Below are 72,089 nucleotides of genomic sequence, written 5' to 3' on the forward strand. Positions count from 1 at the left end.
TATGAATTATCTTTAATAAAATATGAAAATTAAAATCACTTTTATCTTTTACCATCTAAATTCATATTACCATGTATTATTATTGAGTATTACGCAGCTCAATATATATGGGGCTAGGTTCTAAGAAGACAATTGTGAAATGCTGACAGTCCCAAGTAGCTTGTTTTCCATTGGGTGGCACAGGCAAGTAAATGATCCAGTAAAACACAGGTTATAAGGGTTTTGAGTGGGAATAGAGGGGTTCTATGATGGGTACTAGGAGAGTCAACTAATTTGGACTTGGCTCATTTGAGATTTTTTTTCAAACGAAGTAATATCAAATGTGAAATCTTGAAAGTGATGAGAAGTTAGCCAAATTATGAGGAAAGGATAAAGAATATAGCAGGCAAATAATAGGGGAAGCCACATAACTTTATGACTGACTAGATATGGGAAGCAACAAAGAGAAGGAAGTCAAGTAATTGAAGGGGAAAGTAGCACTGCTCACTGAGAAAGAGGAGGACAAAGAATGAACACATTTGGAATAGATATATTTACTTTAGATTTGGACAAACTGAGATTTGGTAACTACGGAATGATTAGTAGGGACTCACACACATGTCCATGCACATGGAGTATTTTACTGATTCTTAAGAAACATTTTTTCACATTTGAATATTTCAAAAATTGGGATGCCTAGCCCAAGCAATAGTGTATTACAATTACAATTCAGTGAGCTTTCTTTATTGTTTGTATGTAAAATACTGGTGCTTTGCATGATTAATAAGGCCTCATATTCAATAAAATATGGTACTTCATGGATTTCAATATCACCCTGCAATATTTCACTCAAGGCTAAAACAGTCACAGCCAACTTCTAGCCATTAGACATTATTTGCTTCACTTTTAGCAAACTTCTAATTATCTTCACCCTGAAATCAATTCCAAATCCAGGTTGCATAGCACATTCTAAGTCATGATTAGAATCCTGAAACAGGTGTGCTCTGATCTGGCAGTTTAAAGGAGAATGATTTGTAACCACATTATCATTTTACAATCCTTTATCTTTAAACTCTCACCATGCATCTGTGAAACAAAGGGAGTTCTTTTCTTTACTGGAAAAAATTTACTTGAGAAATTGGTCAATTACCTTGCCATGAACACACCATATCTTACAGGCAGAGCCAGGATAAGAATCAATGACTTCCCAGCTGCCTCCTGCTTCATTTGGAAGTTTTCTGAGATATTAGATGGCCATGTAAATCAGGCTTTCTGGGATTCAGAGAAAAATTACCTCTAGATTTTTTCTCCATCACATCTTCTTAATTTGCTTTTTAAAAAGAAGCACACAGTAATTGAAAAACTTTTAAAATTTCCTTCTCACCTTATAATTTGGTAAGACCTCATGCTAACAAGGAACTTAAGGCAGTTAACATAAAATATATTTCAGACTTAGTCTCTCATAAGATTCCAAGGAATGTGCCTCACTGAAGATTCAAGTTTTGGCTGGAAGTTATACTTGAATTTTTGTGAGTCTTCTTTTTGGTAATTAGAAGGAGTAATGCTATTTTGTCAATTAACAGGTTACTGAATAACTAAAATAAGTTACTTGTTCTAACTGATTGTTTAAGTATTAATCGTGTGTGTGTATGTGTTTATCTGGTGTAAGTTTGTTACTGCAGGGATACAAATAATGAAAAGACACAGTTTCTTTCTACACAGGTGGACACTTGTAGAAAAGAGAGAAGTAGAAAAACAAGCAATATGCTTTGGGGATATAAAGGAGTAAAATATTGGCTCTGAAGGTGAGAGAACTTTCCAAAACAAGGTGTAGTTGAGATGTTCTTATGGATGGGTGATTAAGAGCAGACTCCGCAGGCTGAGTAATCAGCAGCCCTTGTGGTGCAGATACCTGGAAGCAACTGGTGTGTGCAAATAATGACATCAGCTTTCCATGACAGGGACATATGATTTGGGGAAGACTGAATGAGAACTACGACATCAAACATAGTTCAGGCAGTTAGAGTTCGGCAATTAGACTGTTCTAAACTGTTTGTTTATTGTGTTGAGAGGAATATGGAACTTCTGAAGAGTTTTAAGGCATGCAGAGTCATGGCTAACAGAGCAAAGCTTTAACGCTGAGTAGATATTCAGAGACTATGCAGAACTATATCACTCCACAAATGAGGGCACTAACATCTAGACTAAAATCTGGTCAGTGTTAACCTTGGCCATGTTTGTGGTGGTTTGCAACTGTACATACATCAGGAAAACGTGTTTATATAGTTAATCCATTCCTTTGGGTGCAGACCCACTGGAAGTAGGATATTTTCTATGAGACTTCTTCAGTTAAGATATGACCTACTTCATTCAGGTTGGGTCTTAGTCTTTCTCTTATGGGAGTCCTTTAAAAATAGGATGGAAAGAAAGGAGGAGAGAGAGAGAGAGAGAGAGAGAGAGAGAGAGAGAGAGAGAGAGAGAGAGAGAGAGAGAGAGAGAGAGAGAGAGAGAGAGAGAGACTCATGGAAACCCAGAAGGAAGAGACCAGCAGATATTGCCATATGGCAGAGGAGTTAAGGATCACCAGCAGCCAGTCTTTGAGAATGAAAGCATTACCTTTCTCATGCCTTGATTTGGGCATTTTTCTAAGCTTAAAAAGTGTAAGCTAATAAATTCTCATTATTGAAAACCAACCCATTTTATGGGTTTCAGCAGCCTGGCAAATTAAAACATATTTTGGTAACAGAAAGGTGTGGTGGTGCTATTTCAAATATCAAAAACATGGAAATGGCTTTGCAATTGGGTCATAGGTGGAAGCTGTAAGAATTTTATGGTGCATGATAGAAAAGGTCTAGATAGCTTTGAAGATACTATTGGTAGAAATATGGATGCCAAAGGTACTTCTGATGAAGCTTTAGAAATGATGGACATGTCCCTGCAAACTGGAAGAAAGGCGACCCCTATGTTAAAGTGGCAGAGAACGTGGCAAAATTGAGTTCTGGTTGTCAGATAGAAGGCAGAGTTTGAAAGTGATGAGCTTAGATATTTAGCTAAGGAAATTCCAAATTACATGTGAAAAGTACAATCTGATTTACAATCTGATTTCTCCTTGCAGCCTATAGTAAAATGTGAGTGGGAAAGGATAAGCTAGACTGAAAACAAAGAAACCAGAAACTGATGGTTTGGAAAATTCTGAGCTTCTGGAAAGCAAGTGCCCAGAGAACAATGTTTCATGTGAAGGTTTGGCTGAACATAGAACCAGTCAGCCATTTCAGCGCAAGTCAAGATTGGAAATGCAGTTATCCAGAAAGGAATTGTGGAAAGTTCTTTTGCTGATAGTTTGGACCCATATGTACTGCATGAGAAACTGAGAAGCATTTTGTGAAATCCGTATAAATTGAACCACTGCTAGCCTGGAATAAAAGTTAGAGGAAAGAGTGGATTAAAAGAAAAATCACTTCAAAGGCAGAATTACAGAAGCTGAAATCTGGACTGAAGACATCTCAGGTCAAGAGAATGAGCCACCCATACATGTGGAAAGGGTGAGTTTGTCCCAGCACATGGAGTGGGCAGTCCTGTTTTTCAGGAAGATTGTTACTACTTCAGGCTTCCCAGGTGCTGGGATTTAGAGAGTCTGGCCACCACCATCTGGAAATAGAAGACTTGTTCTCTTATTTTCACAGGTCTACAGGCTGAAGAGAATTGTGCCATAGGACAGACAATACCTAGAACAAATTTTGGTGAGACTTTGTACTTAGTATTGTTATTGAAATGACTCAAGGCTTTTAGGATATTGTGACGGAACCAGTGTATTTTATACATGGAAAGAACATGTCTTTTGGGGATCCAGAGTATAGAATGTGGTGGTTTGAACTACATGTACTACAGTAAAGTATGTTCTTAAAGTTAATTCCTTTCTGTGGGTGTGAATCCATTGTAAATAGAACCTTTTGATGAGGATACTTCAGTTAAGGTGTGACACACCTCATTCAGCATGGTTCTCTCATTTTTTTTTATCTGACAGTGCAAATGTTTTTTTTTTCTTTTTTTGTTTTAAAATTTTTATTGTTAAAAGTTAACATACAAACATGCAAACATTCTTGACATACAAACATTCCATAATGGAGGACAACCAATGAGAGGGAGGGGTAAGGGTTATGGTATGTATGAGTTTTTTTTCTTGTTTCTTGTTTCTTTCTTTTGCTAGAGTGATGCAAATGTTCAAAAAAAAATGATCATGGTGATGAATACGCAACTATGTGATGATATTATGAGACATTGATCAGAATGGTTCTTAATTATCTTGCAGGAGTTCCTTATACCTGGGATGAATATGTGTGTGTGTGTGTGTGTGTGTGTGTTTGTGTGTATAGAGAGTAGAGAGGGAGAGAGAGAGACAGAGACAGAGTGTAGATATTTACAAACATGATTTCTCTCTATATATAGAGAGAATATAAATATATATACATTTCTCTCTCTATTTTAGCTGCCTAGTAAACTAAACTAAAACAACCCTATTGTCCTATCTTCTGAGAAATATCCAAATTTGTCTTAATGATATTATTATTACTGAAGAAAATATATGACGATGACAAATGAACAAGAAATATTTCAAGGACTTAATGTCTAAATACATAATTGTCTTTAATGTGACAAATATATCCCTCTAATGTCAGAAACTAACTCTGCCAGTCGCACCCTTATATAAAGATTTATTCACACCATTTTTGGTCCACCTCACCATAGCAGATGTCTTCTCCTATAGAAGCCTTCTTTATCCATAATCATAGCAGGCTACTGCTCCATATGGTCACATCCCTTAGGAGCCTCATAATGAAACCTATGTTGGTTTGTCTCCATGGACAGTTGCTGTCTTTATTCCATTTGGACCTCCATACTACATGCCAGGCTGTCTTCTGCAGGAACATCAAACCATTCTCCCATGTGAATATTCTTCTCACTATATTTGGGAATAGACAACTTGGACCAAACTCCTCCCCGCCACCTGGGTACCTTCCTCACTCTATGTTCTGATACCTCACACTAGGGCGCTCCTCTTCATGGGCCCTTCCCTCATCCTGCTCAGGGTCCAACTCCATGGTCTGTATAACTGTGAATCTCCCTTTCCTTTTCTTCATGTGGATGTTTGTTTTTCAGGGAGAGAAGGAAAGGGAATGGGAGAGAAAGTCAAAGTAGAGGAAGAAAAGGAAGAACAGGAAAATGAGAATTGGTCATTTTTTTCACTTTATATCTGTCATTGTGAAAGACATGTTGTAAAACCTCTTAATTTGGTTCTCTCCCTTTGAAGAGTATTGATTTTTGTTGTAGCAGACAGTTAATACTAACCGATCACTCTGCACTTGTGTAGATTTGTGTTCACATGGTTTAATAGGACAGGCTCTTTAAATTTTCCTTCAATCATATATTCCTAGGTTTAATTTCTTAGTCTTTACATATGATTTTACCCCTAAGGCAAGACCTTTCTGAAGATTGAATTGGAAAGCATAGATGTTTACCAAGCTCTTCAAGGATGGGGGGAATCAAATTTCAATTTCTTTCTCCTTTGTGGTAGACATAAGTAGAAAATGTCTGCTCAGGCTTCTCAAACTTCCAGCAATCGTTTTAAACTCCACTTGCAGTCTCCCTTAATGCATGTTCAATTCTAGGATGAATTATGTGTTTCTGGGAAATTTACATACAGATGTTTGTTTTGTCTCCTTTGGCTCCTTCTTTTCTGCGATTTGCCTCCTCCACTGGTAGTCCAAAACACCAACTTTTAATATCACAATCAAATGAGACAAAATTTCTTTCTCCTTAAATTTCAGTCACCCTGGATAGTGTAGTGTGGAGAGTACTTTTAAAGGGAAAAGCTACTAATGTGGATTCATTGAGTTCTGTTCTATTCTTTCAAGGGTCAGACTTTTCAGTTGCCAATTACTTTTTATTGTTTCCCAGTATCTTTGAATAGTTGGTTTTAAAGTAATGAGTTCTAAGTTAATAGTCATTACTGGGAGGAAACCAAGCTACTTTACAATTTTTGGAATTGAGACTCCCAAAATTCATTTTCAATATTTCTTAGGCTAGCTGAAGCACTTAAAAATGTTATTTTCTTCACTTCTATAAAGTGTTAAAATAAAGATATAATATCACAGATTTGATAGATTATCTCAGAAAACTACTATCACCAAATATGCATATATATCAGAAAAATCTTTGAAAGCTTAATAATTGTGATTTAAATATAATTTCTGTCAACCTCTTTAAGTCAAATAATTAGATGAAAATTTTATTGATACCCAAACTTTTAGGTAAAACAAGATATTGGAAAAACAATTTTTAATAAGGCTCAAATTAGATTTTTCACCTCCCAGATACTATGTGAAATACATCATGCTTATGTATTTGGTAAAAATTAAATTCATTTTTGTTAAACATTTAATTCAATTTCAATATATTGAAGCTTAAATAATACTGAATGCAATTTAGGTATAGTGATGTTGAGGAATTTCCTGAGATCACACAGCTGGCAAAACCAACATTTGACTAACTACTATTGACTAGCTCTATCATACATAAATATAAATATGCACATATACTATGCATGCATATACATCTATTCACATGTACATATGCATATATATCCACACATACATATACATATATATGTATTTATGTGTAATGTATGTGTGTGTATATATATATATATATATATATATATATGTATTTACAACTTGCTTTTTTCCCAGCATAGATTTTCCTAAAATTTTAATGTCAGAATATTGTTTCTTAGTCAGGTTGTGCTCTGTTTTTATTATATGTCTCTTTTTAATGGACATTTAAATTGTTTCCAATTTTTCATTATTATGTAATAAATATTTTCATATAATATATACTTATGCACTTATGCTAGTTCTTATAGTGTGTATTAGATCCAGAATTGTTAGATCATATAATTTGCAAAATTTTCATTTTTATTAATTGTGCCAAATAAATTTCAAATTATGCTAAAATTCTTTCCTCACACATTTCAAAGACTGAATAAATTACATGATTTCATTGGATATGTTTTAATTTTATAAAATGATAATATGGTATCATATTTTTGTTTTAAGGTGAATTTCCCTGATACATAGTAAGCTTGTCATTCTATTCATTCCTTTTGTAAATTGCCTGTTCATATGCTTTACTTATATCTTCTTAAACAGTCTAGGCCTCCTTTTGTACTAAGGGTAATCAACTTATTTCTATTATATTTTTTAAAATAGTTTTTCAGTCCACTGCTTGTTTTAAGATTAATTTATGGATGATTTGCTGAGCAGACAGTTTTCACTGGACACAATCAAATCAGTCAATCTTCCTTTTTGGCTTCTGAGTTTCTGATACCCAAGAAAGGTCTTCCCCACAATAAAATTAGGCATATAAAAAGATCCTGTCTGTCTCCACATGAGTAATATGAATATTAAGTAGATCACTATCATTTAAATTTCTTTTGTGTGTATTTAGGTTGAGATAGTCATATTTTATCTCCAAATCATTCACAATTTGACTCAGTAAAATTTGTTGTGTAATGTATTCCTTCCCCACATTTTTTTTCCTACTAAACCAGTGGTCTCTTATAAATCAGCATCTCTCATCTTTAATTACTACTTTTTAATATTCTTCATTGACACAAAGGGATCCCTTTAGTCGCATTCTCTTCAAAAGTATCTTAGTCATGATGAATTTTAATATAATATTTGTCAACTTCTTTCTTTAATCTCTAAGTGCTCAACATGTCTTTGAAAATATTTTCTTTCTAAATTATCTGCTAACATTTTTATGTATGTTCACGTATATATTTACAGATGTATTTATACTGAAATAAATATAAGGCAGCTTCACAGATCTTAAGATATAAAAACATATTTATAAATAAAATGCATTTGTGAAAGAAAAAAGAAAAATACTGAAGAGAATAAGTGAGGCTAAAAGTGAAACATAGTAATCTTCCTAGTTACTAAATCCAGGCCACAGATTTGCCTCTAAATTTTCTAACAGCCAATGAGAAAAGTGGAATCTAACCTATACTTTAATTCACATTCTTAAACTCTATTCACCTTATAGGCAATCATTTTTGCTGTTTAGAATGAGATACTTTGTATACAGTACTGTATTATACTACATATAGACTTTTTATAAAAAAAGAGATGCTTTTTGATGATAATTGCAATCCAGAATAAAGGCTGAAAAATGAACAAAGTGGTTTCTATATTATAAACTAATTCAGAGTAAGAACAATATTTCATATATAGCATTCATCCTTAAATTAGTACTAAGTGTCCAGTGGGGCTACAACATATTGCTGAAAATACTTTTTAATATAGATCTGATTCATTTCACTGTATTATTTTAACTTTTGTTATAAATGAAATAATAAATATATTATTAGTGTTGAGTCCTCATTTTTCTTCCCATCCAGAGGAAAAATAAAAATGTTTAAAAATATAGCCTTATCAATAAATTCTTTACCCAGGGATTAATGGCTAATTCACGGTTAGCCTAGAAGTGATTGCTTCTGAAGTTAATTTCTATTTAAATATCAGTTTGGGACTTGTTTTTTAAGCCATAATGAAATAACAAGGACTTCCCACCATAAATAAACAAAAAATTGGACAAAAAAATATGAAGCAACTGTTTGAAGACATTGGTAAATAGGCAGCACAGAGTTATAACCCCTTGAGAGAAGGGAAACCAATGAGGGACACTCACAACCACACTGGCTTCTCCCCTTGAGACAATTGCGGGGCAATGAACGCAAGGAATAGTAACCCAAATGGATCCCAGGAGCCTCATACAGTTGAGAAGGAGAAGATCAGAATTTGGAAAATCTGAGAGAGCTGGAAATTGCAGGGAAGAAATCCACAGATAGGGGATACACCCAGAAGAAAGCTACATAGGGCGCTCCTTGAGCCTTTGCTGGGTTGTATTCCATGCATACATAGAATGAAAGGACAAAAAGCAGGGCAAAGGCAAAGCAAGGGTTTGCAAAGTGGCTATTTTTCAGTACACAGTAGTGAGAAGTTTGAGCTGCAGCTAAAGTTGAGAGCCCTGAGGAATCCCGAGGGCTTACATTTTTAATCTAATAGCTCCCCACAAGAAAGCTCTAGGTCTAGATAGTTTCATTGATTCATTTTATGAAACATTTAATGCAGCAAAAATTCCAATCCTACACAAACTCTTTCAAAAACAGAAATAGAGGGACTACCTCACAACTCATTTTATGATCCCAGCATTACTTGATAACAGAAATAAAAAATTAAAAAAGACATGATACAGTAAAAGAACACCAAAAAATGTCCACAATATACCTTATGTACACGAAGAGTGTAATCCTTTAAAAATTGTAGCAATTTCAGTGCAGCAATACATATCAAAAATGGCACTACACCATGACCAGGTGGGTTTTATTCCCAGACTTCGAGGTTGATTTACCATACAAAAGCAAGTAATGCAGTCACTCTTCTCATAATATAGAAAAAAAAGTATGATAATCTTAACATATGCAGAAAAGCATTTGACAAAATGCAATATCTATTCATGATAAAATTAATCTCAAAAATTTCAGAAAAAAACATTTGACAAAATCTGACATCCATACCTGATTACATAAAAAAAATAGAATCAATTAAAAAAAAAAACTTTTAGCAAACCAGGAATAGAACAGAACTATTAAACCTAATAAAGCACATCTATTGAAGACCCTCAGCTAACACAATAAGTACTAACTTCTGCTTCCAATTATGAGGGAATAACGAGGACTGACTTAATCCTTCTGTCTTAAAACAACAAGAAACCTAGAAAAATTGTATGAAATAATAATGTTCTGGTATTAGTTACCAGGTAGTGCAAAGCAATGATTCCTGAAAATGGGGAAATAAATAATTATTTCCCTTGAATCCTGTGATTTCCCTTGTTTTCTCCCTTGAGAGAAGTTCCAAGCTGCAGTGTAGGAAGGGGGAATCCAAACACAGCTCAGAAGTCTCACTGAGTAGTGAATATCCAGGATGACGGATGGAGCTATACCACAGTAGAGGGAACTGCAAAAACAGAGAATTCAAGAGATCTTAAAAGGGATACTTGAGTCTTTGGCAGAGACCTCATCTGAAAGTGAGAGGAAAGTATCCAAGAGGAAATGAAAGAACCACTTACTAAGGGTGGACAGGACCATCCGTGGAGTTCACAAAGTTTTGTTCCTCCAAGTCACAGTAAAATGTTCTCCTAACATGGGCCTCATGTAGAATCCTCAACAAGGGATTGTCATGTTTGTTGGGCCAAATTATTCTTAGACAAAAGTCTGCTCTGAAAACATGCTATTAAAGCTTGAAAGCAAGTCATGGAGGATCAAAATAATTAAAAGTAACTTAATTGTATCACAGAACAAAATCTGATAAAATACAAAATTCACCACTCAACAGCAAAATTAAAAATATTCAACACCCAATTATGGAATACAATAATGAAAAATAAATATGACCTCTAATCAGGAGAAAAAATAAGAAGAATAGCCCTAGAAATGATGCTTATTATAGAATCAGTTGATGAAGAAATTAAAATAGCTATTATAAAAAGACACAGTGCTTCCAAGAAGGTAGAGATTAACATAAACATAATAGAAAAATGGAATTATAAAAATACACAAATCAAATTGGGATGAAGACAAATTATTAAATAAAAATACTTTATTTGATATTAGTGGAATACTATATGTTTCAGAAAAAAAATGCATGTGAAGACATAGGAATATAACCTGTACAAAATGAAGCACACAGAGAAAGAAAAAGACATAAAATAAATTGAGCATCAGTGACCTTTTAATAAGGTACAAGAAGGAAGAGAGTAATATTTGAAGAAATAATGGCTAGCATTTAAATTTTTTATTAAAACTATAAACCCCAAAGCTCAAGAGTTTCAATGAATGCTAAGCAGAAGAATTATGAAGAAAATCACAACAAGGCACAAATTCCAGCAGGATTTTTTTTTTGTAGAAATTGACAAAATGATTCAAAAATTTATATGAATGTGTGATGAACCTAAAATAGCCAAAACAATTTTAAACCATTCCAGAGTGAAAGACTTACACTATATGATTTCAAGACTTAAAGGTACAGCAAGCAAGACACTGCAATTTTAACTTAAAAATAGACAATTAGATCATTGGAATAGCAGAGTGAGAATCCAGAAATAAATCTGCACATATACAGATGATTGATTTTCACTGAAATTTCCAAGGGAATAGAATGGAGAAAGAACAGTCTTCAACAAATGAGACTCATACAAATGAATATCTGAAAGGATAAGAAAGAAAGATGGACTGTTATTTCATACCATAAACAATAAATATCTCTAATTAGATCATAATCCTAAAGATAAAAAGATAAAACACTTAAAGGGGAGCATAGGAAAAAATCTTCATGTCCTCAGAGTAGGCAAAGATTTCTTAGATATAAAAATGGAATAAATCAATAAATAGCCCTTTAAAGTAAATGACAAGTTTTACTTTTCAAGAGACTACTTCAGAAAATGAGAAGACGAGCCACTGATGCTTAGAAAATATTTATGATAACTCTATATGACTAATTACTATACGCAAAACATATAAATATCACTTTAGACAGCAAAAAGAAAAAAATCACTGAATAAAAGTGAGAAAAAAGAAAACTTTAACAGATAATTTGCCAAGTGAAGCTTTAAAAGAAATATAAAAATATATATATATTCAACCTTATTTAGTGATCAGATAAATGCAATTCAAGACCATATGGAGATACCTCTACAAATCCCTTAAAATAGCTAAAATAAAATGACAGACAAAAAGTGAATATGAGCAATTTTGTGGAGCAACTGGAACTTTTGTACATTGCTGGTGGAATTGTAAATTTATACAAACATTTTGGAAAACATTTGGCAACTTCTTGTAAATTTAAATACAATTACCATGAGACAAAGCCACTTTACTCCTAGAAATTTAATTAAATGAAAAAATTGTGCATACAAATATATGAACATGCACAGTCATAGCAGCTCTATTCATAAGAACCCAAAATTGGAATGAAATAAATACAGCCATTGAATGGATAAACAATAATGTTATATTCAGATATGGAATAACACTCAGCAACAAAACCATTGGTAAGATGCAACTACATGGATAAAACTCAGCAGTATTAGCCTGACCAAGCGAAGCAAAACACAGGAGAGTCCATACTACATAACTCCAGTTATCTGAATATCTAAGAAAGACAAATAGAATCACTGTGATCAATGGCAGAAGAGTGGTTTCTATAGGTAGGAATGGAAAGAACTATGAAGAAATACAAGGGTACACTTTGAGATGATGTTAATTTTCCATATATTTATTTTAGTAGCGCTTATTCAAATGAACTTATCAAAACTCACGGATACATTTTATTACAATTTGGACAGGCAATATTTATAGGATTCATAAAATTGTAGTGATTAACAGAAGTACTACCCTTACTGATCAGAAAGATGCCGTGAGGTGACTAAGGAGTGAATTTAGCCAACTTGAAAAAGACATCACTATTCCCAAATGAAAAAATAGTCAAATCTTAAGTGCTTAATAAAAAAAAAAATAATAAAGCCATTTGAAAAATTTGCAAAGAAATTTCTTAAAATATGAGATGTTAATATCAATAGTTCTCAGATGTGCAGAGCAAAACCTATCAGTAATACTTAATACTCAAAATATGAACATTTTAAGACCAAAAGACTATTTAGGTATTAAACATTTCTTCTTAAAAAAAGATATTTTTGTTAGAAGATGTTGTGGGAACATTGATGGAATACATCTAATATTTAAATAGCATGAAAATTTGGCTGATGCTGGGTTTCATTTCTTTCACATCAGTTAGAGTAGCGTGAAAATTTGGCTGATGCTGGGTTGCATTTTTTTCACATCAGTTAGAGTAACTTTAGACAAAAGAGCATATCAAATTCTACTTTATGTTAGCAAGAAGTTAACTTCACTGTCTTTGTCTCAATAACCTATCTCAAAAATCACAACTCTGACATTTTTTATATGTTTTAAAAACTTAATCTCAAAGATAAGAACACTGCTATGAAGATCTCATCCCTAAAATTCTCTCATTTCAAGAGAAAAATATGTAACATAGTGAACTAATTGGCTAAGTGAAGGAAAAAAACAGAAAAATAGTTAACTTTTTTTTAGACAAAACAAAGAATTAACCAGGAATAGAGAAATTAAAAATACACTGTGGAAACTGATGGCCTTCATTATCTAGACATTGATGGACTATTTAAATTTAAGTATCTGCATCAATTTATGATCAGTCCTAATATCAATTTGATGTCTCTATAATTATGTTGGTTTATTTCTTTGCTGTCTCCCACATAAAATATTTCCATTTATAATTCTTTTAATATAATTCTGACCATTTAGCTGATTTTCCTGCCTGCCCCTGGCTTTTGTCTATCTTGCTTTTATATGCCTTACCTTTATTTCAAGTCCAGGCATTTACTGGGACTCCAGTGAACTTTCTCCATTCTAAATTCTTCATGAAGTTAAGCCCTATCTCTTAACATATCTAATTTCTCTTTCTTTGATTCATGAGTGAAAATAATTTTGCATTAAACCTAACTTTTACTTACTCTATGATACAAGCCACACAGTTTTCTTTCATCTTTTCAAAGTTGTTTGGACTATCCAGATACAAGTAAATAGCTGGCTATAAGCAGCTATCAATAAATTGCTATTTAAGGGGAGAACAAAATGGAAGAGTAGGAAGTTTGCAAAGCAGTGCCTCAATTAGGAAAATGAATGCACTAGGGGAAAAAAAAATCTGCAATTTACTGGGTGGTAACTCTAGAACCAGAGTGGAAAAACTATAGGAGTGCCAGAGGAAGCAAGAGGCTCCTGGAGTTCTGCTTTTGTAGGTGAAAGTGCAAATCAGTGACCAGCCTCAACAACTCACCTCATGACAGTGCCTGCTGGAACTGCTGTGGCAATGTGGCCAGATTCCAGCAGTAGCTGGCTAGGGCCAGAGCTGGCAGAGGAAACCTCCTACTCCAAAGTTGGAGTCGAGGGTTTAAGTCATTCTGGAGGATCTGTGAGGGATGAGTACAGAAGCTGGTCACAGTTTCTGCCCAACAGACAAGAGTACTTCCAGCCTCCCACCAACATCACCTAGAAGTAAATAGCTAGTTTTATTTTTCTCTCCTTATAATTTTTTTTCAGTGTGTGGGCATTTCCTGGTTTGATTTCTTCATCTTGTGTGCGTGTGTGTGTGTGTGTGTGTGTGTGCATGTTTTGTCTACTTGTTAGTATTTTTTCTTTTCTTTTTCATCTTGATTTTTCCATTCCATTTTTTTTTTCTTTTTGTTCTTTGTCTGGTAGACTGAAGAGTGAGAGAGCTAGATATCCAGAATAATCACAAGTAATAGTCAGAATATCTAGTTCTCAAAACAAACAAACAAGCAAAACAAAACAGAAACCACATAAGGAGAATGTAAGTATGGCCCAGACACATGAAAAAGAAAACAGAATTCAATAAAAATGTTCCACAGGAAGCATAAACTCTCAAATTACTAATCAAAAATCTTAACAAAAAAAATCCTAAAACAATTTTCATAAATATGATCAATAAACTAAAGGTAAACAAGAACAAAGAACTAAAAATCAGAAAACCAATACATAAACATCAAATTTCAATAATGACATAGAAATTATAAAAGGGAATAAAATTTATATTCTGTTACTCAGGAATATAACAACTGAAGCGAAAAATACAATATAGGGTTTCAAAAACAGATTGGAGGAGGCAGAAGGAAGGATCAGCAAACTAGAAGACAAAACCACAGAAATTGCCAAGGTTGATGAGCAGAACAGAAAAAGAATGAAAAAACTGAACAAAGACTGAAAAACCTGTGGAACAACACCAGACATATCAATATACTCATCATAGGAGTCTCAGAAGTAAAAGAGAGAGACAAAGGGCCAGAAAAAATATTTGAAGAAATAATGGCAGAAAACTTCCCAATCCTGATATCTTTTATCAGATATTATTATGCAAATCCAAAATGCTCAACAAATATTAAGCAGGATGAAGTGAAACAAATCTACACCAAGACTCATCAGGATGAAAATATCCAGTGCCAAGGACAAAGACAGAATATTAAAACTAGCAAGAATAGCTGATGTGTTGCAAAGTGATCCTTAATAAGATTGACATCTGATATCTCAGCAGAAATCATTCTTAGAAGGCAGTGAAAAGATATTTAAATGCTGAAAGAAAAATATGTGTTTGTGAGAACAAAAGACCTGAAAAAAATGAAAGAGAGATTAAGATAAGACATTTCCATTCAAAGAAAACTTGAGGGAGTCCATTACCACTTGACCTGGCTTACATGCAATGCTAAAGGGAGCCCTATATCTTGAAGGAAAAGTAACTAGAAAATATCTCAATGCTGGGTGAAGAAATAAAGATATACAGGGTAAGTAATAATATGAGTAATAAAAATAATATATTATATATATATATATGCAAGTATTATTTCATTTTTTATTTGTAGTATTTTACTTTTTATAAAGCTGAAATTTTAAATGTATGTAAATAGGATATATATTTTGTTGCTAGACACACAATTCTACAAAGGAGGGTTGGGGGAATATAAATACTGTGCCTATGTAGGACAGTGAAGTCAAGTTGGAATAAATACAAACTAGACTGTAATGGACTTTAGGATGGTAAATGTAAACTCCATGGTAGCCATAAAGAAAATACCTTAAAAATCTACATACAAAAATAAGACAAATGACTCAAAATGACTCATTATAGATGGCTAACTAAATATAAAAGAAGGCAATAATAGAGAAAAGGGGGATAAAAATGACATGACTACCAAAAACAGTTATTAAAATGACAGAATAAAATCTTGCCTTACCAGTAATTTCCCTAAATATGAGTGGATTATACTCCTCAATCAAAATGCAGAGATTGACAGAAAGGATGAAGGAACATGACCAACTATATGCTGTTTATAAGAGACCCATCTTGGATATATAGATATAAATGGTTGAAAGTGACAGGATGAAATAAATATTTCATGCAAATAGTAATCAAAAGAGAGGAGAGGTATCTATTCATATAAAATATATTTTGAGTCAAAAACTATTATAACTATATTATATATATTATATAAAACTATTATAAAAGACAAAGAAGGGATATAAATTGAATAAAAGTGTCAATCCTTCCCACAGTTTATAAACATATATTCACCTAACAATAGAACACTAAAATATGTGAAGAAAACAAAGATAGAATTGAAGGGAGAAAAATAAAATTCTATATTGATAGTTGTATATTTCAATGCTGCATTTTCAACACTTGATATAACATCTAAACAGAAAATTGGTAAGGAAATAGAGACCCCCTTCTTAATAAAAATAAAAACCACTTAGAAAACTAGGAGTAGAAGAAAACTTCTTCTACATGATAATGACCATATATGAGAAAGTCACAGCTAACATCATACTTAATTGTGAAAGACTGAGAGGTATAAAAATTGAAAAGGAAGATGTCAGACTTTCCCCATTAGCAGATGAGATGAGCCCAGAAATAGAAAATCATGAAAATTCCACAACAGAGTTTCTAGAGTTGGTAAGTGTATTCAGCAAAGTGGAGAAGCATAAGATCGACATTCAAAAATTCAGTTGTGTTTATATACATGAATAATAAAAAATCAGAAAAAATCAAAGAAAAAATTCCATTCACAATCGCAACTAAAAGATTCAAATATCTAGGAATAAATGTAACCAAGTATGTAAAGGATTTGTACACAGAAAACTGTAAAACATTTTAAAATAAATCAATAAAGAATGTGATAAATGGAAGGAGAGTCTGTATTCATGGGTTCAAAGACTGAATAATGTTAGGATATTAATTTACACAAAGTAATTTACAGATTCAATGAAATCATAATAGAAACTCCTATAGCTTTCTTTGCAAAATGGAAAAACTCAACCATCAAATTTATATGGAAGGGTAAGGTACTCTAAATAGCCAATACTATCTTGAAAAGAAGAAGAATGAAGTTGGAGGGCCAAGGCTTTCCAATCTTACAAAGTCACAGTGAGCAAAACAGCATGGTTCTGGCATAAGGAAAGATATATAGACCAATGAATCAAACTAAGAGTTCAGAAATCAATCCTTACATTTATATCCAAATCATTTTTGACAAGGGGGCAAATATCACTCACTGCTTAAGAACAGTCTGTTCAACAAATGGGGCTGGGAAACTCAATCTCCATTTGCAAAAAAAAAAACAAGGATACCTAACTCAAACTTTACATAAAAATCAACTCAAAATGGATCAAAGACCCATATATATGAGGTAGAATTAAAACACTTAGAAGAAAACAGGGATTCATCTTCAGAACCTTTTTTTTTTTTTTTGCAATGGTGTTTTAGACTTTACAGTAAAAACACCAGCAACAAAATAAAAAATAGATAAATGGGAACTCATAAGCATTAAAGTCTTTTGTGCTGTTTCATGAAAGTGAAATGGCAACCTGCACAATGAGATAAAAATTTCAAAACCACAAATTCAACAGAAGTCTAATATGCAGAATATATAAGGAAATCTTACAACTCAAAAATGAAAAGACAAACAACCCAATTGAGAAATGGACAAAAAACTTAAATAGACATACATGTAGTCAATATGCATAAGGAAAGATGCTCAACATCATAAGCCATTAGGGAAATGAAAATTCAAACCACAATGATGTGCCATTTACATCCACTAGAATGGCTACTATTAAAAAATAATGGGAGTGGGCCATCGTGGCTCAGCAGGCAGAGTTTTTGCCTGCCATGCCGGAGACCCGGGTTCAATTCTTGGCTCCTGCCCATGCAAAAAAAGTAACAATAGTAATAATTACAACAATAATAATAATAGATGCCTACAAGTGTTGGAGAGGATATGGAGAAATAGGAATACAATTAATGATTGTGTTCTGGAGGAGCATGCAAAATGGTGCAGCAGCTGTGGAAGACAGTTTGGTTGTTTCTCTGAAAAGTAGATATAGAATTGTCATACAGTCTGAAAATTCCACTTTAAGTATACACCAAATAATTGAAAGCAGGGACTTGAAAAGATATTTGCACACTTATGTTCACAGCAACATTGTTTACAATTGCCGAAAGATGGAAACAGCTGAAAGTGTCCATAATCTGATGAATGGATAAAGAAAATGTGTCATGTATGCACAATGAAATATTATTCAGCTGTAAAAATAAATGAAGCTCTTATGCATGTAATAGCATGGATGAATCTGAAAGATGAGTGAAATAAGCCAGACACAAAAGGACAAATAGCATATGATTTCATTGATATGAAATCATTAGAACAAGCAAATTCATAAAGTCAGAACTAGAATATAGGTTACCAGGGGCCAGGAGGGGGGTAGAAAATGGGGAGTTAATGCTTAAATTATACAAAGTTTATATTTGAGCTGTTGGAAATGTTTGGTAATGGATAGTGGTGATGATAACACTACATTAGGAATGCAATTAACAGTACTGAAATAGATACTACAATTTGGCTAAAATGGGAAATTTTAGGTTATGTATATGTTTCTAGAATACAAATATAAAAATATATACCAATAGAGTACACAGTGCAATTAGTGAACCCTAGAGTAAATCATGGATTACACTTATTAGCACAATTATAAAAATGTACATTTTCATCAATTGCAGGAAATATACCACAGTAATTCAAGGTGTCCATGATTAGGGTAGTATACGGTAACTCTGCATTTTATACATGATTTTTGGTAAAACTACAATTTCTCTAATGAAAATTTTTTTACAATTGAAAAAAAATAAGGAAATAGTGGAGCTGAACAACAAAATAAACTGGCAGGGACAAGATCTAACCAACATACACAGAGTGCTTTATCCAACAACCTAGAATGCACATGCTTTTCAGATGTACATAGATCATTCTGTGGCATAGAACAAATGAAAAAGTCTCAATAAATTTTAAAATACTGAGATCATACAAAGTGATCTTTCTGTCCATAGTGGGTTAAAGCTTGAAATCAATGACAGAGAGAAACCTAGAAAATTTCCAAATATGTGGAAATTGAATAGCACACTCTAAAACAATCAATGAATTAAAGAAGATATTTTAAGAAAATACTTCTAGACAAATCAAAATAAGGTCATTCCATACCACAATTTAAGTGATGCAGTTAAGACAGTACTGTGAGGGAAATGTATAGCTATGAATGCCTATAATATAAAAGAAGTAATATCTCAAATTAATAAGTAACTTTACATATTGAGGAACTAGAAAAAAAGAGTACAGTAAACCCAAATTTTAGCAGAAAAAAATAATTAAGACTAGCACAGGCACAAGTTAAGAAGATAATTTAAGAAATTAGAGAATAAAGAAAGCAAAAAGGTGGTTTTATGAAAAAAATCAATAAAACTGGCAAAACTTTAGCTGGACTGACAAAGAAAAAAAGAAAAAAAATGCAAACACCTAATATCAGAAAGGAAAATGGTGCTGTCACTACTAATCTTACAGAAATAAAAAAGATTACTAAAGAACATTAAGAACAGTGTCCACTAATAAACAGAATACTGTAAAATAAATTTCTAGAAATTCAACTTTACACAAATGACTTCAGCTGAGAAAATTTTGACAAATCTATGACATATAGAGAGATTGAATTAATAATCAAAAATCTTCCACCAAAGAAACATCCAAGGACCAGGTGGTTTCACAGATATAATTCTACCAGACATTTAAAGAAGAATTAATAATAATCCTCTGTAAACACTTCTAAGGAATTCAACAAGAGGGAACCTACCTAATTCTTTCTATGAGGCCAGCATTACTCTTAATCCAAGCCAGTTAAAACATCATAAGAAAAAATCACAGTACAATTTTTCTTATGAATGTAAGAAAACCCTTAACAAATTAGTACCAATCCAGTGACATATAAAATAATTATTCACCATGACCAAGTGGAATTAACTCCAGGAATGAGGTTATTCCAATACGAAAACCAATTAATGTAATACTGCCTAAACAGAATGAAAGAAAAAGTAACATATAATTTTCCCAATAGATACAGAAAAAACATTTTAAAAAAATTCAGCATCCTTTATTGATCAAAAATATTCAGAAAAGTAGAAATAGGACTATTTCAACATGATGAAGTTCATTTATAAAAAACCCACAGCTAACATCATAATCAATGGTGAACGGCTGAAAACTTTCCTCCCATGATCAGGGACAAGAAAATGATGCGTTTCACCAATGCTACTCAAAATTGCAGTAGATGTTTTCACCAGAGCAATTAGACAAGAAAAAGAAATTAAAGTATGTATCTGAATTGGAAAAGAAAAAGTAAAACAATCTCTATTTGCAAAAAATATGATTATATATATAGAAAACTCAAAGCAATTCAGAATGAAGGTATCAGAGCTAATAAACTAATTCTGCAAAGTGGTAAATTACGAGATCAATACACAAAACACAGTTGTGTTCTGGGTGGGCCACCGTGGCACAGCAGGCAGAGTTCTCGCCTGCCATGCCAGAGACCTGGGTTCAATTCCCAGTGCCTGCCCGTGCAAAAAAAAAAAAAAAAAAACGCCAAGAACAACAAGAACACAGTTGTTTTCCTATATACTAGTAGTGAATAAACTACAGAGGAATTTAAGAAAACAATTCAATTTACAGCAGCAAATGGAATTTGCTATTTTATATAAAATAGGGTATTAAAGACTTTTATACTGAAAACTGCAAAACAACACTGAAAAAAAATTTAAAGAAAAACCATATTACTGGTAAGCCATCCTATGTTCTTGGGTTGGAAGGGTTAACACTTACTATGTCTAAATTACCCAAAGCAATAAACAAATTCAAAGCAAAACCTATTAAAATCTTGGCAGACTATTTTTCAGAAACAGAAAAACTGATCCTCACACTTACAGAGAACTTCAAGAGGCCCTGAATAGTTAAAATGGTCCTGAAAAAGAACAGGGTTGAAGGACTCTCACTGTCAAATTTCAGATTGCATTGCTAAGTGATAGCAATCCAAATAGTGTGGTATTGGCACAAAGACAAATAGATCAGTGGAAGAGAGTTGAAAGTCCAGAACTAGACCCACAATCTATGGGAATTGATTTTTTTTAAAGCATGCTAAGTATACATACAGTTGGAAACGAATAATCTAACAGTCTAATCAAGTTTAAATGATTTGGGGGTAAATTGTAAAAGGTATCAACATGCAGAGGAATGAAGTTAGAACCTTACATCGCACCATATATAAACATCAACTCAAAATATATCTCGGACCTAGGGGTTCATGGTAGATGCTTGCCTGCCATGTGGGAGACCCGGGATTCTAGACCCTGGGAGATTCTGGACCATGCATCCCCCCCCCCCCCCAAAAAAATGTATCTAGGATGTAACTATAAGAGCTAAAACTATAAAACCCACAGAAGATCTAATAGGGTCAAATCTTTGTGACTTGGGATTCAGCAATGAATTCTTAGATATGCTATAAAAGCACAAGCAACAAAAGAAATGATAGATAAATTTGATCTCATCAAAATTAAAAACTTTTCTGTCTTGAAGGAATTTATCAAGAAAGAGAAAAGACAATCTACAGAATGGGAGAAAATAGTTCCAAATCATATCAGATATGGATTTAATATCCAGAATATATAAAAAAATCCTACAACATAACAAAAAGATAAACAACTCAATTGAAACATGGCAAAGGACTTTAATGAAAAATTCTTAAAAGGAGAAATACAAATGGTCAATAAACACATGAAAAGATGCCCGACATCATTAGCCATTAGGAAAATGCAAATTAAAATCAGAAAATACCACTTCACACCACAATAATGGCTGTTATTAAAAAATGCAATAATGATTATGTGTTGGAGAAAAGGCAGAACAATTCAAACTCTAGTGCTTTGTTGATACGAATGTAAAATGATGCAGCCACTGTGGAAAGTGATATGGCAGTCCCTCAGAAAGTTAAATATAGAATTCCCATTTGACCTGGCAATCCCACTTCTAGGTATAAACCCAAAGACACTGAAAACAGGGTTTTAACAGATACTTGTACAACAGTGTTTATGGCAGCATTATTCTCAAAACCAAAAAGCTGGAAACAACCCAAATATCCATCAACAAATGGAAGTGGTACAAACATACAATAGAGTATTATTCAGCCATCGAAAAAAAATGAAGCTATGAGAAAAGATGCAACATTGAAAAACCTCAAAAACATTATGCTCCATGAAAGAAACATCTGGACAAAAATTGAATAACATCACGTATAAGAGATAACTAGACATAGAAAATTCACAGGGATAAAAAGTGGACTAGAAGTTATGGTGGGGAGGGCTGGGGAGGGAGGAAGGGGGGATGTTTGTAAATAAAGAAGGAGTGTGAAAGAATGGTAAGATATAAAATGTATTGATTTAAAGGGAGAATAATATTAAGGGGGAATGATCAACATGCTGGTGAGGCAAGTCTGTGCAATCACGTATGTAAGATCTCATGTCCAGAAAGCCACATGGTAGACATCCTTGCAGTGAGTAGTTATTGGTGACGCAACATAACCAAGACCAACACGCATGCGCTTACAGATCGGTAGGCGAGGTAAAAGTGATTCCATTCTCAGGAAACAATCATGGACCTAAGAAAATCAGTAATCATTGTCAGAAGGCCAGTTCTCAGAAAGATGTGTCCCAGATGACAGGCTAAGTTTCAGAAAAAAAAATTGCTACCATGAAAGAAACTCCAAAATATAAAATATTATCTATACGGAAGAACCATGAATTATTACTTAACAAAGGTGAGTCTTTTCTTTTTTTTCCCCCATTTACCTGGAAAGATAATCTTTCTTTCAGGGAGGAAACTCTGGAATCTTTCTTTGGGAAAGACACCTTTAAATTGAAATTTGGGGGGAAATTATGAACTTGTCATGAAAATAAATTTTAATTTTTGTGTAAAGAATTCCTTTGTACTTGATTTTTTTACTTAAATCAAGTAATTTTTTTTACTTAAACCAAGATTCATTTATCATGAAATTACTGACAAATTTTCATGATTCAAAAGTGCGCCTGTGTACATTTTAATGAATATATAATGCATTTTTATGCATTATAATAATTTCTAAATTAGTATTCTATTATTAGCAATGTAGGGTTTTATCATTTTCCACACTTTATTTACCAAATATTTATGCCATGTCTGCTAGCATTATTCTAGGCGTGAAGAATAGTAAAGTAGATAACAGAGAGAAACCCTTGCCTTCAAGGGTTAGTGCTTTGTGAAAATCTTTGAATATGTAAGTGACTTGGGCTTTTGTATTCAATTCCTTAAACTGGAATTTCCCTAATAACTTTCTTACTTGGACAAGATACTTTCCATCTCTAAGCTTCAGCTTCCTCATCTATAAAACAGGAGTAATTACATAAACTTTACAAGTTTATTGCAGGGATTACCTGGGCTAAATCCCGTAATGCTCCTAATATGAAATAAACAGTAAAAATTGGTTTTAAAAGAATTGCTGGATTCAGAGGAGCTTCCAGTGCCAGTCTCAGCTGTACTTAGGCCACTCCACAGAGTTTTGGCTTTTGTGTTCATGCAGGTCATCACCTTACACTCTATCCTAATTTTCAAAGGGTCTTCCCTGGTCTGCCTCTAGGATTTATTTTAACCAAATTCAGGTGACTTGGGATCTCAAGGAATTTTTATTTAACAAAAAAGAGAAAAAGAAAGAAAAGGAGGTTCTACAACTGTTATCTCACCCGATATTAACATAACTAAAGATCTTTCTCAACCTTTTAATGAAAATTTAAGATGATAGATTTCAAACTGATTTTCTGAAACAACCCATGAAAGGATAAATTTAGAGACTTTTCTATATGTAAAGGGAAATTATATATATTTAATTGTTTATATATAATTACACACTATTTATATATATTTTACATATGTGTATATATTTACACATACACACACATACATTTTTAATAGAAAAATTTATTCTCATATTTTAAGTGTTTAATTTTATTCTCATATTTTGGTTTTATATAATCACCTCTACAAACTTTATTGGATGTGTTCGAATCTATCAGTTTCCATGATTTATGGGAAAATACTATAATTCAAACTATAATGAAGAATTTACATGAATTTCTCTCCTCTGTGTATGTGTGTCATCCCTTTCAGCAACAGTGTGTCTTCTAATTAGTTACCATCAAATACCCATCTTAACACTACCTTTAGATGTCATTTGATGTTAAATCATAGTATTTAACTTTATGCCTCATTTTTTTTTCGAAGTGGTGTTTAAGTACAGATTAGTTTCCATCTGTATAATAAGAATGCTAATAAGGCATTTTAGAACTAAAACAACTATTTCATTTTCTTTACATTTGTTATTACAGGCTCCCTTATATTTAGCAGTTTTAAAGCTTTATTTTTAGAGGCAAGTCAGTCTAGATGGCAGGGGACCATTATTTGGTACTGAAACAATGAACTGTGTCTCATTCTTCTCTGAGACCGTTCTAATTTTTCTTTGCCAGCAAATAGCCAATTGTGAAGGATCTATTTCTCTCAGTCTTGAGTTCCAAAGTTCCATCAATCATAGTGGTCCTGAGGGGGGAAAACATCATGTGTACACTAACATTTTCAAGCCCAAAGCTGTGTTGTAACTCTCTTTGGCAGTGCCATCTGCTCTGAGCCAAGATTAAAGCCAAGGGACTCCAATAAACCCCGTGTCAAAACTTCCCACTATGCAATGATCCTAAAGGATCATTGTGAAATGTGATCCACGTACTTCAAATATAAGGCAACAATGCTTGGAATATCACCACAGAATTCAAAAAGAGCCTATTAGAGAACTCACAAAGAAGCAGCTAGACCAAGAGGCAGCATACACTGAGAAAACTGCAAAAACTAAAGGGGCATGAAGGAGGGGGAACAAGCTGATCAAAATATTATTATTTAACAAATGTTAAGCCTTCTGTAATAATATTGAGAAAAAAGACTTCCTAAAGTTCTGATGTAGATGATCTGTCTTCAATGAAAAATTTAGAATATATTTTAAGTAATTTTTAGTGATACTTACTGTTTGATATATTTTTAAGAGCATGAGCATGCATTAATTCAGATTAACAAGCCAGTCAAAGATAAAACTAAAATTTGAAAGTTCCTAAAGCTATGAGAGAGTGGCAATGTGGGCAAAGCATTTTAAATGAAATGATAAAAATCGTATTTTGGGGCAGCTTAGAATTTTAAAATGCATTTATATTAATGATTTAAGCAGAGTAATGAAATCATAGTTACATTCCTAAAAAGAGCTTAATATGCAATAAACTATACAAATGGATATTTAGTTGTGACATACAATTTTCTTCCTAAAGTTTAACATCTAAAATGTATGTGCATTATCATAGTAATACAACAGCCAGTTGTATACTTTCAATTTTCTCATAATGATTTATTTTTATCTTCATTTATAGGACATTATCTTGTATAGAAAGCAAGTTATACAGACAATATTGGCAAAAAGTTACCATTTTGCTCCAGAACTTGAAACAACATTTATGATCATCTCTCACTGTTGTCTGAGTGAGAATCCCACGGAGTGAAATTGTCAAGCTCATTTTCACTGTGTCCTTCATGCAGATGTATTCAGATGGCAGATAGGGCTGAAGATATCCAAAAACTTGACTAGGTTAGACATTAAAAATTATTCACTCGCATGACTGACAGTTGATGTGGGGTCTGGGAGTTCAGTAGAGTACCTATCCTTGACCTTCTTAAATGGTTGGGCTTTTAAAGTATGGCAAAATTGGGTCCTGAAAGCAAGTGACCCAAGCCAGTTTTCAAGAGATTCATGTGGAAGTTTCAAGGTTTCTCATGATCAAAACTGGAAAGTCTTGGAATATCTATCATTTCTGCTACTTTCTAATATTCAGTCAATTGTTTAAAGTCATCCAGATTCAAGGGTAGGGAGATAAGACAACCTCTTGGGGTAGGGACAGCATAATCTGGGAGTGAAGGAATTGATGGTGGCCATCATAGAGACTATGCACCAAAAAATGAATATTAATCATATTTATAAATCCAGTAGGTTTTCTGATAACTTCTGGTTATCATAATTTATTTTATTACTACAAGTTTTTATTATCTATTAAGTGGTTCTTTTGTACTAGTAATTGTACTAAGTGCTTTATAAGCATTATTCCATTTAATCCTCCAAACAACCATATGAAATAAATACTCATTTTTTTTCTCCATTTTGCAGTTGATTAAAATAAGATGCAGGAAGATTAGATATATTTCTGAGGTCAAAAAGCTGATAAATTAAGTTTGAGGAGCTGGAATTTTCCTTTCCTTCAACACTAATGCTGCATCTTTGGCTGTATTGCTGACTTCTCTTGCTAGTCCCATTCTAAAATTAGTGCTTTCAAATTATGTTGTGGTTATTTTTTTATTTGATAATTTAATCTACTAAAATAACTTAAATGATTACCTCTATGAATTGACCCTTAATGTCTGCACGTCAAGTCTTGATATTTTGCTTTAGCTGTTGTCCAGCATTTCTCTGAATTTGTTGAACTTTACCACTTAGATATTCTTTCATGAGAAATTAAAAGTTTTATTTTTATTTTATCATTAATATAATTTTATCATTATTTTTTACATTATTATAAGTAAATAATTTATCATTTATTTCATTTTATCATCTACCCTTCAAAAATCTTCCTGCTTAAGAATTTCTCATCATCTGTCAATCACTTCAAAATCTTCCATTCCCTCAAAGAGTCTTCTATGATTATTTTCTTTCACTCTATTTAAGTATCCTGTCCTGGTATTCCTTCTTTTATAATATCTCTGTGATTTATCTCCTCATTTCTAATCTCACTAGTATCACTTTATTTTGTTCATGCAATGCAGTGGGACCCTAGTATTTCTTCTTTATTCCAGTTTCGGCATTCAGCATGTATGCTGTTTGTTATCTGACTTATTTCCCCGAGATACTATTTTGATTATTTCACTAATTAAAACATTGGCACTATATTTTCTATGAAACAAAGATTGCCATTCTTAATGAAATATATAAGATTCTCTTGACTATATCTTTGTTTTCAACCTCAAACTGCTTGCCAAAATGGTCCCTTTTTTACACTCTTATAATAGTCATATATTACAGACTTTAACACTTGAATATTTGTTCCTGACATTATTCCCATAGATGTGCATTTTTCTAAAGCCAATGATCAACATCTCAACAAATTTCACTAAAGTTAACCATCTCTTCTTTCTCTAAATAATTTCTTTTTAAGTCTTAATTTTTTTCCTCCTTACTCACTGGTTATTTCATCTTCATCTAAAAGAGAAAGAGAGAAATTATCAGAATTGACTCATGCAACTGTCAAGTCCAAACTTCAAAGGGCAGGCTACAAGTTCATAACTTGAAAAAGGTTTCAATGAATTCCCCAGGAGAAGTTGACTGTCTGGAGTAGAGATAGCAATTATTCTTTCTGATTACTGAAATCATCAGTTCTCCCTTTGTAGCAGTTAGATTCAGGTTTCAGCTTGCCAGGTGATTGTGCCCAGTGGACTTAAATCATCAGCACGTGAAATTCATCTATGGCTGTTTACATCTGTAGGTGGTTATGGGGAATGCCTTCCCCAATGAATGACTTTTAATTAGCTGGAGCCTTAAAAGAGAGATGTCAGAAGGGAGCTAAGCAGTTCAGACCCAGCATTTGGAGATGCAGAAAAGACATACCTCAAGGAGAGCCACTGGAACCCAGAAGCCAGGAGAGAAGGACAACAGATGTTGTGGTATGCTTTCCCACATGATAGCAAAACTCAGATGAAAGCTAGCTACCTTTCCTCTGAGAAACTGTAAATTTGTAACTAAATAAATGTCCTTATTAAAAGTTGATCCATCTATGGTGTGTTGCATTCCAGCAGCTTCAGCAAACTAAAACACCCTTCAAAGGTGATTGGTTGAAAGGACTTCTTTAAGTGCTGAAGGAAATCTCCTTTGTTGATTATGGATGTAATCAGCTATAGATGCAATCAACTGACTACTGACTTAATTACATGAAATATCCTCACAGTAACAATCACGCCAGTGGTTGCTTAATCAAACAATTAGACACATAACCTAGGCAAATTGTCACATGAAATTAAACATCATATTGTCTAAAGCAGAAAGTCATACACCATTCAAAAAATAGTCTTCAGCATGCTGATGAGTCCCAGTAGGAACAGAAGTTCTAAATATGGAAAATGAATGAGATTGAAGCCAGATCTTGGCAAATCATAAGATTGGAAACACCCAGCAAAATATATATCATAATGATGAAAGTGATATGTCTGGGATTAGCCTTGAATAGATCTGGAGGGTATAAATACACCTCAAGAGCAGTTGGGCCAATACATCTTCAGCTCACATCTAAAAATACATGGAGGGGATTATTTTATCTAGCTGGTAGAGGAAGAAAAAGGCCAAGCCTGGATTACGATGTTTTAATTTCCTGGGCTGCTTAAGCAAACAACATGTAGTGGTTTCACTTAAACAATGGGATTTTATTTACTTAGTTTTGAGATCAAGAGAAAGCCCCAATCAAAGCATCATCAAAGTGATGCTCTCTTCCCACAGACTGATATTCTGGGGCTGGCCGCCAGTCCTCCTTGGTCCTGAGCTTGTCACATGGCATGACAGATGGTGACCTCTTCTGACCTCTCTGTTCTCATCTGGGTTCTATTGGCTTCAAATTCTGGCTGCTCCCTCTGTAACTTTCTGTCCCTATCTGAATTTCATTCTGTGTAAAAGGATTCCAGCAATACGATTAAGACCCACCCTGACTGGGTGAGCCACATCTTAACTGAAGCAACCTCATCTAAAGGTCCTATTATAACGGCTCCACACCCATAAGAACAGTTTAGATTTAAGAACATATTTTTTTCTGGGATACATATACTTCAAACTACCACTCATGGATTGGTTATGTTGATATGTGGGTGCAAGATGAAAATGGATTGATATTAAACCACAGCCTCAATAAGTGTTGGCCTAGAAAAACAGAAATAGGGTAAGTCCTCTCCATGGGGAGAAGTACAGGCAATACACTAGGTCATCTGGTTTGAGTGGAAGGTAGAATTTGGCACAAGGTAAAATTTATATATAGATTCATAAGCTCCTATAAAAGGCTCAGCTATGTGGCTAGGGCCTTAGAAGGGATAAAAATAAAATTATGGACTAGAGAAGAGGCATAGATGGACCTAAGATAGTAAGTGCAAAATCTGGAGATCATTGTATCTCATGTTACCACCCACCAGAGAGCATTAACCATGAACAATGTACTAACAATTCAAGTAGACAGACTGTTTCAAACAGTTGCCATCAGCCAGCCTTTGTCCTCAGTCACCCCAAAGTTGAAACAATGGGCACATAAGTGGAATGACAATGATGGCAAGACAGGAAGCTATAAATGGGCCCAAGAGCCTTGATAAATATTCTCTAAGGCAGATCTAGCTATTTACAGTGCTGCATAGACTACCTCCCAGGAACTAATATTACTTACCCAATATGTCATTATCCCTCAAAGAAACTAAACAGCTTTTGGTGACAAGTTTATTACATTGGTTCCTTTACACATTGGAGGTACAGTGATTCGTTTGCCTGGATTCAGCACGTGTTTCAAGTAGGAGTTTGTGTTTCTTCCTGACAGGATCAAAGCCAGTACAACTATCAGAATGCATCCAGCATGTTTGTATCAAACCAAGGCAACTCTTTTCTTAAAAAAGAGGGTCAATAGTGAACATATTTCATGGTTTTCTACTGGCCTTATCACATACCTTACCTCCTAATAGCTGCTGGATTGATAGAGTAATAAAATGTTCTTTTGAAGGTATATCAGAAGTACCTACTTAGAAAGGGGCATCAAATTCCACTGAATATACCCTAATCAAAAACAATTGTATAGTGTTGTATCCCAAAATGTTGAAAACATGGGTCCAAGAACCAATGGGCAAAAAAGTAGATAATCACTCCCAGTGATCTACATAGAAAATTTGTGATTTTTCTCCCCTGAACTTTGGGCTATATAAGTTTAAATGTCCTTCTTCCAAAGGGATATGCTTCTACCAAGGACACAACAAGCATCTCATTAAACTTTAAACAATGATCATGAGCCCAGTTTCTTTGGAATCTTTACGCAAGAGACCAGCAGGAAAAATAACTTGCAACTTGACGGGTGTAATTGATTCTGATCATTTGTGGGAAATAGTGTTGCTAGATTAGAACGGAGTTAGGGAAAATATATATGGCACCTACATTATCCAGTTGGGTGTGTCTTGGTGTTTCTTTGATTATTTTGGTAAGTGGACAGATGTAGCTGTCATAGCCTGAAAAGGGCCTGGTGACCAAGGGTGACCATGACCCTTCATGATTTTCAATTGGGCATACCAGCAAACAAGTCACTTATATCAACAGAAATGCTAATTGAGGGTAACTAGGACTTAGAAGTAGTAATGGAGGAAGGAGATGGTGATTGTTGGTGCAGCTCTGATCTTAGCTGTGATAAACTCATCCCTTACTCTTACCATTTCTCCTGGGAAATGAGACCAACTACAATCCTGAAAGATATATTCCCATAACTGGTGGAATAACTGAATAGTCCCATAACTGTCGTGCATGCTGATCCCTCCTTCAGTACAGAGGCATTGATTCAACCAGCTGCTGGTAGTGTTGGTTACTGACAGTCACAGTTGGTTCCCTCCCAAAGGGATCTGCCTCACCTACAATTATGTCCCTTCCCTAAAAGCCTGCTTCTGAAGGCTTTCATGTGGGGGTAAAACCTTAATTTGGAACAACTCTAAAATGCCATCTCTGTTATATAGCAACTTTGTGCTGCAAGTCCTCTTATACAACTGAAAAATCACAGATCCTCTCTCTCTGCTCATTCCTACTTCCTTTACTCCCCTAAAAGTGTTGCTTCAAAGAGCACCCCCCAGTAAAATTTTGGAAGCAAATATTCCTGTCATAGTCTGCTTTCTCTTCCTAGGGAATTTACTATACATATATACAATTTAGAAAATATCTTTGTTGGAATATTCTATAAAATAACTTCACATGAAATAAAATTCATATTCTATTCTTTCATTTCTTGATGGTCTTTTTAACATTTGAACTATTCATATGATTTAAATTTTTGATTTGCTGTTTATTTTGAGTAGGTAATTCTCTCTCTACTTCGTGTTCATCTCCTCTTGCCCAGCATTTGCCACCATCAAAGCTAATGCCATCTGTGCCCTCCCTCTCTCACAGATTGAGTTATGTCCCCAGGGGAAAAAAAACAAAGTAAACATTTTCTTAATCTTAATTCCATTTCTGTACGTGTGAAATCATTAAATATAGGACTTTTGAAGATAATATTTTTGTTTAAGGTGTGACCAGCTGAACCAGCACAAGTCTTAATTCTATTACTGGAGGCCTTAAAAGAGAAGGCCACAGCTGAAATCAGCCTAACCTGGAAGAGAAAGGAGAGGGCATTGCCATGTGATGGGAAAGCCAAGGAATGCAGGACTTCCAGCCAGCCAGAATGTTATGACCCTGGAAGGAAGGAAGCTTTCTAGCTTCTGAAACTATGAGCCAATAAATTCCCATTGTTTAAGCCAACACATTGTGTTATTTGTGCTAACAGCCTAGCAAAACTAAGACACAGTCTGGCAATCTGTCTGTAGCTTATTCTCTGCAATGATGCCAGTGATATTGCATACCCAGCCTCAAGGCCAGCAAGACACCTAATTTTGTTCCTAGTCTTAAGGCTATATATATATCTTCCTGACAGGGTAGACACAGTGGGCTAGCAGACATACAATCAGGCATCTGACCAGTAGCAGCACTACTTCTTTTTTTGAAAATAAGGTTCCACTCATGAAAAGGTGAAGCACAAATCCTAACATCTGACTTCCAGAAGTGAGCCAGGCTTTATGCCTTTTGTCTTGCCTGACCATATTTAGTCCCTTTGTCACAGTAGTCAAACTCCTGGCCATCAGAAAGTCTGAATTCTGTGGAGTGACTTCAGTTTCACTCTGCTTTTTGTTTCTATTTTCCTTATTTCTGCTTTTAAAATCAGTTTTGCTCTTTTTTTTTATTGTTGTTTATTTTTTTATTTGACATATCATTGTCGTGAGTGTGGAGCAGAATCTCCAGCAACATCCTGACATGAAATCTTCAGATGTATGTGAATTCTCTTGCTGTCAGAATCAGTTTGTTTTTATTTGAATGTATACTATCCTCTTCTGATATTACAAATATGTACTCATCTTTAGCTTCATGTAATTTGAACTTGCATCATGGTCATCATCTTTTATCCCTCACAATTTTTAGCATAATGCCTTCCATACACCATATTCAATGAAATATTTGTTAACAATGATGCGTTTAGAGAAAATTTAATACAGAGAAAGAAGTCAACCCTCTAAAGGTGAAGTCCTTTTTAAAGTCCACTCTTTCATGAATGCTTTATCTCTTAGAGATCTCAATGTAATTTCATATGATTTTAAAGTAATAATGGCAGTATATCACCCAATTCTGCAGAAAAAGAGTTTGTGAGATTTGCTACATGGCCCTTAACACAGGAAAAAGCAGTGCAATATAAAAATGCAATGTTTGGAAGAGAGAGATCAGGAAATACCTAAGAATGGCATGTTACTTAGCAATAAACTTTCCAGCGGTTTGACTCTTTGTGTGTGTGTGTGTGTGCATGTGTGTGTGTGTGTTGGCTGTGGGGCAGAGGGGATCCTGTGGGCTTTACAAGCAATGGTCCCGAATGCCTAGGGAAATAACTGAGCTCAATGGGAGTTATTACCACCAGTGCTGCCAATTTCTCAATTTTGCTCAGAGCTACCTTGAGTAGGATGGAATGTTTGCTTGTTGATTTGATTCATTTCAATATTTCAGTTATTATTTGTTCCCTTAAAAATTACATGTATAATTTTCTTCTTTAGAAATTAGGAGGAAGATCTAGTTTCAATAAATTGAAGAAAAAATAAAAAAAATAATAGATAGCAAGAAAGAATCTACTAATGAAGCATTATTCCTAATTTCTACAGCATTAAAAGCATTTTTTGTGACAGGAAATCTCACTATATAACCCATAATTTCACCTCTGTGGCTTAATTGCATTGTAACATCAAATCGTGAGCTTATTAAAACTCTGGTTGTATAGAAGAAAAAGCCCTCTTCATGCTTTTTTTTATCTTCTAAATTTGACTCAGTTATTTGTATTATATTATGACTAAATTAAAAATTGTTCATTTAAATATTATTATGTGTATAAAATGCAGGTTTTATTTTACTGCATGTGTATTTTCATGGTTAATCTTATATTGCCACCAAATTTCAACTGTTCAATAACCTCATTGTGCTTTTTATATCTATATAAAAGAACTAAAAAGATAAGCTTTGCAACCCATTGCTTACCAGGGTAAGCTCCACATAGCTCTCAAGCTTAGATCCTTATCCTCACTGGACCTAGTTTCAAAGTCATAACATTGAGATGAAAGGAGAATCAATACAGAACAACATTTGAAAATACAATATTGAATTTAAATGTAGGAAATTTCTCTAAGGTAACAAATCAAATATATTCATTCTTATAAACCAAATTACATTTATGAAGAATTAAATTTAATGATTTGTAACAGTTAATGTAAATACTGTATGCCACCTGTCTAAACTGATATTAGTTCAATTAATTTAGCAAAACTTGTTTCATAATGCCTTTTCAAAAGGGATACTTACAGAAAAAACATTTCATTAAATCACAAAATTTATTAATATAAATTTAGAGATGCAATTTTGTTTGGATATTTTGAGGACAAGCTCACATATTCTTAAATGTGTGCTTGTCATTTTTGGCCTAGGAGTTGATAAAAGTGCCTAGTGATAGCATATGGTATTGTATTTTAATTCTTTACTCCTAGAACACAATAAAAATAATAGAAATGTTCCTGGAATAAAACTGTAAAATCAAGTTATAATATATTGAATCATTCATACCAGTTTTTACATTGTGAGTGCATAACATGGATCAAATAATTACTGAACAACATTATATTAAATGATCTTGGAGTATTTAAAACAAAGAAATCATGATTGGAGTTTGCAACTTAATACAAGCACTTCTGGAAAGTAAAATATTTTTTTTCGTGTAAAAAAATCCTATTTAATATTTGAAGTAAATAGAAAGGGTCACACAAAAATTTAAATCTAATTTAATACCTGCAGTTTGGTAGTAAAAAAACCTGTAAAGGATTTAACTCCTCTATATGACAGTACAAAACAAATGATGTTTTGTGTATTTTGAAAAAAGGATGGAAGTATCGTAATCATGAAGATTTATTTTTGTGTGTGTGCTGTATGGTGGGGGTCACATTTTACTGTTTTTCCATGTGAGTATCCCATCATTGCAGCACCATTTATTGAATTTCTGTTTTTTGTTTGTTTGTTTGTTTGTTTGCTTATTTGTCTGTTTTTGGGGAAAGTGCCTGGGAATCATGTAGGTTTTGATAGAGATATACTTTGTGAGTTGTTTGGGGTTAAAACTTCTTAACATGCTAATCTCACAATTCATTAACTCTCTCTTGTAATAACAAGTATCAAATAAATAAATAAATGAAGACTATTATTCTAAAAAAGACATCTCTTAAGCAAATTCTTGAACAAAAATGAATTGTAATTTTTGTACTAAAAAGAAATTTATCATATATGCATTGAAGTCAGTGTAATGAACATAAAAAGTAGTATGACAGTTCTATCAACAAATTAAATTGGATTGCTGGTAAATGAGTGCTGATTTATATATGGTGTTTACTTTATCTAGCCTTCATTTTACAGAGAGGAATCTTAGCATCATAAGCAGTGACTTGTTTCATGTCATAGAGTTAGTGGAGGACCTGAGCTCAAACACAGAACTGTCTCAACTTAAAGAACTTGGACTACTGATAAAGTTGACAACTTCACCATACATGAGCAATGAGATTTTTCCCTCATAATACAGGCAGCTTTTTGTTTTCAAACACCTCATATTTTTACTACACAGAAATCTGAAGCAATTTAAAAATTGTATTGTCTAAGTAGAATGACACTTTGACAATGTTATCTTAAGAAGTTGTCATTATGATCAAATGAATGCAATATGAAATCCATAATATGTTATGGAAGTTTATATAACTATAACTTCTTAAAACACCAAAATAATGCTCTACCTCATATAAACAGGCATGGCTGCGAGGTATATATTGAAAAACTGAAATTCCCTGGAATGCTACTTTGTTGTTCATAACTAATGGTAGGGGGAAGTTATTTAGAAATGGATCATTTGATTAGGATTGTAGGTATATTTGTATGTGTGCAAGTGTCTGATGTGTGTGTGTGTTTCAAATGCCAATATGGTCACCCCTTTACTCTGGCTTTCATTCTTCAGAAAAATCTGGTAGCTGTGTCGTTGTCCCTAAGGCAGACACAATCAAAAGAACTGAAAATGATGCATCAAAGCATGGCTAGGCTGCCAGGCTTCGAATCCTGGCTCTGCTACTAACTAGCTGCTTGAATTTGGGAAATTATTTAACTTCCTGTGACTCAGTTTCCACATCTGTAATATCAGGAGGATGAAAATAATAGTACTCACTCTGTGTAGGTACTGTGAGCATTAAAAAATCAATAAAGTAATACATACAACATATTTTAAGTAGTTCCTGAAATATTGTATGCTCCCACTAAAATACTAGCTTTTTAAATTATTGTTTGCATAAATTTGTAGAACACAAATATTAACAAAAAGAAAAAAAAATAGGACTATCTGTATTGACTTTAAAAGACTTTATAATGTTCCACTGATGGAATCAGTGTTCAAAACCTATTTGCAGGTCTTCCTTTGAAACAACTTTCAGGGTTTACGGAACAGAAAAGATTCACCCCATATAGAAAGTAATTTACTCAGCATATACTATGTGCAATAGTTATTCTTGATACAGAGCAGTTATTGTTCAGAAATCAGCTTTGTGGCTGATCACAAATAAGCGTCTAATAAATGATTGTTGAAGGAAAGTAAACTGTAAGAAACGTACGTAAAAAGTGCTGGTGATGGTGGAACAGTCAAGACTTTGTAAGAATGGACAATGTCTTCATTAGGTTTTGAATGCTAAATAGGAGTTTTTTAAATAGAGAAGTGCAAAATAACTTGCGTCTCCTGAGAACTGCAAATAATTTGAGATGAATTTACATGTAAGAGTGAGAGAGAGAAGACCTAGATTTCAGTCTTGGGTGAATTTTTGCATGACTTAAATGCTAAATCTTTGTATTTTAAAGGCAGATCAAATTTTAGAATTTCTGTTTGTTAAATCATCTGTAAGTGGACTATCACGTCTTGGATGTTTGCTGTTGCTTCATAACAGTAGAAGGTAAGGGTTATACTATAGAATAGGGATGCACTATAGAACCTCTTACTTACAAGCAACTACCCTTTGTCTTGCTTAACACAGAGTTGCAAGTTGTTAATAAAAATAAAGGGAAAATACTTGTCATTTGTATTGCCCATGGGGTCATTTAGGCAATTTAGCCTGAGGAACATAAGAATACCATGGCATGGGGTGTCAGTCCTTCTGTGTAGCGTCTGTGTTTCAGAAATAATAATATGACGTTTTGGGGTACATGCATGCTTAACAGAACTGTTTTAAGTAGGTATAATTCCCTCTTATTTATTTGAGCTTATTTCTTGAGATCCTTAAACTGATGAAAATATCGTCAAGAATGTTTTGGTGTTAAAGTTTTAACAAGAATGGCGCAATTGTAATTGTTTGAATCTGATATTACTGAAGGTATGATGGAGATGCTTCTAAAATGCAGCAGAATTTCAGAGATTAACATGTTTTTCAAGGAGAATTTTGAGGTGACAAAAATTGCATTATTGTGCATTGACTATATTTATAAAAATTAAATTCTAGATGGAAATCTAAGTCGAAAATTCAGACTATTGACATTTTTCTTCATTTACAAGTATTGCTTTTATTATAAGTTATTATAAATATCTTAGCATGGTTATTTATTTATTTTTGGCTCTCATACATTCAAGGTATTTATGTGTAGCCCTTAGCAAAGCTCTGTAATCAAGACCACTGTGAAAACATTATGCACATTGCAATCATTAGAGGCACACACAGGTACATTCAGTATGAGCAAAACTCTGTTTATCCACTTTACATAAAAAAGATACTTTTTGATCATTTTTTGAGGGACGAGGTTATTTGTTCTCAGTTACTCTTAACCCAAAGCACATAGCACATCCTCAAATAGAGCTATGGATGCCTCAGTCTGTTTCACATCCTTTTTATTCAAATTCCAGTGATTTTTGTTTTACTGTGTTTTGTGAAGCAGCTACAGGCCCTAAGCTTCTTTCGTCTTGAAAAAAATTAAAGGCTTCATTTAGCTTCTGGTGGAGCCATGGACTGCAATGTGATTTTGTTCATCTAACGCATCTGTCCTCTGTATAACCACTAACTCCAGACAGCGTGGCTACAACCTTCCTTGCTAAAGTTATGTGAGGAGACAGTAGGCCATTGCTGCAGTCTGTCCTCTAATAAAAGAAAGAGAGGAGTGAAGAAAACGCTTGTGTACATTTGAGATGCAGTGAGGACAGCTAAGTAATTAGCTTAAGACTGAAGTTGGTTCTTTAACCAGAGGAAGGATAAGATATGTTACTGATAACTAAATTGGAACACTGTTAATCTGAGGAAGATTGCTTAGAAAGGATGTTGTGTATAATTATCATGGCCTCAGTCTTTATAGTTCTGTTTGTTTGTTTGTTTGTTTGTTTGTTTTTTGGCATGGAAAGGCACCAGGAATTGAACCTGGGTCTCCAGCATGGCAGGCGAGAATTCTGCCTGCTGAGCCACCATGGCACACCCTGCACTCTTTACAGTTTTCTTTATTGCTAAGTGATATTCAAAGTTATCTGAGCATGCAGGCAATATCCTGACCTGTGCTATGTGAGATTGTGATCACCTGTCACCATGACTATTCTGTCATGGAGAAATCTGACCGACAATAGAATCCACTAATTATAACTTCATAACCCTATTCTGTCTTCAGTTTACAAAATTCTTCAAAGGATCATTGCACTTAATTTGTTTCTTGGTAAATACACAGCCTTCTTACAAATCTTATCAGAAGGGCTATACAGAACTTCCAAAAGCCCCCTCATCTCTAGCTCCAAGACAACCTTTAGACATTTCTCTGCCCACTTGTCTTTTCAAGCAGCACAGCGTTCTTTCTAGTTGGAAGATTTACTATATCCATTAATCATATGTAGTTGTTTTCACATTACGGAGTTTTTACTACATTCTCACTGATGTGATTTATTAAATTTTATGTTAAAAAAAGTTATGCTCAGGAACAGAATGCACAATGCATTCAGGAAGCACTACTCAGAGTTACAGGTGGTAAATACCTTAACATACTCCAGTGATTTCTTCCATTTCGGAGTCATAATTCACAACCATTTTTATCACCTAATTTATGGATACTTGGAATAAAAAGATGAATTTTATTAATCCTTATTCTTTTCCAATGTGTATGCTTATATATTTGCTAGTACTGAAAACAGTAGTGAGAGTCAACATTTCACTTGAGAAAATTCATTCTATTACTTTACAGTATGAATTTTGTTTAGTTAGTTGATAACGTCCATATTTCTAAAGTACATTATGAAGTAGTTATGACACAAGTTATCCTTGAAATGTCTTACAGTTGAAAAAAAATTGGCTGTTTGGAATGTTACTAACATCGTTTGAGGTAGTTAAGACACAGACTATCACTACAGCTGAAAAGATAATAAACATAGCGACAGCTTCAGTAGCTTTATTATTGTTATAATAAAACATAAATAGGTTATTATGGATCATCTTTTGGTTTATGAGTTCCATGTGAGTTTCTATCATTTTCTTGTAAAGTGAAATTTATTTTTATTTTTAATTCATTATACACATAATTTAAAATTCCTATACTATTTTCTACTAGTTTGATGTTATTTGAGAATGACAACTTAACATTGATTTTGTGTGTGGCTGGGGCAGGAATGCTAGATTTAGGGCAGGGGAAGTAATTAGGTGTTTAAAGGTAAATATCAGAAAAAAATGGAAAAGTAACCTCAAAAAGAAGCACAAGATGCAAATTATGCATTTAGGTCTACATATTTTTTATGCATGAAAACTGTGAAGTTCCACGCATATTTAATGAAAATCCTGCATTCATTGTTAGGCAGAGTAAAGAAATGTACACCATGGATATCACTTTTTTTATCAAGATATTTTCCAAAGAATTTCAATACCAGCAGAAGTGAAATTTTATCCACCATCACTATTTTGGCTCCCCTTTCACATATCTGAAAAATGAAATGAAAGGATAACTTACATGAAATATCTTTAGTTATACGACATTTCTTATTGATGAGGATGCTTCTTATTGAACACATAATTTTGAGGATCACTGCTAATAATTTGGTTTCCTTAGTCCCCCTAAAATGAATAGAAAAAGACATATTTGATATATAAAAAAGAAAATAGCAACAGTCTAAAAAGTGATAAAGTTAAGGAAAATAGTGCATTATGTAGGATATATAATATTACCACTTTGAGGTTAACTAAAGCTGTTGTGTGTGTTTTTATGGTATTTTTGAATAATGCACTTTAAGTTATTGTTATGGATAAAGTGTGCCACACAGGAACCCTTTCAGGAGCAAGAACTAATTTTCACATCTGCCTGGAATGCTTGCTGCTGACAGCTTATGCACTGTCCCATGCTGGAAATTGCCCCTTGTCTAAGGAAATAGACCTTTCAAAAGTTTCCTACTCTTCCAAGAGGCAGTCTGCATACACTGTCTGCCAAGTGAGGGTTACATAGACTTGCTTCCCTACTTAAATTAGGGGCCTCTCTAAGGGCCCTTTCAGTTCCAGAGCTTCCCCTGGGATGAGCTGATAACTGTGGTGCCAAATCATGGGAGCTGAAACTGTCCCTCTACCCATTCTACTTCCTTTACCTCATACAAACATGGTTCTCTTAAGCTTCACCCCCACCCCAAACCTCCTGTGGTTTCCTAGGGAACTGGTTTAAGGGAGTAAGTGAAAGTTTTCATTGAGAAACATGATTTTATATAAAAAAGTCATTTGGGGGATATTTGATATAAACAAAAATTTGTGAAAATAGTCCTCTGGGAATGATGATATTTGCAGTTGTCTAAAGATATTTTAAAAATTGCACACCATTGAACTTCGGGACTCGAATAGACATTTGCACAGTGATGTTTATGACAATAGTGTTCATGATTCTCAATGGATGGAGGTGGCCTAAGGGTACAATGACTAAGGAATGGAAGGGGGGACTGTGGTGGTTACATACAACAGACTACTGAGAAGCTGCAAGAAGGAATGAAGTTGTGAGGCACACAACCAGGTGAATGAAACTTAAGGACAGTATGTTGAATGAAATGTGAGAAACAAAACGACAAATATTATCATGCCTCACTCATTTGGATTAACTATAATATAAAGACTAAGAGAATTGAATTTGAGAGCATGGGTTATCAGGTTGGGGCCTATTGTAAAGGTTCCTAGACTGTAAACTCTTACAGCAGTCACATATATTTGGGAATTGTAACTGATATTTCTTAATTCTGAGATACTGAGTTATTTGTATATAACCTGGGCATTCCCTGAAATTTGGGTACTTATGGGATACCTGAAACTCAGAATTAGAGCTCTGATGCTATGAAAGTCAGCATTACCCCATTCAGCAACTGTTTAAAAAGCTGACAAAGTGATCAGACTTTGTCTAGAGATATGAATGAAGTTGATCTTGATAGGACTAAGGCAAATCAGAATATTGGGTAAAGGATGATATGGCCCAAATTTTCAAACTTCAATCTCTGTGCAAAAGAAAAGAGATATGATTATCTGGCAGAAAATTTATATTTTGGGAAGCATATTATCAGATTTAACTTGTGTGGTCAGTTTACTTGGACATCATAAGTACATGGAATCTTGAATAGGCCACGAGATCTTGTTGGTTTGTATAGGTTCCTGATATATCCCAGAATAATTTGGGAAGAAATAATATATATATATATATATATATATATATATATATATATATACACATTTTCAAAGTCCCCTTGGGGTCTGGGGAGAAAGGAGTAAATATTAAACTTCCTCATCTGGGGAATTCCTAATATACTTGCAAGCAGTGGGGACAACTAATTTAATAGACTGAGCCCTCAATCATTGGGCTTGTCCCTATGAAGCTTATTCTTGCAAAGGAGAAGTTAAGCTTACTGATAATTATGCTTAAAAGTCACCACCCAAGAGAACCTCTTTTGATGCTCAAATGTGGCTTCTCTCTCTAGTCCAACTTGGCAGGTAAACTCACTGCCCTCTCCCTATGTAGACATAAATCCCAGGTATGTAAATCTACCTGGCAGTGTGGAACCTGACTCCTGGGCATTATGGGACTGAGAAAGCCATCTTGACCAAAACAGGGAAGAGAGAAATGAGACAAAACAAAGTCTCAATGACTGAAAGATTTCAAACAGAGTCAAGAGGTTATCTTGGAGGCTATTTTTAACACATTGCATAGATATCCATTTTTACTTCATGTGTATTGGAGTGGCTAGAGGGAAGTACCTGAAACTGTTGAACTATGTTCCAGTAGCCTTAATTCTTTCTTTTTTTATATATATATATGCTGTATGGCAGGGGTCACATTACATTCTTTTTCCATGTGAGTGTCCCCTTATTGTCACAACATTTGTTGAATCTTGTCTCTTTGTTTTCATTTGTTTGCTTGTTTGTTTGTTTGGGAAGTGCATGGACTGGCAATTGAGCCTGGGTCTCCCACATGGTAGCCTTGATTCTTGAAGAAGACTCTATAACTCTGTAGCTCTACAGTGTGACTGTGTGATGGTCAAAATCTTTTGCGATGGTCCTCCTATTAAGGACAGATGAGTAAAAAATAAATAAACAAATAAATAAATAAATAAGGATAAGAATAAATAAGTAATATGGGGAGATAAAGGGTAAAAATTGGGCAGATTGAAATAGTGTGGATCAATGAGAGAGAGGAGTAAGGAGTATGCAATGTATGAGTTCTTTATCTTTTTTCTGTATTTCTTTTTCTGGAGTGATGCAAATGTTCTAAAAATGGTCATGGTGAAGAATATACAACTATGTGATGATATAATGAGCCATTGATTGTATAATGTGGTTGGAATGTATGTGTGTGGATATTTCTCGATAAAAATATTGATTTTAAAGTAAAAATAATTATGTGAGTGATGGCATGATAAGCCGTCTAATACCCTATGAGAACAGAGGACCATTTCCTTATCTGCTGGGACAGCTGCCATAAGATCATCCTTAACTTTCTGCCATCTTTGCAGACTGCTTCAGATGAAGAAAACTGCCTTGAAAATGATCACCTATCTTTTTTGTGGGCAACTTGAATCCAGCAAGAGTTGAACGTGTCATTTAAATATCCAGCCCCTCATTCCAACTCTGGTTAACTCTGAAAGGCCATCCAGAGCTACAGGTAGGGTTGACTGAGTCAGCTCCCTTAGGCAAAGGACAAATCTCAGAAGGTATCAGGGCAGGAGAATTTATCATCCACTTCTCCCGCTGCTCAATTTCCTGCTTCCTTCCCTTCCCTTCCACAAATATTGGTACTGAAAGAACTCCCTAATAAATATCCTACAATTTGTGTCTGCTTTCAAGGAACCCAATTTGTGACAACTTATTATATATGTATATGCACATACATATATTATAGGCTGACTTCTAATTGTGTTATACATTACATAACTTGTTTCCAAATTATACTTTTCCACTTTTTGCATTGCACCAGCATGATATTTTGCAGAATGGTACTTTGTATACTTTATATTGCAGTTGAGCTGCTTTCAATGTCTTTTTTGTTTTTCTTTCCATCACATACTTAGTTTTCAGATAAAGTCTGATGCATTCTGTAGGAAGACTTTCCTACTTGTCTAATCAATTTTAATTCTGCACTCAGTCTTTCTATTCTTGTGAAAAGGAAACTGAATAACCCTCTCTCCAATGGTAAGTATGATCCCTTCAGTTCCTATAGTGTGGATTTTGGGAAATCTCATTATGTTCCTATAGGATCCCTTGGTAAATATACATTGCTAATTTTCATGACCACAACAGTGGTGCATAAAAATAACACATCTTCAGTTCATAAAGTTTTCAGCACTTGCTGGCTTCAAAGTAGGATATGAAGGGCTGTGTTTAGCTTTTGTTACATTTTCTATTTTTTTTATTAAATAGTTTCTGCTATGAAGTATTACATATATACAGAAAACTGATAAATTTCAATTTACAATTTAACAAGTAGTTATAGAGCAAATTTCAAAGAATAGTATGGATTATAGATCCACAATTTCAGGGATTTCTTTCTGTTCTAATACACTGAAAGCTAAAAAGAAATGTCTATATAATGATTCAATAGTCAATAGTCATAATCACTTCTTAAATCCTAACTTCTCTGTTACAATACCTCCCTCTTATTTGATCATTTTGTTGATCTTGAGGGTTATTTGGGCAATGAGCATTTCTAACTTCCTCATATTTGAAAAGGGGTGCTGACATTATGCGGTAGGGGAATGCAACTGGCTAATGTGCTAGAGAGATTGATACCTCAAAGTTTCAGGGTTTATATAACATAGGAATAATCTGGAAATTTTAAGTTTCTGAAAAATAAAATCAGTAAGTACAACTTTTATAGAATCTTAGATAGAGACCTAGGTTTTCTTTAGGGTTTCCAAGAATAATATTGTTTGAGTTTGGAACACAGTGGCAATTTGTAATAACTGACTAAAGCTTGCATAACAGTAAGCCATAGAATGACCTCTCAGCTCTATGTAAAATCTCTTCGCCACTGATACCTTATTTTGCTACATTTCTTTTCTCCTTTTTGGGGAAGAAGGCATTCTCAATCCTATGATGCCAGGGCCAGGGTTATCCCTTTGAGTCATGTTCCATGTTGCCAGGGAGACACATCCCTGAAAGTCATGTCCCAATTAGGGGAGGGGTAATAAGCTTAATTGCCAAGTTTGGCTTAGAGAGAGAGAGGTCCCATCTGAGCAACAAAAGAGGTTCTCTGGGGGTTACTCTTAGGGATGTTTATAAGTAGTCTGAGCTTCACCATTACAGAAATAAGTTTCATAAGGACCTCCTTGTTGTTTTTTAAATGCAATTTTATTGTGCTATATTCACACACAATACAAACCATCTGAAGTATATAATCACTACCTCACAGTAGCATAACATAGTTGTATGTACATCCCCATGATGAAATTTAGAACATTTTATTACTCCAGAAAAAAATAGTAATAAAAAAGAAAATCCCGATCTTCTCATACCCTTTGTCCTCCCCTATTATTGACCCATAGTATTGGTGTGGTACATTTGTTAGTGTTGATGAAAGAATATTAAGACATTACTGTTAACTATAGTCCATAGTTTGCAATAGGAACATTTTCTCCTGTATTCCCTTCTGTTAACTCCTTATAATAGTATTGTACATTGGCTCTACTCCATGAAATAACTTTTTAATACTTGTGCGGTAAATCACATACATTGTCCACCACAGGATCCACAGTGCTATACGTTCCCATGCTTTAACCTCCAACATTCCTTCTGGTGACATATATGATTCTAAACGTGCTCCCTTCCACCACCATTCAGCACTGCTCATTAGCCTCATAATAATGTGCTATCATCACCTCTGTCCACTTCCAAACATTTAAGTTCAACCTAGTTAAACATTCTGCGCACAGTAAGCCACCTTCTCCCCATTCTTTAGCCTCATTCTATGTCTTGGTAACCAATATTCTATATTTTATGTCTATGAGTTTACATATTACAATTAGTTCATTCCAGTGACATAGATACAATAGAGCCAGTGACATACGATATTTTCCTTTTGTGTCTGAGTTATCACTTATCATAATGTTCTCAAGGTTCATCCATATTGTCATGGGCTTCAGGAATTTATTCTTTCTTACTGCTGAACAATATTCCATCATATGTATATAAGACATTCTGTTTATCCATTCATCAGTTGCTGAACATTTGTGTTATAGCCATCTTTTGGTAATTATAAATAATGTTGCTATGAATATCACTGTACAAATGTCTGTTCATGTCCCTGCTTTTAGATCTTCTGATTATATTTTAAAAATTGCCAGGTTGTAAGGCAAACTCTATAGTTAGCTTGCTGAGGAATCTCCAAACTGTCCTCCATGGCCACTGTAACATTTTATATTCCTACCAGCAATGAATGTGTTCCAATTTCTCCACATCTTCTCCAACACTTGTAGCTTCCTGTTTGCTTAATAGCAACCATTCTAGTAGGTGTGGGATGATAGCTCATTGTGATTTTCATTTGCATTTTCTGAGTAGCTAGTGAAGCTGAGCATCTTTTCATGTGCTGTTTAGCCATCTGTATTACCTCATTGTAAAAATGTCCACTCATGTCTGTGATAATTAGATTCTAGTGTCAACTTGGCCAGGTGATGGTGCCCAGCTTTCTTGTCAGGCAAGCAACTGGCTTAAACCATTACTGCAACAATAGCTCATGCAGAACGCTGGTTTGTCAAATTTGCAGTCAGTTGATTGTATCTGTGGCTGATCACATCTATGCTTAATTAAGGGCATGTCCCCCACAAACAAGATAGTCCAATCATTTGGGTTTGGTCTGATCTTTAGAAGACTTTTAAGAGAGAAGAGAGAATTTTCACTGCTTCTTCAGCCAGTGAGCCTCTCCTATGAAGTTCATTGAGACCCTTCACTGTAGTTGCCAGCCTCGCAACCTACCCTGCAGATTTTGTACTCTTGCATTCCCGCAGTTGCATAAGACACTTTTATCAATCTTATATTAACAGTTATCTCCTGTTTCTTCCTTTCGTCTAGAGAACCCTGGCTGATACAATGTCTTTCTCCCATTTTTTAAATTGGGTTGTTTCTTTTTATTATTGAGTTTTTGGATTTTTAAAAAAATATATTCTGAATATCAAACCCTTATCAGATATGTGGTTTCCAAATATTTTTTCTCTTTTATTTGGTTGCCTTTTCACCTTTATGGCAAAATTCTTTGAAACACTGAAGTATTTGATTTTGAGTGGTTTCCGTTTATCTGTTTTGTTTTGTTTTTTCTTTTGTTGCTTGTGCTTTGGTGTAATGTCAAAGAAACTACTGTCTATCACTAAATCTTGAAGATTCTTGCCTACATTTTCTTCTAGGATTTTTATGCTATTGGTTCATATATTTAGGTCTTTGGAGTTAATTTTTGAATAGGGTTAGAGATAGGGGTCCTCTTTCATTCTTTGGTTATGGATATCCAGTTCTCCAATACCATTTATTGGAGAGTCTGTTCTGTCCTAGTTGAGTGAACTTGAGAGCCATTTCAAATATCAGTTGACCATAGATCTGAGGGTTTATTTCTGAACTCTTGATTTGATTCCATTGAGCAATATGTATATCTTTATGCCAGTATCATGCTGTTTTGACAATTATGACTTTATAATATGCATTTAAGACAGGAAGTGTGATACTTCACACTTCATTTTTCTTTTTCAAGATGTTTTTGACTATTCACGTTTCTTTACCCTTTCAAATAAAATTGATAGCGTTTTCATTTCTGAAAAACAGTCTGTCGAAATTTTGATTAGTATTGCATTGAGTCTGTAGATTAGTTTGGGTAAAATTGACATCTTAATGACATTTAGCTCTCCAATTCATGAATGTGGAATGTCTTTCCATTTATTTAGGTCTTCTTTAATTTGTTTTTTTTTTTTTTCCACATGGGCAAGCACCGGGAAATGAACCTGGGTGTCCAGTATGGCAGGCGAGAGCCACCTGCTGAGCCACCATGGCCCACCTCTTCTTTAATTTCTTTTGACAGTGGTTTGTAGTTTTCTGTATACAAGTCCTTTACATCCTTGGTTAGGTTTATTCCTAGATATTTGAGTCTTTTAGGTACTATTGTAAATCAATTTTTTCTTGATTATCTCCTCGGATAGCCCATTGCTAGTGTACAGAAACACTACTGATTTTTACATGTTGATCTTGTATTCTGCCACTTTGCTGAAAGTGCTTATTAGCTCAAGTAACTTTGCTGTTGTTTTTTCTAGATTATATAAATATAGGATCATGTCATCTGCAAGTATGGGCCATTTTATTTCTTCCTTTCCTATTTGCATTTTTCTTGTCTAATTGCTCTAGCTAGAACTTCTAGCATAATGTTGAACAGCAGTAATGACAGTGGGCATCCTTTTCTTTTCCCCATCTTAGAGGGGAAGATTTCAGTCTCTTACAACTGAGTACGATGTTAGCTGAAGAGTTTTCATGCATGCCTTTTATCATGTAGAGGAAATTTCCTTTGATTCCTATCTTTAGAAGTATTTTATCATGGAAAGATAATTTTTTCAAATGCCTTTTCTGTGTCAATCAGATGATTATGTGGGATTTTCCTTCTAATTTTTAATGTGGTGTATTACATTAATTGATTTTCTTGTGTTGAACCAGGCTTGCATACCTGGAATGAATCCCACTTGGTCATGATGTTTAATTCTTCTAAATGCTGTTGCATTATATTTGCAAGTATTTTATTGGGGATTTTTGCATCTAAATTCAGTATAGAGATTGGTCTGTAAGTTCTCTTTTCTTATAGTATCTTTGTCTAGCTTTGATATTAGGGTGATGTTGGCTTCATAGAATGAGTTATATAGTGTTCCCTTTTCTTCATTGTTTTGGAAGAGTTTGAGCAGGGAGGTATTAATTCTTCCTGGAATTCTTCATAAAATTTGTTTGTGAAGCCACCCAATCCTGGCCTTCGCTTTGTTGGTAGGTTTATATATATATATATATATATATATATATATAAAGAGAGAGAGAGAGAGACAAATCTTCACACATATGAATTCCATACATGGTGTACAATCGATGGCCCACAATAGCATCACATAATTGTGTATTCACCACCATGATCATTTTTAGAACATTTGCCTCACTCCAGAAAAGGAAATAAAAAAAAAAAACTTGTACATACCATACCTCTTAGCCCTCCTTCCTCCTCCTCATTGACCACTAGTATTTCCATCTACCCTATTTATTTTACCTCTTTTTCTCCCAATTATTTATTTTTGATGACTGATTCTATGCCTTTACTTGGTTTCTTGAGGATTTCTATTTCTTCTCAAGTCAGTGTAGATTGTTTATGTGTTCTAGGCAGTTGTCAATTTCATCTAAGTTGTCTAGTTTGTTGAAATACAGTTATTCATAGTAATACTTATGATCTTTTTTTTTTTATTTATTCAGGGTCCATAGTAATGCTCCCCCTCTTGTTTCTGATTTTATTTATTTGCAGCTTCTTTATTTTTCTTTGTCAGTCTAGCTAAGACTTTGTCAATTTTATTTATCTTCTCAAAACCAACTTTGGGTTTTATTGATTCTTTCTATTGCTTTTTTTTTAAATTCACTATTTAATTAATTTCTGCTCTAATCTTTGTTACTTCTTTCCTTCTGCTTGCTTTGGTATTAGTTTGTTGATTGTTTTCCAGTTTCTTCCATTATCCAAATTGGTCTTTGGTTTTAGCTCTCTCTTTCTCTTTAAGGTATGCATTTAGGGCTATAAATTTTCTTCTTAATATTGGCTTCACTGCATCCCATAAGTTTTGATACATTGTATTCTCATTTTTATTCCTCTCAAGATATTGACTGATTTCTCTCATAATTTTTTCTTTGACCCACTGATTATTTAAGAGCATGTTGTTTAATCTCCATATATTTCTGTATTTTCCAGTTCCCCATTTGTTATTGAGTTATAGCTTCATTCCATTATGATCAGAGGAAGTGTTTTGTATAATTTCAATCTTTTAACATTTACGAAGACCTGTGTTTTTGTCTCAGCATATGGTCTATCCTGGAGAGTGTTTCATGAGCACTTGAGAAGAATTATGTCTTGGTATTTGAGGGTGCAATGTTCTATATGTGTCTGTTTGATCACATTCATTTATTGCATTATTTATGTTTTCTATCTATTGGAGACAGAGGTATGTTGAAATCTCCCACTATTATGGTAGAATCATCCATTACTCCTTTCAATTTTTCCACTGTTTGCCTCTTGTCCTTTGGGTACCTTGATTGGGGGTAAAGATATTTTTATTATGATATATTATTATTATAATATATGATTGTCATTTCTTCTTGATGAATTGCCTCTTTTATTAATAAATGGTACCTTTTATTATTTATAATATTTTTCTATTTAAAGTCTATTTTATCTGATATTAGTATAGCAACCCCAACTTTTTTGTTTGTTTGTTTACTACATCTTTTTTCCACCCTTTCACTTTCAACCTATTTATACCTTTGAGTTTAAGATGAGTCTCTTGTAAACAGCATATAGATGGATCATATTTTAAAATCCATTCTGCCAATCTCTGTCTTTTGTTTGAGAAGTTTAATACATTAACATTCAAAGCTATTACTGTAAAGGAAGATCTTAGTTCAACCATCTTATCCTTTGTTTTTAAAAATTTTTTTTCTTTATTAATTTTTTAAAATATAACAACAAACAAAACCATTCTTAACATATGATCATTCCATTCTACATATATAATCAATAATTCACAATATCATCACATAGTTGATTTTCATCATCATGATCATTTCTTAGAACATTTGCATCAATTCAGAGAAAGATATAAAAAGAAAACAGAAAATATTCATACATACCATACCCCTTACCCCTCCCTTTCATTGGACACTAGCATTTCAATCTATTAAATTTATTTTGACATTTGTTCCCCCTATTATTTATTTGTATTCCATATGTTTTACTCATCTGTCAATAAGGTAGATAAAAGAAGCATCCAACACAAGGTTTTCACAATCACACAGTCACATTGCAAAAGCTGTATCATTATACAATCATCTTCAAGAAACATGGCTACTGGAACACAGTTCTACATTTTCAGGCAGTTCCTTCCAGCCTCTCTATTACATCTTAACTAACAAGGTGATATCAATGCTTAAGAATAACCTCCAGGATAACCTCTTGACTCTGTTTGGAATCTGTCAGCCATTGACACTTTTATTTTGTCTCATTTCACTCTCTCCCCTTTTGGTTGAGAAGGATTTCTCAATCCCTTGGTGTTGAGTCCCAGCTCACTCTAGGATTTCTGTCCCACATTGCCAAGGAGGTTTACAACCCTGGGAGTCATGTTCCACATAGAGAGGGGGAGGGCAGTGAGTTTGCTTGTCATGTTGGCTGAGAGAGAGGGGGCCACATCTGAGCAACAGAAGAGGTTCTCTTGGGGGTGACTCTTAGGCTTAATTTAAGTAGGCTTAACCTATCCTTTGCAGGGTTAGGTTTCATATGAACAAACCCCAGGATTGGGGCCTCAGCCTATTGCTTTGGTTGTCCCCACTGCTTGTGAGAATATCAAAACTTCTCCACTTGGGGGAAGTTGAATTTTCCCCTTTTCTCACCATTCCCCCAAGGGGACTTTGCAAATACTTTTTTATTCACTGTTCAAATCACTCTGGGATTTACTGGGCCTCACTCTGGACAAACCTACAAAATCTTAAACCCTACTCAAGATTCCATGTACTTATGGTGTTTAATTAAGCTGTCCACATAAGTTATATTAGGAACTGCACTAGGTAAAGTATAAATTTTGTACCAAATAGACATTTTTTGCTCTAGTCTCACACATAAGTTAAAATTTTAAAATACTTTGTTTTTACTTGTTACATCTCTTTTCTCTCTCTCTCTCTTTATATCCTTTAAATTATCCTTATTAATTCTCTTCAATTGTATACCTTACTCCAAATTTCTCTCTCCTTTCTTTACTTCTCAGCCAGCAGAACTCCCTTTAGTAGTTCTCATAGACCTGGTCTATTAATAATGAACTCTCTCACCCTTTATTTATCTGTTAGAGAATTTTTGGCTGGAAATTTTTCTCTCACAGTGTCTTAAATTTATTATACCACTCTCTTTTTGTCTCCATAGTGTCTAATGAAAATCAGCACTTAGTCTTATTTGATTTCCCTTGTATGTGATGCATCTCTTTTCTCTTGCTGCTTTCATAATTTTCTCCTTTTCTTCAGTATTTGACAGTCTGATTGCTAATGTATCTTGTAGTGGGTTTATTCAGATTTATTTTGTTTGGAGTGTACTGGACTTCTTGGACTGGCATATTTAAGTCTTTTACAGGGTTTGTAAATTTTCAGTCACTATTTCTTTGAATATTCTTCCAGAACCTTTTCCCTTCTTTTCTCCTTCTTGGACACTCATGATGTATATATATGTGCAATTTGTGATGTAATTTTCCTGAAGCACTATTCATGTTTTTCCATTTTTTTTTCTCTATTTGTCCTTTTGTCTGTTCAGATTTGGTTACTCTGTCTTCTAGCTCACTGATTCCTTTCTCTGCTCTTCAAATCTGCTGTTGTACATCTCTGGTATATGTTAAATTTCATTTACAGTGTCTTTTATTTCCGTAATATCTATTGTTTTCCTATGTAATCTAAGTATTTGTTCAAATTCTTCCATATACTTTACACATTTTCTGTCATTTCTTTGACTTGATTCAGGAGATTTGTTTAACATCTTTGATTAGTTGTTCCAGATTCTGTGTCTCCTCTGATTTTTTGATCTGTTCCTTTGACTAGGCCTTTTCTTAAGTTTTAGCAGGCCTTGTGGTTTTTCATATCTGGACATCTGGTATTTGCAAACCGCAGTAGCACCCCACTCTTCAGCACCAAATCTGTTCTAGTTTGCCAGCTGCCAGGATACAACACACCAGAGACAGATTGGCTTTTCCTTTTTTTAAATTTTTTTTATTAATTAAAAAATTAACTAACACAACATTTAGAAATCATTCCATTCTACATATACAATCAGTAATTCCCAATATATCACATAGATGCATATTCATCATTTCTTAGTACATTTGCATCGATTTCGAAAAAGAAATAAAAAGACAACAGAAAAAGAAATAAAACGATAATAGAGAGAATAAAATAAAAAAAGAAAAAAGAAGAAGAAAAAACTATACCTCAGATGCAGCTTCATGCAGTGTTTTAACCTAATTATATTACAATTAGGTAGTATTGTGCTGTCAATTTCTGAGTTTTTGTATCCAGTCTTGTTGCACAGTCTGTATCCCTTCAGTTCCAATTACCCATTATCTTACCCTATTTCTATCTCCTGATGGTCTCTGTTACCAATGACATATTCCAAGTTTATTCTCTAATGTCGGTTCACATCAGTGGGACCATATAGTATTTGTCCTTTAGTTTTTGGCTAGACTCACTCAGCATAATGTTCTCTAGGTCCATCCATGTTATTACATGCTTCATAAGTTTATTCTGTCTTAAAGCTGCATAATATTCCATCGTATGTATATACCACAGTTTGTTTAGCCACTCGTCTGTTGATGGACATTTTGACTTTTTCCATCTCTTTGCAATTGTAAATAATGCTGCTATAAACATTGGTGTGCAAATGTCCGTTTGTGTCTTTGCCCTTAAGTCCTTTGAGTAAATACCTAGCAATGGTATTGCCGGGTCATATAGCAATTCTATATTCAGCTTTTTGAGGAACCGCCAAACTGCCTTCCACAGTGGTTGCACCATTTGACATTCCCTCCAGCAGTGGATAAGTGTGCCTCTTTCTCCGCATCCTCTCCAGCACTTGTCATTTTCTGTTTTGTTGATAATGGCCATTCTGGTGGGTGTGAGATGATATCTCATTGTGGTTTTGATTTGCATTTCTCTAATGGCCAGTGACATTGAGCATCGCTTCATGTGCCTTTTGGCCATCTGTATTTCCTCTTCTGAGAGGTGTCTATTCAAGTCTTTTTCCCGTTTGGTAATTTGATTGGCTGTCTTTTTGTTGTTGAGTTGAACAATCTCTTTATAAATTCTGGATACTAGACCTTTATCTGATATGTCATTTCCAAATATTGTCTCCCATTGTGTAGGCTGTCTTTCTACTTTCTTGATGAAGTTCTTTGATGCACAAAAGTGTTCAATTTTGAGAAGCTCCCATTTATTTATTTATTTCTTCAGTGCTCTTGCTTTAGGTTTAAGGTCCATAAAACCACCTCCAATTGTAAGATTCATAAGATATCTCCCTACATTTTCCTCTAACTGTTTTATGGTCTTAGACCTAATGTTTAGATCTTTGATCCATTTTGAGTTAGCTTTTGTATAGGGTGTGAGATACGAGTCCTCTTTCATTCTTTTGCATATGGATATCCAGTTCTCTAGGCACCATTTATTGAAGAGACTGTTCTCTCCCAGTTGAGTTGGCTTGACTGCCTTATCAAAGATCAAATGTCCATAGATGAGAGGGTCTATATCTGAGCACTCTATTCTACTCCATTGGTTGATATATCTATCTTTATGCCAGTACCATGCTGTTTTGACCACTGTGGCTTCATAATATGCCTTAAAGTCAGGCAGTGTGAGAACCCCAGCTTCATTTTTTTTCCTCAAGATACTTTTAGCAATTCGGGGCACCCTGCCCTTCCAGATAAATTTGCTTATTGGTTTTTCTATTTCTGAAAAATAAGTTGCTGGGATTTTGATTGGTATTGCGTTGAATCTGTAAATCAATTTAGGTAGAATTGACATCTTAACTATATTTAGTCTTCCAATCCATGAACACGGTATGCCCTTCCATCTATTTAGGTCTTCTGTGATTTCTTTTAACAGTTACTTGTAGTTTTCTTTGTATAGATCTTTTCTCTCTTTAGTTAAATTTATTCCTAAGTATTTTATTCTTTTAGTTGCAATTATAAATGGAATTCGTTTCTTGATTTCACCCTCAGCTTGTTCATTGCTAGTGTATAGAAACACTACAGATTTTTGAATGTTGATTTTGTAACCTGCTACTTTGCTGTACTCATTTATTAGCTCTAGTAGTTTTGCTGTGGATTTTTTCAGGGTTTTCGACGTATAGTATCATATCATCTGCAAACGTGATAGTTTTACTTCTTCCTTTCCAATTTTGATGCCTTGTATTTCTTTTTCTTGTCTAATTGCTCTGGCTAGAACTTCCAACATGATGTTGAATAACAGTGATGATAATGGAAATCCTTGTCTTGTTCCTGATCTTAGGGGGAAAGTTTTAAATTTTTCCCCATTGAGGATGATATTAGCTGTGGGTTTTTCATATATTCCCTTTATCATTTTAAGGAAGTTCCCTTGCATTCCTATCCTTTGAAGTGTTTTCAACAGGAAAGGATATTGAATCTTGTCAAATGCCTTCTCTGCATCAATTGAAATGATCATGTGATTTTTCTGCTTTGATTTGTTGATATGGTGTATTACATTAATTGATTTTCTTATGTTGAACCATCCTTGCATACCTGGGATGAATCCTACTTGGTCATGATGTATAATTCTTTTAATGTGTTGCTGGACTCGATTTGCTAGAATTTTATTGAGGATTTTTGCATCTATATTCATTAGAGAGATTGGTCTATAGTTTTCTTTTTTTGTAATATCTTTGCCTGGTTTTGGTATGAGGGTGATGTTGGCTTCATAGAATGAATTAGGTAGCTTTCCCTCCACTTCAATTTTTTTGAAGAGTTTGAGCAGGGTTGGTACTAATTCTTTCTGGAATGTTTGGTAGAATTCACATGTGAAGCTGTCTGGTCCTGCACTTTTCTTTTTGGGAAGCTTTTGAATGACTGATTCAATTTCTTTACTTGTGATTGGTTTGTTGAGGTCATCTATTTCTTCTTGAGTCAAAGTTGGTTGTTCATGCCTTTCTAGGAACCTGTCTATTTCATCTATATTGTTGCATTTATTGGCATAAAGTTCTTCATAGTATCCTGTTATTACCTCCTTTGTTTCTGTGAGGTCAGTGGTTATGTCTCCTCTTCCATTTCTGATCTTATTTATTTGCGTCCTCTCTTTTCTTCTTTTTGTCAATCTTGCTAAGGGCCCATCAATCTTGTTGATTTTCTCATAGTACCAGCTTCTGGTTTTATTGATTTTCTCTATTGTTTTCATGTTCTCAATTTCATTTATTTCTGCTCTAATCTTTGTTATTTCTTTCCTTTTGTTTGCTAGGGGTTAGTTTGCTGTTCTTTCTCCAGTTATTCCAAGTGGACAGTTAATTCCTGAATGTTTGCCCTTTCTTCGTTTTTGATATAGGCATTTAGGGCAATAAATTTCCCTCTTAGCACTGCGTTTGCTGTGTCCCATAGGTTTTGATATGTTGTGTTTTCATTTTCATTCACCTCAAGATATTTACTAATTTCTCTTGTAATTTCTTCCTTGACCCACTGGTTGTTTAAGAGTGTGTTGTTGAGCCTCCACATATTTGTGAATTTTCTGGCACTCTGCCTATTATTGATTTCCAACTTCATTCCTTTATGATCTGAGAAAGTGTTGTGTATGATTTCAATCTTTTTAAATTTGTTGAGACTTGCTATGTGACCCAGCATATAGTCTATCTTTGAGAATGATCCATGAGCACTTGAGAAAAAGGTGTATCCTGCTGTTGTGGGGTGTAATGTCATATAAATGTCTGTTAAGTCTAGCTCATTTATTGTAATATTCAAATTCTATGTTTCTTTATTGATCCTCTGTCTAGATGTTCTGTCCATTGATGAGAGTGGGGAATTGAAGTCTCCAACTATTATGGTAGATGTGTGTCTATTTCCCTTTTCAGTATTTGCAATGTATTCCTCACGTATTTGGAGCATTCTGATTCAGTGTGTAAATATTTATGATTGTTATGTCTTCTTGTTTAATTGTCCCTTTTATTAGTAGATAGCATCTTTTGTCTCTTTTAACTGTTTTACATTTGAAGTCTAATTTGTTGGATATTAGTATAGCTACTCCTGCTCTTTTCTGGTTGTTATTTGCATGAAATATCTTTTCCCAACCTTTCACTTTCAACCTATGTTTATCTTTGGGTCTAAGATGTGTTTCCTGTAGACAGCATATGGAAGGATCCTGTTTTTTAATCCATTCTGCCAGTCTATGTCTTTTGATTGGGGAATTCAGTCCATTAACATTTAGTGTTATTACTGTTTGGGTAATAATTTCCTCTACAATTTTGCCTTTTGTATTATATATATCATATCTAATTTTCCTTCTTTCTACACTCTTTTCCACCCCTCTCTCTTCTGTCTTTTCGTATCTGACTCTAGTGCTCCCTTTAGCATTTCTTACAGAGCTCGTCTCTGGTCACAAATTCTCTCAGTGACTTTTTTTCTGAAAATGTTTTAATTTTCGTCTCATTTTTGAAGGACAATTTTGCTGGATATAGAATTCTTGGTTGGCAGGTTTTCTCTTTTAGTAATTTAAATATATCATCCCACTGTCTTCTTGCTTCCATGGTTTCTGCTGAGAAATCTACACATAGTCTTATTGGGTTTCCCTTGTATGTGATGGATTGTTTTTCTCTTGCTGCTTTCAAGATCCTCTCTTTCTCTTTGACTTCTGACATTCTAACTAGTAAGTGTTTTGGAGAACGTCTATTTGGATCTATTCTCTTTGGGGTGCGCTGCACTTCTTGGATCTGTAATTTTAGGTCTTTCATAAGAGTTGGGAAATTTTCAGTGATAATTTCTTCCATTAGTTTTTCTCCTCCTTTTCCCTTCTCTTCTCCTTCTGGGACACCCACAACAGGTATATTTGCGCGCTTCATGTTATCATTCAATTCCCTGAGCCCCTGCTCAAATTTTCCCATTCTTTTCCCTATAGTTTCTGTTTCTTTTTGAATTTCAGATGTTCCATCCTCCAGTTCACTAATTCTAACCTCTGTCTCTTGAAATCTACCATTGTAGGTTTCCATTGTTTTTTTCATCTCTTCTACTGTATCTTTCATTCCCATAAGTTCTGTGATTTGTTTTTTCAGACTTTCCATTTCTTCTTTTTGTTCATCCCTAGCCTTCTTCATGTCCTCCCTCAATTTATTGATTTGGTTTTTGAAGAGATTTTCCATTTCTGTTCATATATTCAGAATTAGTTGTCTCAGCTCCTGTATCTCATTTGAACTATTGGTTTGTTCCCTTGACTGGGCCATATTTTCAATTTTCCTGGTGTGATTTGTTATTTTTTGCTGGCGTCTGGACATTTAATCAGATTTCCCTGAGTGTGAGACCCAGCAGGTTGAAAAACTTTCCTGTGAAGTCTCTGGGCTCTGTTTTTCTTATCCTGCCCAGTATGTGGTACTTGTCTGTCTGGGGGTCCCACCAGCAAAATATGTTGTGGCTCCTTTAACTTTGGAAGGCTCTCCCTGCTGGGTGCATGGTGGAGATAGAGGAAAGGTTGTAGGCTGGTTTTAATGGCTTCAAATTGCGAAGTCCTGGGGTCTGAATTCCTTGAGAGAGGGATTCCACCTGAGGTGCATTTCACCCCTCCCGTGGGGAAGGTTCAGGTGGTAGAGAGCCCTGAAAGCAGCCTATTTCTGCGTTTGGGGCAGTTGCAACCTGTGTAATCCCAGTGCTGAGTCCAGAGGCGACCAAGCCTCCATAGAAACAGCCACAGAAGGCTCTGTTTTGCCCCCTTTCCTCTTTTTCAGTTAGCCCAATAGGCGACTTCCGCCTTGATCAGTTTCGCCTGAGCTGGGGGCCTATTTTTAGTAGTCAGAATTTGTTTATTAATGCCACTATGGGTGTTTGGTTGGACCTAGTCCCTGCTACTGTTGGAGACTCTTTCCTTTCCCTCTGGGAAGCCACCTGTGGGGGAGGGGCGCCAGTCGCCGGCCGCTGTGGCTTGGGGAACTCACCTCTCTGAGACTCTCAGCCATCTGGGAAGTCACCCGTGAGGGAGGGGCACCAGCCGCCAGCCGCCGCTGCCCGGGGAAGCTCACGCCACTCGGGGAACTCACCACTGTGGAGTCTCGAAGCCGGTCCAGGCAGTCCAGACTGGGGTACGCTGTGTGTCTGGTCTCTGTCATGGCTCCAGGAGTTGTTCTATACTGTTTCTGGTTATTTAGTAGTTGTTCTGGAGGAGGAACTAAGACGCACGCACCTTACTAAGCTGCCATCTTGGCCCCTCTCCAGATTGGCTTTTAATAAAAGGGGATTTATTTCATTAGTTCTTCTGAGGAAAGGCAGCTAACTTTTGACTGGGGTTCTTTCTTACATGGGAAGGCACAGGGTGATCTCTGCTGGCTTTCTCTCCAGGTCTCTGGGTTCCAACAATGTTCCCTGGGGTGATTTCTTTCTGCATCTACAAAACCCTAGGATGAGCTGCTTTGACTGTGCTACATTGAGCTCTCTCATTTAAGCACCAGCCAATTAAATAAAATATCATTCATTGCAGCAGGCACGCTTCCTAGCTGACCACAGATGTAATGAGCAACAGATGAGGTTCACATATCATTGTCTCATGTCCACAGCAACAGAACTAGGCAGCTTCTCCTGGCCAAGCTGACAACTGAATCTAACTGCCACAATGGGTCTATTAGGAAAGTTGATTTCTCTCTCTTGTCTAGGATTTCCTTATTACTTGGGTTTGTATCAGGGCACTGCTTTGACAGTTGTGTCATCCATATTTTTCAGTCAAAACAGAGCTAGGTACTGTACAGAGGGTGTAGACTAGTTTCAATGGGCCTGGGAAGGGTCTGGAGAGGCTCTGAAAAAGCCTGCAATTTTCCCCTGCTCTTTGCAGCCTGCCCAGCTGATGGTGGTCTTTGTTAACTTAATCAACTTCAAAAACTACATCCTGGAGTCCTCAGCATCTGACTAGGCAGGGCTCAAACTGCAGGGTTACTTCACCAGCCAAGGTCTGGCTCTATGTGCCCCCACTGCTTCTGTCCCCAAGGTCATAATGGGGCGCTCATGGCAGTTTTCCTCAAGGGCGAGGGGTGTGGTGGGCACCATGACCATGACTGGAGCCAGAGGATCCGTTCATGTTTTCTTAGACTCTGCATCCCTCATGACCTGGGCCTTAAGATGTCCTCCCTAGTCTTCTGGGTCCCCAAACAGTTGACTTGGGCAGTTTCTCCCTGGGGACTTGCTGCTTTGAGGAAATATTCTGCTATTTCCTCCCTAATCCTCCACTTTGAAACTCCTCCTTGCTGTTTTATATTCTGCCCTCCCCAGCAGTTTAAATCCTGCTGTGGGTCCCTGTGGGCTTCATTTCTGTGTCTAGATATGGGGGGATCTGTCTCACTGCTGTGAGAGATTTTATATCTCTGTCCTGGTGGGAGGAGGGAGGATCCAGCTTCTCCCTCTGGAGCATACTTCCTGAGCTGTATGGGACCAAATGAGGACGGTGAGAGGACCAGCTTGTCTGGTTTGGAACTTTCCTGCTTCATATTTTTCTCTTTCTTTGGCTCAGCATTTGTGGGATCCTTCTCCAGTATTTACCTTCCTCCAGAGTTTTGAACAGGTAAGAATTATTCCCTTTTTTTGCTGAAAGACTGGGGAGAGATATCCAGTAACTGTCTTATGTCACCATGTTGTTGATGTCATACCTCTATTTGCTTTTGTGATGAGACTATTTTTGGTTAACTGCTTTTTTTGAAAAACGAGAAACATAAAGCCTAGTCTTATAATAAAAATAGAGTATTAGCAAATTATTTCAATGAGAGTTCCAATATGATTTGTTGTGAAGCATTTACAAATTTAACCAACTACTGAGAAAAGGATGTATGAGTCTGTGAAGTTTCTCTCTTAAAATAGACTAACAAAAACCAAAAAGTAATAAAAGCATTAACAAAGAAAAAAAAGACTAACAATTTATTTAACATTTTGCAGTTTATTATTTCAAATATCATGACATACATTTTGTCACTTCTGACATGATTATTGTAAGTAAGTAATAATAAGATGTTGAATAATGCTTCAAAAAGAAACTAACCTTCATGAAATTTGTTTCATCATAGTGATTCAAAGTCTCTTACCTAATGCACACACAGAATCAACATTAGCTATTTGTCTTATGGGTCTATGAAGGAAGAAGGATCTAAAATTTATTTAAAGTAGATAAATGCATGATACATATATATATATATATATGTATATGAAGGCATTTTAAAAAGCTAAACATGAAGGATTTTAAGATTAATAATAATTCATACTCTAAACATTTTTAATTAAAATTTATTTTAAGTATAATTATTGCTACTCAGAATTAATGATATTTATATTTTGATATACTTTTTATTGAGTTAAAATATAGTATATAATTAACATGTATTTTTTCACTCAACAGATATTTACTATTTTACTATTCATTAAATACTTTCTGTAAAAACATTTTAGCAAGCAATTCCATTATAGAAATTACCTAAGCATTTCCCTATGGTTGAGGGTCTGGATAATTTCAATTTTGATTTTGTTGGTTCTATAATCATTTTTTTAGTGTTGGAATAAGCTTCTCCATTCACGATTTTCTCTCATATTTAGGTTTTCCACTCATCATTGATCCCTACATTTCTGCATCAAAAAGTTTAAATATATTTAAGATTCGATGTCTCTATGACAATATTTGTGATTCTGCATTTGAAAACATTCTCCAAGTTCTACCAGGTCCCATATTAATCAAGACCAGTAGGGTCAACCTTCTTTCAAAATAAAATCCCTCATTAGTTAGCCATAGCTGTTGCTTCCATACCCTGTTTATACTGTATACTCAAAGGATCAGGGATTGTCACTTACTCTTTATTACATGCATTTATGTGATTGGCAAATAGTAAGTGCTCAATAAATATTTGTTGAATGAATAACCAGCTGCCATGTGACAATGCTGGTGAATTTAGATTTCATGCATGCAGTTGCTTTGGTGATGCCCTTGATGGTTCTGCTTCTTGTCAGTGATGTAATGATGCTTCACTCTAGCGTCCAGGTGCAGACACCTTTAAGATTATACTTATATATCATGCTATGGTTGCCCAAAGTATGTCAGTGAAGCCTAGTGACTGGCTCCAATAAGGCTTCCTGCCTCAGTTTTGTGTTGTAACTCATCCAGCTCAGGCTTACCAAACTTTGGGGCTTGCAATGTAAATCTAGTCACAGCCCAGATTTTTTATTCCTTTTAGCCACTTAAGGGAACTTTCTTGCCAGAAGCCCTGGGGTCTCATGATCTTACTGCACATTGTTTCTCCAAACTTTGTCTTTGAAGAACACGACTCATGATTACTATCCTTCACCCTTGTATTTCAAGGCTTTAAATGTAGATTGAGCCTCCTTCCAAGTTCTGTATACAATGGACAGAGAGAGTTTTTGCTGAAACCTATAAACATAACCATAAATGATTGTTCTGCCTTCATCTTTATGTATGGATTATATATTTACCTAACTCCAAGAATGTCTCAAATGACTTTTATTGGCTTCAAACAACAAGAATTTTATTTATCTCATTGTTTTATGGGTCAAAAATTTGGACAGGGATCAACTGAGTGATTTTTCTATTCTAGCTGATATCAACTACAGTCACTTGGTGGTATTCAGATGGTGATTGGTCTGGTCTAGACTAGAGGATCCAAGATGGTTTATCTACATGCTTGGTGTCCTGACAGAGTCAACTAGAAACCAGCCTAAGGTGGGTTGTGTGCTTACTCTAATGGAGTCACAAAACCTTTCTATATGGTCTCTAAAAGCAGGTACTGTAGACCATAAATGATAGTACATGGCTTCCATAGTTAGTATTCCAAGAGACAGGAAGTAGGATCTGGGTCTGGAAACTGGTGTTTTGTCATTTCTGCCATATTCCATGACTCACCCTTCTCACAGAAACCACATGGATTCAAGGGAAGAGGACAGATACCCCACTTCTCGATGAGAAGAGTCTCAACACATTTTTCACCCTCCTTCATTCACAGTATCCAATTTATAGAATGCTATGATGTTCTAGAGTAAAGATAGAGACACCTTACCTCTACAAAGGACATTTTCTGCTTTCATTTCATATTATGTTTGCAATTATTTCTTATGTTTCTCAAATTTGAAGGTGGAGGGGCACTGGGCAGTCCAGATGTTTAGGAAATTGAAGGATATATCTGAATGGAGCTGGAATGGAACTCAGATAAGCCCAACACAATGTGGGTACAAAACTGAGTAGCACATAGTAAATGCTTTTCCATGGCTTGAAAACCACTTTACTGAAACCCTCAGATCAAGTAAAAGCCATATGACCAAGTATGAGGGCCACATTTTTGCCTTTATCTTTTGACTTCTGAGTGGTGCTGACTGAGTGCACCACTTTTCATTCTTTCTATGTTCTCATTCCTTAGCTCCATTGATATCATCCACTCCTAGATTTCTTCTTCCCTCATCCATTCTTCAAGTAACTATTTAATGACAAATATGTTCTTAAGTGACTTACGGTCTCAATTTTTTTTTACTTGCTTTTTCACTTGAATATATCCAAGCATTGTAAAATGAATATTTTCAAAATTGAATGTATCCTCCTTCTTAGACTACTCTTCATCTCCGTGGGTGATACCACCTATTCATTTTGTTGCTTATGCCAGAAACTTGGGAGCCATTTTTAAGCTATTCTCTTTCTTATTCTACTTGGCATATTCTCTCTCACTTCTGATGATACAGTTTTCACCCAAGAATCAAAATTAATTTTTCAAAATTCAAATATAATCTTGCTACATGTATGCTTAAACTCTTTCAGTGACTTATCTTTTTTTAGGATTTGTTTTAAATGCCTTAACAGAAGCCCTTGTAGCCTGGTCCTTCATGTAGTTAATATCTTTGAGGATTCCATTAAATGCATCAACTTTTCCACTAAAATCTTTCCTGTTTTGGGGTTCTGAAAAATATTTTTTAGTTCAATTTGTCATAATTTTACTTATTCATCTCCTGGTATAATGTTGAGTGTACATATCACTCAACAATTATAAGATCCATGAGGTCAGGACAGGGTCTACTTTTTTCAGCCCTATATATACAGTGTTTACCCCATTGTTACATGATAGGGACTCAGTAAAGGTTGTAAAGATTGAATAAATGAATGAAAATACTGTCTCTAGTAATATTTTCTGTCATATTTGTTGCCAAAATGTTGTTCATTTCCTGGTGCCTGCCTATGCAAAAAAATAAATAAATAAAACTACTCCAGTGTTACTTTAGACTTACTACTACACAGTCTATAAACTTCCATTTTGATATATTCCATATGTTTAGGCTTGGATGAACTCACTCCTATTTCTGTTTCCATTTTATTGTAAGTATTTCAATTTTTACATGAAATTAATAAATCTGTTTTGAATCATTTATTTTATAAAGTAAAAAAATGTACTAACATTATTTGTAATAGTTACTTCCATTTCTTCTCTGCCCTGTGATGTCACCTGTTATTGAATTACTGTCTGTATAGGAGTCTGATTTTTGACACCTTTCAACAGGATCAGTGTTATATTTCAGGAATTTGGGCACATATTTAAAACTCTTTCTTTATTAGTGGTGCTCTGTAAATTTCTTCACAAATGGTAGATGCTCAATTTTAGTGGAAATTCACCACAGACTCTGGTATCATTTGGCTTTCAATACTGTTGCAAGTTTTCAGCTTTGTATGTACATGTGTGTCTTCATATGGTTATTTTATTTTTATTGGGTTTTTTTTTTTGGATGCATGGTCAGGGAATCGAACCCGGGATTCCTGCATGAGAGGTGAGCATTCTACCACTGAACCACCCATGCACCCATACAGTTATTTTAATGAAAGACTACAAGAGAATTTAACAGAAACTGCAGATTGCTTATTTTTAGCTTTGGATTTTTTTTTCTTTCCTTTTCTTTTGGTGGGGAGCATGGGTCAGCTTTGGATTTAAAGGAATTATTTACTTTAATGAAATTTGATGCCACCTTCTACTTAGTTGTACTCACCACCTAAAACATTCTTTGAAGTTTGGGTTCAACCAAAGTCTTCTTTTCTTGACCAGCATTTTGCAGCTCATTTTTTTTTTTTTTGGAACTGTGTTATCTCTTCCCCGCAGGCACTGTGGTTAGATTATTGAATAGCAGTTCTATTCCTTGGCTTTCTTGAGCAAGGGTCAGATGGCCCATGATAGTTGATAATCACTTTGTCCTCAACTCTGAAGAAAGTGCTAGCCTGAACCTTTGATATTTTATTACATGTAGTTGAGAGGTGATTAAACTGTGGTATAAAATATTAAAAAATGAATTTCATGCAACACATCATTAAACATATAACCATGGGCTTAATATATGAGGTGGAGAGTGCTAGGCAGTTAATTTTCATGAAAAATGCAGAATTAGTATACTGTACTGACAGATTAAGGGAAAAAGAAAAAGGGGTAGAAGTAAAGTAATTTTCCCTAAAGGCTAATACAGACCTAGGCCAGGATTTGAATCTGTATCTACTGATTCCAATTTCCAATCTCATTTAACTTAATCATCTGCAAGTCACTGCACTATATGTACAATGGGGTCACAGATCGATGAATGGTATTTCTCACCCTGAGGCAGTTTAAGAGCACATTCTTTTGTTTACTATAACAAGTTTTTTCAGAATTAAAAAAGATAATGAAAATTACCCAGCATATAATGATTGGTATACCAGGATATATGTAGCTAAATGTTCGTCACATTTATGATATTCCACATTTATGGAAATAACACATTTCGTCACAAATATGGTATTCCATATTTGTAGGCTTTAAATACGGATGGAAAGATGAATATACTGAAACTGGGCCAATAAAGCCTTAGTTTCTGTTCAATGATAAATTGGTAATGTGTATCTTTCATTATTATAGTTTCTTTTGTTTAGAAAGCAGCAAATATATTAGGTTAAAAACACTACTTGGTTTGATCAATATTGTCTGACAAAAATAAATGTGTGGAAACCTAATAAGTGACCAGAGAGAAAGGAATTTATTATTCAATAAAAGACGATGAAATCACTAATTTGTGAATTGTAAACAAAATCAATAAGACCTTTACTTCATACTTTACATCACAATGAATTAAAGATATGTTGAATATTTACATATTTTTAAAAGAAGAAGTTAAAAATGAATATTTACTAAATGTGGGGGGAGGTGGTGAATAACAAATGTCCAAAATTCAGATATAATTGAAGAAACCACAAAGAAAAGATGGAGAGATTTAAATATATTACGATAGAAAATATCCATGTGTTTACTATGGAAAAATCAATATATTTGAAAAGCATTTGCTGAAAACATAAAGTAAATAATTAAAAGTAAATCATATAAATTTATAAGCAACATTAAGACCTCAAAATAGACATGGTGAAAAATATCAATAAACTCATCATAACTAACGAATAACTCAATTGAAAAAATCATAATACTTAGTAGTAATTAAAGAAATGGCATTTAAACCGCCAATGAAATATTCATTTTCCCTTTCAATTTAGGAAAGATAAAGAACATTTTATGTTGATAAAAGAGAAGTGAAATATGATTTTCTTACTTTGCTGGTAGAAATGCAATTTGTATAACCAATTTAAAAATAATTTAGCAGTATTTGTTAAGTGCTTTTGCAATCCCACTTCTTGGGTTCTAGCATAAGGAAATTATCTGTGAGGGGAAAAAAAATAAATTAGGCAAAAAATATGTTTACTATAGTATTATTCACCACAGTAAAACTTTAGAAATGACTTTAATGTCCAAGAAATAGGAGCTTATGTAAACTGTGGAATACCCAGTTACTACTCTTACTACTCTTCCCTTAGAATGATATTTTTAAAGACTAGTAGCATCATCTAGAACATGTTTCCTATATAGTTTTCCATTACAATTTGAGGGAATATATTTCAAGGCAAAATAACCTTGGCCACTTAATGCAGGATTTTCCCAAGAAGATGGATTGTTCTTTCTGCTCAAAAGAAAGTGATAGAAAATAAATTCTATTTTCTTCTGCTTCAGTGTTGAAATGTTGTTCTCCCTAGTTCCTACCTGATGTTCCTTAGTTCCTACCTGATGGTGGATAAAATTATTTTTATTAAATTAATTCAACATTTCTTCCTCCCTCCCTCCCTCCCTCTCTCCCTCCCTAGCTCCCTCCTTCCCTTCCTTCCTTTCTACCACAGTTTCCATGACTCCCCACTCCACTACTCCTAACCCAACCCACTGTATTCCAAGATGTCAAGTGTTTTGAAGAGTCCTCTAGTTTCTACACTTGCTAACAGCAAAGCCTACTTCCTTTGAGGCTTCTTCTGTGTTGGAGCCATTTTCTATTTCTAAAAATTATTCCTGTGTAGGTCATCTCACAATATATGCTATTGGTTCACTAATCCTAGCCATCACCACTGGGCATCATCATTTTTTACCATTGCTTTAGCTCTATATTTTTGTCTCCCTGCAGTTTTCCTGACTGTAAAAGCGGTCCTCCAAGTTGCCTCTTTATTATGGCTGCCTCTGCTCTCTGAGACATCACATCCAGTTGGATATCCCTAATCCTCCACCACACAGTTGAAGTTCTTCACCAAACAGTTTTCACTTCTTTCCCATGTACACAGGAGCTTTCACTATTATGCCAGGTATATCCATCTGCTGGGGAAGTCAGGGACAAACCTTGTGGCCACTTCTAGTCCTGACCTACTCCTGCCTCCTTTTCTATTGTGTATAGATATTTCAGTATGTTTCCATTCCACAGTCCTGGGGGAGATGTTAGATCTAATGTAAAGGACCAACCATAACTTAAACCTGAAAACCAGGAACAAGCAGCAGCACCAGCTGCTTATCAGAGCAAAACTCCTAGTGTCAGGGCTCCCTCCACTTGTAGTTTATAAATACTCAATGCTCAAAGAGCACAGGTTCTCTTTTCTCTGACATAAAGTAGGGCAGGTGGAACTGCCATCCAGTGACTCTACCCTGAGCAGTTGGCCTCCCTGGGAGACCAGCCATGATGAGATCTCTTCCCTTGCTCTTTTGTATCCTTTATGCTGGGTAAGTATTAAAGATGCTATTTGCTGAAAGTTTCTGTTGTGCTGAGCTTCTTTTCCCATGACATACCACTTAGTAATTCTCTCCATACTGTCTGTGTCCAGTGCTACTGCATCAGTCTCTTACTTGAGCCTGACACCAAAGCACTTATTGTGCCAAAATAGTGTAGCCACTATATCAAAGAGAGTAAAGAAGGGAAAAAGAGAAACCCTGTATCCTTTTATGTCATATCCTATTAGAGGGGCCCAAGCAGTACTGCTTGATCCACACTTTTATGGAAAGTCCTTTTTTTGTTTTTAACAACCATTTTTATTTCAATAATCTGGATGTGCCATCCATCGTGCTGTACTTAAAATTATTAATCTTCTGTGGTAATTTTTTTTTTTTTTACTGAATTAAGAGCCTCCCATCAAGCTTTATGCCTGCCATAGGTTCTGAGGGATCCAGTGGTCCACTTCCAGCTTCCTTGTTACCGCTACCAAGCACATTTCTTGAACAGACTCTTAGACCTGCATATTCCATATCTGTTTAATGGGAAGCATATATGCATTCTTTGTTCTGAGAAAATCTAGATCCAGAACAGTGCCATACAGCAACTTCTCCTGTAGGCTTACCATCAGAATATTTACTGTTTCTTGTTCACTTTTTAGACTTTGCAGTCAGGATTAAGGTGTAGGGCTTAAGAATTACCCTAGTGGTTCCAAGAACCCATTTTGAAAATGTGCACTTTTTGACTTGACATCTCCCCATGTAGCTCCTACTTATCAGCTTATGGGTCTTGTGCCAGCCTGAATCTGTGGTGGACCCCAGAAAAGCCATGCCCTTTAATCCTCATTCAATATCACTGGGTGGGGGCATTTTGATTGTTTCCATGAAGATGTGACCCACCCAATTGTGGGTGGTAACTTTTGATTAGATGATTTCCATGGAAGTGTGTCTCCACCCACGGCAGGTATAGTTGTGTACTGGAATCCCTTAAAAGAGGAAACATTTTGAAGAGAGTACCTTTTGGTAGAGCTACGAGAAAGCCAGCAGACTCTACCATGTTTACCATGTGCCCTTCCAGTTGAGAGAGAAACCATGATTGTGTTCATCATGTGCCTTCTTGGGAGAGAAGGAAACGTTGAATGTCATCGGCCTTCTTGAACCAAGGTATCTTTCCCTGGATGTCTTAAATTGGACGTTTCTATAGACTTGTTTTAATTGGGACATTTTCTCAGCCTTGGAACCATAAACTAGCATCTGATTAAATTCCCTTTTTTAAAGGCCATTCCGTTTCTGGTGTATTGCATTCCAGCAGCTAACAATCTAGAACAGATCTCAAACAAATCACCCTCTTTAATATAAAGTTGCATATTCTATGTTTTTACTTTAATTATCAACAAAAACCACAACTCTAGAATTCAGTCAAATGACATGTCTTTTGCTTATGATTGCAATAACTAATTTGATGTGATTTATTGTTCTTTATACTTTCACAGAGCAAATTAGATTAATGGGGCTGTGTCTACATGGCAACTAAACAACTGTGATGGTTACTTTCATGTGTCAACTTTGCCAGGTGATGGTGTCCAGTTGTGTTTGAGTAAGCACTGACCTTAAATATCAGTAAGTTGATTGCTTATATGGCTGATTACATCTACAATCAACTGTGGAGATTGCCTTCAACAGTGAAAGATGCCCCATCTGATCAGTTGAAACTTTAAAAGGAGAAGTGATGATTTCAGCAGTCAGAAGAAATAATTTTCATGTCTGTTTCACCAGCCAGCTTTTTCTTGAGAAGTCATCGAAAACCTTCACTGGAGTTCCTGTCTGGCAGCCTGCGCTATGGAACTTGGACTTGTGCATCCCCACAATCCTCTGAGACAATTCTTATAAAAATCTCATAATATTTACAGATGACTTCTGTCAGTTCTGTTTCCCTGGAGAACCCTGACTAATACAACAACCAATACGTTTTTTCAGACACATTGTGTTCTGAAGTGTATTATGAAATGCACCCATTGATTTATGTTGGCCTCCAGATCAAGCAATTCAATATTAATCCTCCACAAAGAGTTGCTACTGAGCAAGAGACAAAATTACTAGTAAGATATCTTGAAAAAATTAGCTCCTACATCATCAAAATTATCACAACATTGTAAACTGAATTCAAAGTTGGAATTAAGATTATTTTTCTTTGAATACAATTTGTATACTTGGCTTTGCATTTATTGTCTTCTCTGTAAATAATAACAAAAAATGGCAAGAATACATGAAGAAACATTTCATTGACGATTGTTACCATGTAAATTTTATTCTGAGAAGTCTTACAGATCAAAATGATACTGAGGTGCTGCTGAACTTCTGAACATAGATCTAAAATAAATCAAATCTCCAATTTTCCCCCCTGGAAACAGGTTTATTGATTTGTCTTTCACATAACGTGATTTAGCTCTCTAAAACAAGATCTTTACAGGAACTCTTTCATCCCTAACAATTGTAAAGGCAATGGCCATGGATTTCTACTCCATCTTCATGAATATATCTGTGTGTGTATCTACTATATCTATCTATATAAAAAATACATGTATATATTTATATATATAAGCATACATAGGGAATACACACATATAGGAAATACATATATATTTATAATGTATGGGTATGTAAATATATATATATTCTCCAAAATAAGCAAAAGTAAACTGAGTAATTAATTAATATTAAATATTTAAACATCCTTAAATTTCTTCCCGTTGGACTCTTAGCTAACTATTCCCTACTTTCTTGCTAGCATTCCTTAAAATGGTAAATCTCTGTTGCTATGGCTTAGAATTTTGAGTAGAAGACTGACAATTACATGATTCAAAGTAGATGACAGTTTGCCTTTTTGGAGGTAGTATTTATAGTCTAAAATAATAATTATCTGTAAGATTGTCAAGGGGTTACAAAGTTATTACAATTATTAAACACTTTTATTCATCATAGTAATTTGGAATGAAGCTCTAAGTGGTTAGTCTTTACCTTGTAGTAGAAATTATACATTTCTCAAATAATGAGTGAGGTTAAAAATATCTGAAAAAAAGAAAATCCAAATAATTCAAAGGCTGAGAACTAGCAAATGGATACCTCATTACAGATATCTTGCCATACTGATGAGACCAATGCTCCATCTCTTCCACAATTCTCTTTCTTGGTAATTTTGGCCAGAAATACTTTACATAATGGTCAAGTAAAGAATGTGCCACAAATGTATCCTTAATTGCCTTCTTCTATTGTTCAACCAACAATTTAACTTAGCCCTTGATTCTGCATAGTATTTCTACATGCTGTGAAAAGAATCCTTCATTTGTCTCATTTTAGAAGGTTCTCTTTCAAAATTAAAAAGAAACTTGCTGATTATAGCATTTTAGGATTTTATATGTAATTTGGAAATCATATCAGTTCTCTTCATGATTTTTATTTTGCAAATATGAATTGCAGATTTCTATATCACTAAATATTATGCTTAAGAGTCAGTCCCTCCATGTTAGATGCCTGTTTTTTTTTATTTCTGGAAAGCCATTTGTTTGGAAAGAAAAACCCTTCCAGTAAGCCTTAGGAAAAGTTCTGCTCTCTTTTCTTACACAGCTGGGAATGTTTTCCTTTGGACTTTGTGATAGAATGAATCATGTATTCTAACAAAATACATGATCTTAATCCTAATTCATGTTCCTTAGTTCATGAATGCATCTGTAAACAGGAAACTTTGATGATAAATTATCTATTAAGGTGTGGGCACATTTATCAATAGGATCTTTTAAGATCCTATATAGGTTAGGCCAAATCGAGTTAGGGTGGGCTTTTAATAAATGTTATTAGAAGTATTATAAAGGGAAGCTAGGAGTCAGAGAAAGACAGGCAGAAGCCAGAAGTCAGTGGAAACCAGAAGAGCAGGCACAGGGAGAAACAGATTGTTATGTTACGTAGGGCTGTCATCACCAAAACAGTACCAGCTTCAGGAGAAAACGTGTCTTTTCTGATGCCTCGATTTTTGACTTCTAGCCTTCAAAGCCATGAGACAATGCATGCTTTTGGTTTAAGTCAATCCATTGTGCAGTATTTATTATTGCAGCCCTGGCAAACACAGACCAGCTATTCTCCTCTTACCATCTAAGTCTTAGAATAAATGGGGGCTAGAAAAGCTGGAAATAGAGTCTTCAAGTTTGCCTTTAACCTAGACAAAGCAGTGCCTTCTCAGTCTAGTTCAACAGTCAGATTGGGATTTGGTTAGAAAGTCTCACAATAAAAAGAATAAATAAGTTTGGCCTTGAACTGTGCATACGTATATTTGTTTTGGGTGACCTCAAAGAGACTGGCAGCAATAGAACAAGATTCTGTTATAACATTACTTATAAAAACCTGTGGTCACATATTTAATAGGGTCCATATAATAGAGAACTTATTTTATAACTTATTTTTTTCTTCTCTGACTCTACCGTAGCCTGGCCAATTCTCATACAGCATGATTGATCAGTGGATTGATCAGTGGTTAGTAAAAATACAAGTTGTGTTACTTCTTGGATTTACTCTCACTTTGTGATTCTTTCCATCACCAGAGTCTCTGATGTGTATGACTCAATGACTGAATTTGGCTTCCTTAGATTTGATCTTTGATACACACCCTAGGGTATAATTTTCATTTATTCTACTAGTCTTATAAGCAAACAAAAGATACAAAATGATTAAAAGTTTTACCTTTTGGAAAGCACTGCCAGATACCTGGGCTGCAACACCCTTGGTAAATGACCCAGATGGACAAGAGTGGGCCCCTTCAATGAGTGGCCTAAAATCCTGTTGCATTTTAAAACCCTTTTATTGTAAAATTATATCATACATACAGGAAATGATTTAAAACAGAAAGTACAAGCTCATGAATGATCATAAGGAGACATTTATTTCTTAATTCAGATCAAAACATAGAATATTATTAGTGCTCTAGAAACTTCCATTGTGTTCTTTCTCAATCACTCATCCATTCTTCCAA

This window comes from Tamandua tetradactyla, chromosome 5 (genome assembly GCF_023851605.1).
Source record: "Tamandua tetradactyla isolate mTamTet1 chromosome 5, mTamTet1.pri, whole genome shotgun sequence".
NCBI classification, from domain to species: domain Eukaryota; kingdom Metazoa; phylum Chordata; class Mammalia; order Pilosa; family Myrmecophagidae; genus Tamandua; species Tamandua tetradactyla.